Here is a 70,326-nt window from a genome sequence, read left to right on the forward strand (position 1 = left end):
TGCTTGAGGTCTTGGCGTTGCTTGTGTGCTTGCTGCAATTCGTGAACTGCTGTGCTAAATACAATGACTTCGCAAGGTTAGTTTCTCATGGTGTTTCTACTCGCACGAACATGCTAGGTTTAACAACTTGCCCTTACAAAACCAGCTTACGACCAACGTGCATATTCCGCACCTACCTACCTAGCTAGATGATGTAGCACTATGCTAACATAACAATCACTTTCCCCAATAAAAGTCTTGGGGTAAGATTACATACGAGACTTTCTCTTCATGGGCGTTGGCTGAACCTTCATCTCAGACCACACATAATTGTGATCAAAATATGATCAACATTCAACACCAAAAAAAAAAAAAAAGGTTGTCATTTTTTAGTCATAAAAGTATGGGAAGGGATGGACCCCCAAAAGGAAAAACAATTAAACACTTTTGGAATTTTGGATGGAGAAAGTTGTAGGACTTTGAGAGAGTTGATTTTTTATTATTCGCAAAAGTGGAGGAAATGTGGAGATATTAAGGAAGGTGTGGTGGAAGGAGAAAGCCAGCAGCAGCAAATTTGTGTCTTGCTGGTTTGCCACAGGTTTTGACTCCAAACTCAAAAGCCGTCCGTGGCAAATAAAATTATAAGAAAATAAAAAATAAAAAACTCTGCACGTGAAAGTTTTTAAGCTAGGGGAGAGGAGTGCGCATCCTCGGCGTCAAGGATGTTTCCTCGTTGCCGATTCACGTGGCAAACTGCGGTGGCGATCTAACATGCGCGGACACGGTTCTGGTTTCCAACCACTTTCCAAGTAGTTTCTCGTGTTTCTGACTCTCTCCAGTCAAACCCTCTAAATTCCTCGTCCTGTCCATTATACATTGTCCAAAGATAAGAGCGTATGACATACAAGCAAATATTTACGAAAACTTTTAGCAATTAAAAAAATAATGACGGGACCACTAGACTATAGTACTAGGTAGTAATAATGACAATACTTAACAACATAGAACACTTGTAGAAACATCTTGATTATAATAATCTTGTAATCATGAGATTTTTAGTTGTAGGTGTGCTACTATCTTGGATTAAACTAGTTTCAGGGACTAAGCTGAACTGAGTGGTGTTTAATGTAGTGTTGGACTAGGAAGCATGATAATGATAACATAATTAATTGTTATTCATATTCCTTAATCTTTTGGGAAGCAAACACAACCTAGCAAAATTTCCGATGATCAAAGTTGACAAAACAGTGCAACCATTTAGATTTCATAATCGATTTCAATTTCAAGAAACATTTGGAATTGTGTCAAAATTGGCCACAAAAAAAAAAAAAAAAAAAATATTTAACTCTTAAAATCCACTCACTTTACAGAAATCTACCCATTCAGAGAACAAAAGAATAAAGCCCCAATATCCCAATCAATTCTAATTCAAGAAAAACGGATCAGAGAGAAACCCTGACAAAGAAGACGCAATAAACATACAAGTTTAAAACTATAAAAGCACAACTAGAATTGAAGAAATGTCAGATATAAAGGAGCAGAGAAAAGCAAGAAAGAAAGAAGAATTAGGAAATAAGACGCACGTGAAGGAGCATAGGGGAGAGCGCAGTTGAACCAAAGCTCGGCCATGCGCCTCCCACCGTCGCTCTCGTCCTTTATGGAATCGAAGAAGCGCAGAGCCGAGAACTTGCACGAGGCGAAGCGAAGCAGACTGTCTTAGCAATCTGGTGCTTTTCAGAAATCTCACTAAGACCTTCTAGCGAGGGTTTTAGTCGAGGGAGTCCTGTTTAATCTCATTAAATTTAGTCATGCGTGAAACCAACACGGGACTACACTTATAAGTAGTTAAGTGAAAGTTAATGATGGCAAACAAACGCACCCGTAGCATATACGTTGTTAGACCGCTCGCGTCTTCTCTCTCTTTCAAAATTAAAAACAAAAATAAAAAATTACTTTTACATGATTTATACAAGGATAGTGATATTCATACTCATTTTTACCTCTCACACATCCTTGTTAATTTTTTTCATTGATCTTCTTCAATTCATTTGATCCGACGATAAAAAATTGAGATAAGCATATGAAACATAAAAATTGGTGGTAAATAGCAGTACCCTTTGTATGATCGAACAATTTATTGTTGTTCCAAAGTTTTACAACATGTCGTAATGAAGTTCATCATGCATATGTCATAAGTGGAAGAGTGTTAGGAAGTTACATATCTGTATATTAAAATTGTATTACCTCTCTAATACTGGTATGGTCCATCAATACAAGAGAAGTACAATGCGATCTTCCTAGGATTTTTTTTATTAGAATTATATACTATATATTCCTCATCCATTGACATCAAATTTGTTTACTCAGTATTCTTTTTTTTCTATATATATGTGTTTCTTTTAGTTAATCAAAACATATATGTCATTTTGGTTGGTTGAATCCTAAATATTATACTAAATAAACAAAAGGATGGACATGAATACGATTGCACAAGATCAAACTCAAAACTAGAAAAGAAGATAGAATACAAGTTCTGATTACAAGTAAAAATAGGCAAGTAAAACTTAGGTTCACTTTTATTCGTAGTTGGATCGTTGAGATCAAATCCGAGTTCGTCAATTGTTCCACATGTTCTTTTACGGAGACATGCGATGAGTTCTATGTCAGCGCTTTGATGTGCGATGCCAATCAAGGTTTATGGTTATGCGTTGCATTAGAATTTTGGTTATTGTGGACTATACGGGCTTGACTTTTAGTCTTGCTTAAATGTTGTGATGTGGGTACGCAGTTATTCCAGTTGAATTTATTACTTAGTATATTTGATGTCTATAAACATCTTGATGTACATTTAAAGTTTTTCTAATGAAATATTTGTACTTATGATAAAAATTAGGCAATTAAATTTATGGTAGGATTTGTGAGTGGCTTTGAGAGAGGTCAGGAAGTTTGAAACAAGTCACATTTTTTTAGGCTCAAAAAGATTTTTACTCTTATTTTCAAAATTCTCAAAATATGGTCATTTCTTATGAGTGGAAAGGCTTCACTGACTCGACAATTTAATTAAATTCAAACCATTTGTTTGGCTAAGTGCCATTGATTAAGACCCTCTCGAGACGAAACCGGGGCTCATCTCGACACCTTTCAAGTAATATATATGCAAATGAAATAATAAAGACAAAAGAGATAGCTCGACAGACATTTGAGATCGACTTGATTTTTTTTTTCTTCTTTTTTTTGAACAAACAATATTATCCACATTAATGGGAGGTGGTGGGTTTAGCCTCACAATGGTGTCACATTCCAGCCTAAGCCCCCATCACATCCCGGGCTCGATTCCACAATAGCACAATATTGTCTACTTTGAGCCTTGACCACGTCCTCACGGTTTTGTTTCTGGAAACTCACACGAGAACTTCCCAGTGGGTCACCCATCCTGGGATTGCTCTCACGCAAACTCACTTAACTTCAGAGTTCCAATGGAACCCGAAGCCAGTGAGCTCCCAAAAGACCTCGTTCTAGGTAGAGATGGGAATATACATATAAGCCTTAGATGATCCACTGCCTTGGGCGATGTGGGATGTTACAATCCACCCCTCTTAGGGGCCCGATGTCCTCGTCGACACACTTCCGGCCAGGGATTGGCTCTGATACCAAATTGTCACATTCCGGCCCGGGCCCCCACCACATCCCGGGCTCGACTTCACTGTAGCACAATATTGTCCGCTTTGGGTCCCGACGATGCCCTCATGGTTTTGTTTATGGGAACTCACACGAGAACTTCCCAGTGGGTCACCCATAAAGCTTAGAGATGGGAATATACATATAAGGCTTAGAGGATCCACTCCTCTGGGCGATGTGGGATGTTATAATCCACCCCCCCCTTAGGGGCCCGACGTCCTCGTCGACACACTTCTAGCCAGGGATTGGCTCTGATACCAAATTGTCACATTCCAGCCCAGGCCCCCACCATATCCCGGGCTCGACTTCACCGTAGCACGATATTGTCCGTTTTAGGCCCCGACCATGGCCTCACGGTTTTGTTTATGAGAACTCACATGAGAACTTCCCAGTGGGTCACCCATCCTGGGATTGCTCTCAGGCGAACTTGCTTAACTTCGAAGTTCCGATGGAATTCGAAGCCAGTGAGCTTCGAAAAGGCCTTGTGCTAGGTAAAGATGGGAATATACATATAAGGCTTAGAGGATCCACTCTCCTGGGCAATGTGGGATGTTACAATGGGTTATCAATAATGTAGTTCAAATTCGTCTTTGGCAAGAATCGAACTCGAGACCTCTTTGCAAGCGAAGAGGGATAGGCTCAACTTATTTTTGAATTACAATTAAACTATATGGTCAATTAAGTTTTTGGGCGTTTCTAAGGTGTAGACGTTAAAAACACACTTTGCATGGGGACTGCAATTAGACGATGGTGATTTGTTGAGCTCACGGTAGAACCAGGTTTTTGTGACCCAGTGTAATTAAAAGTTTAATTTTTTTTATTTGGTAGGTATGTACTTGTCGAAGAGAAAGTTGAAGGCTGGAGCTGAGGGATATGCTCGCCTGTTGAAGAGGGAAAGAAAGAGAGGCAGAGACATGAAGCTGGGGTGAGGAGCGAATTCTAGTTGGGCTAAGGCTGCGTTGCGACTACAATTGATTCCAATTGGGGAGATAATCTTACACCTTAAATTTTTTTCGTTCAGTGAGGATGCTTTTGTCAGCGAGAAAGGGGGAGATTAGGGTTATCTTTGGCGAGAAAGAAAGGTAGAAAGAAAGAGCTGGTGAAGTTGGGTAGGTTCAATTTCAGGTCGATTGATTGAGACCGGTAAATCTTATACCCTTTTTTTTTTTTTTTTTTTTTGGTTCGCTATATGTGTTTTTGTCGGAGAGAAGTATAGTGAGAGAGGTAGAGAGGGAGCTTATGAGTTGGTGAATGGCTCAATTCCAATGGGTTTTTATAAATCAGGGATTTTAATCCGTAATGGCAGGTGGTTTGGACTAGACTTGGTTGAAATTGTGAATTTGAAATTTAGATATATAGGTATAAAACTTGTGTTGGGTTGTGATACATTGTGTTGTAGTTGTGAAGTTTTGTAGCAAGTAGACGTTGAAGTGTAATTGAATGGGGGATGAACTAATATTTTTTTGTGGGCATGGTTGTTTTAGAAAGTTTCAGTGTCACACCAGTGTTGGAAAATGTGCTACACAAACTGTGACATATGATGAATGTATATGAATACTTGTGACAGCTTATGAACATTTATGACAAAAACACTTGAGTTACTTATAGAAGCTCGACATTACGATATACTTAAAAAAGTGCGCAAAATGTACATAACAACAAGTCATGAATATATAAGAAGACATATTTGACCTCAAGGATCCTTGGGTGGCTTGTGAGATGCTTTTACGTACTCGTGCTCCTTATGATCACCACCATCTCCTACGATGTCCTCCAAGTGTGAGGGAAAATGCAGTCTCAATCATATGTATCCCTTTGCAATTACGATGGAGATACGAATGAAATTTCTCAAACCCATCAAAGAAAGCAAAGTCACACTTCTTTCAGAGCAGCTTTGTCGCCCATAAAGTGATTGACATATGACGTACATCTTCCTCCTCCTTTAGAACTAGTTCATCAAACTTACATTTTAGGCTATGTATTTGGCATTTGTAATTGGTTGATTTGTGCAATGCCTCATACAACTTTTTTTGTAACACAACCAAGGTAGACTCATGTTCATCACACTTTTGATGCCACACAATGACTAACCATGAGTAATTTCTGAATTTGACTTTCACTTGTGCAATTTGATCGGTCAGATCATTGAAATTAGTATCACTCCCCGAATCACACATGACATATGTGGTTGCCATGATTGTGGGCGAAGTAAGTCTTAGGACCTGTATTTTCCTTGGCTTGTATTTGTAGGATTTAGATGTCATTAAATTATCTACACCAATAAAAATCTGGATGGACAGGATTGATATATAACGGTCTATTATAGGTATATTCAATTCGTATACAACTTACAACTAGTTGAGTCCAAATTCTGTTAGAATCCTTAACCTTTTTCTATAACTACATTAAAGATGTGTTGTTGTTGCTAGGAATTAAATTGTTCATGTAGTTAGGGATGAAGCCAGAAATTTAACTAAGAGGGGGCACCTTAAAAAATTTAAGCTCTTTTTTTGGACAAATAAAGCTAGTTCTTTTACAAATGCTGAAAAAATTAATTACAAAATGCCTAATTTTATTACTTTATTGTCTAATGTTGTCTTTAATTGTTGTATTGACAATCTAATGCTCATTTGTACTAATTAACCAAATGCATGCAACTCAACAAACTTTAGACATTAGTGTGTGAGAAAAATATACAGGAATGAGGGGCATTTAAAAACTAAAGGAGGACTTTCACTATTTTAATATGATTAATTGAATAATCTGCAAAGCAAAAAAAAAAAAAAAATATATATATATATATATATATATATATATAGGAATGATTAATTGAATAATTTGTAATGCAAAAAGAATGGGATGAAAGGGGGCATGTGCCCCCATTGGGCCTTACCTCCCTCCGTCCATACGTGTAGTCACATTTAATGGGGTGACATTTAGTTTTGATTTTGTGCAGGCTTATCAACAATTATGAATATTTGTTTTTGCTCTGCTGCAGTCTTGTGAGTTAGGTCCTTTCAGAAGCACAAAATAAATTTTCCTAGTAACCATTGATAGAAAATCTGACAAGTAGACGGAAACATATCACCACTCCTACAAGCAATGTTAAACACATAGTTTGAACATTTGAGAACAAGAAAACATGTTGCCATCCCCCTGCACCCAATGTTAAAGACATTGTACAAACATTTGTGGTCCAAAAATCATGTACTTGTCCCACTACCACATCCACTCTTACAAACATTGTAGAAATAGTTCAGAACCAAAAAACATGTACAAATCCCACATGCAAAAACTTAATTCGGTGAATCATTACAAAATACAAAAACCTCGTGTACATTTACATCATGAATGGGTTGATCATTAGGCAAAACAAGTTAGGCATAAAACTTAAAAAGAATTAACCTTTTCGTGCACATAAACTTTCTTTCTCAATTCCACTTCCTCCTTAGGTAGGTACGGCTCTTGGATTTCTTTATTCTTGTTCAAGTATTTCATGTGGTGAAGGGAGGCAAGAATCCCCCTTGCCTATGTTTTTATATTTTTTTGGTTTGCCTTTTCAACAGTTTTCAACTCACGACAAATATGTTCGATTTCCCCAACCAACTAAACGTCTTTTCAACGGTTATGATGACACCTACCACCACTGCGGCCCGAGTGTGGCCGTTTGTTGCCACACTTTGGTTCTATGCCAGGGGGTTTATTCACGGTGATTGGCTTTTGAGATTGGAATATGATGTAGGACAAACATATGAGGGAGTGGGAGTATTAAATAGGACTAGACTGGTTTTGGGAGGTGAGTTATTAACAATGATCGGATGATGAGTTATGGTTGTCGGTGTATCAAAGAAGATTCCGCAAGGAGGTTTTGGTGTTGGTATACTTAATAGGGTTGGAGGAGGTGATTTGGATGATGTTGCCATGATTGAATGGAGTTACTGATTCATCACAGATGTAAGGAAAGTTGGGAATTAAAGAGAGGGAATTAAAGATGTAAAGAGAGCTAGCAATTAAAGAGAGATATGAGTTAATGAACTATGTTAACACCAATTAGAGGGGATTTAGGTGAAAACTTGGGACTAAAATCTTCTTTTTGCTACCTTCTGTGAAGACCAAAAGATTTGTAGGGAAAAGGTTCCTCAAAATTTTCATTCCCCGCAACTGCCGCCTCAATTATCCACGTGGCGTGCTCAGATTATGCCACGTGGAAATATATTAGGAATATTAAATTTTAATGGATAAATAATAATAATAATAAAATGAAAATGCTAAAAATTTAAAAATATTATGGAGACACTCGGGCTCACACTCTCTACGTCATGGTAATGGTCATATGGTGATGTGAATTTTGGAACAATCAAAATGGTCATGAATAGTGTTTTCACTAGATTGGCCATAAATTTGTAAAAAAATGAAATAATTTTTTTCATAAATGGGGAAAATGTGAAATAAAATAATAGAAACGCATCCTACAACTTTCATGATGGACGGAAGTCCAAACTCTATACCCATAATGTAGAATCTGTAACGGCCAATGCTAACTGTTGGATTGTTGTTTACGCATAGACTTTGATAGGGCATCGCCGCAAAGATTTTTTGGGTTATTTTTAAAGTATCATATTTTACTGGAATAAAAAACGATGAACAGTTTAGATCATTGACATCTCATTAGGAAAGTTGTAGTTTGCTAAAATATTGCTTGATGTTCACTAAATTTCTAAAACGTATAAAACATCAACCAATATTTGGCTAACCCCTAAAATTTCGAACGAGATGTCAACGATCTAAACCATTCATCTCTCGCATTCAACCAAAAGATGAAACTTTGGGAAAATAATTACCTACAAAACCGTAACGACGATGACCAATCAAGTCATAAACGTAAACAACAATCTAATGGTTAGTATTGGCCGTTACATATTTTGCTACAGTGTTTGGACTTCTATCTCCATACAAGGGTTTCTATTATTTTTTTCACATTCTTCCTATTTATGAACAAATTATTTCATTTTTTTCACAAATTTATAGCCAATTTAGAGAAAACAATATTCACAACTGTTTCGATCATTCTAAAAATCCACATTGCCATATGACCATGATCATGACGTAGAGAAAGTGATCCCAAGCGTCTCTATGGTTTAATTTCATGTTTAAAGTATGTTATCGTACTTTATGGTTTACTTTCATGTTTAACACATTTTAATTTATGTTTCATGTTTTAACTAGTAGCTATAATTTGCAATTCATAGGTTCTTTAATCTTCGTTCATCATTTGTAAAATTTTGTTTCAATGTTTGGAATTTAACAATTGATGCTCGAACTCATTAGCCTTAATTAATATATTTGCTTCTTTCACTACTATATGCCTTTATTTGGTCACAGGAAGTATCTTTGAAGGAGACTATCATAATCCTCATTGGTTGGGTTATTAGAGAAATAAATGTCATTTACGCATTAATCATAGAGATAACTAAAAATGTAATATCATAAACATTAGGGTATGTTTCATAAACGACCAATCAACAATATGGTTTGTTTCATAACTTGCCACATACATTCATTATACAAGTACCAATCTAGAAAAATATTAAGAAATAAGGGTTGGTTGGATAAACTATCACAAACATTTATTTAGTATAATAGTTGGTTTCATAAATTCTGACAAATATTCATTCAACATATAAAATTGCGAGGAATGCCACTTAAGTCATCCAAAAGCAGTAACAAGTCATCACGCAATTGTCCAATACATTAAATTCATCCCATAAAATTACAAACTCGCGAACTAATGGAAAAGATCTCCATCACAACATATCAACAATCAAAAATTTTATTTCTAGACTAACATTGTTCATCACGTTATCTCCCTACACTAACACTAGAATAAAATTCTTAATTTTAACTCACTCTACACATTGTAAACCCTGTGCAACATGTCAAGTGCTATCGTGAGTCAGAATGCAGGGATTTTGGATGGCGTAATTACATCCAAAGGAAGGCTGGCGGACAACAACTCAATCACTTTGAAGGTGAAAATACTACAGTCCTCCTATGCAATACAACAATTCAACAAGTTTTAGAAACAATTAAATAATTTAACTCAATAACAAATCAATGAAATTTTAACTGACCCATTTCTCTTGTTGTGGGGACCTTGGACTTACATTGATCGGCCAAGGTCCCTTCTTCACCTTCTTGATAGGCTAAGGAGGACATTTGGCAAGACGTGAGTGATGGAAGCCAATTTTGTAGTCGTTTGCCGCGTGTGGATGGTCGTCTTCATTGAGTCATACACAGATATTCTTCCATCTTTAAGATTCAACTATATTGCCACCCAATGATGATCAAGGTTGAGAGACATGTACACCTTATCCACATCCTCCACCTATGATGCACCTAACTTCACCCCCTTCCCTTTCACTGTTTTGTACAGAACCGGCTCAAACTATTTGGACATAATCCCTTTCCACTCAATTCAGCATTCCTTTCATCGTAGCTTCATTGTTAGAAGAACTATCCACAAAGTGTAAAATAAATATAAAAAAAAAAAAAAAAAAAACATGTACAACACTTCATCAAACCGAAAACACACTTAACATCACAATTGCCAAACTTTTCAAACCAAAAACACACTTAACCAATCCGTTATGTTGGTGGTCACCATTTTCTGAATCCTTTAAGCCTCATGCTCATGCTTCCGCAGGAGATAAGACTGCAAGTGAATGTGTTGCAATATACAAAATTTAATTCACCTATCACACCAACACAATCACAACACATTTATATCACTACGTAACACATAGGGTTTAGTCACCTACGTTTGGTAACCAATCTTACTGGTTTAGAAGTCGACTTCAAAAATCAATGTGTCCAACCTTCATGAATTCCAACTGGGCAATCGGACTAACAATGTAAACAAAAAATTATCCCCATCATTGTATTCATTTCATCAATATATAAAATCAAAACGTTAATGAGTAACTTCTTGTCTTTCTCCTTCAACTTATTCAAGTGATGGAAATATTGCATCACCTCAACCACACATTTTGCATCCATGGATTTAATTAACACTTCTCTGCACAACATCTTTTTTGGGCTGACCGACATGAATTTTTTGGCTCCTTATGACTTCAAAGATCAAATGGTATGGCGAACCACTTTCATCTTCTAATTCTGCCCTATTTTGATTCTCACAGACTTTGACGTTGCCCTTGTGCACAGGACCTTCATCTTGGTTCCCACATGTTGGCACTCAGGTATGTATATCACCATCTCATTGTCATCATTTGACCTCTTGACATCTTCATACTCCTATGGTGTCTGTTCTCCAACCAAACCATCTTCATGCATACATTTAAAGAACTGGCCTAATCAACCGTCCATACAAACTCATTACCTTCTTCCTCTATAGCTCATATTACCTCATTCCCTCTTGATCCCTCACCTTCCTCTTCCTTCTTTTTCCTTTATCCCTTAATTCCTCCTCATGATTCCTCTCTTCATCCACTGGTTTTTCTTCCTCTCATGCCAAACCATTTTTTTTCATCTTTATCTTCTTCTTCTTCCACAATAGTTTGTACATTACCATGAATTTGACTACCCTCATCTTCTTCTTTTTCCTCCTCTTTATCTCATTCCTTTTCTTTTGCGTCTTTATCTTTTCCCTCTTCATCTTCTTTTTCTCCCACATCTTTTTTTCCTTCTTCTTCTTCCTCGGTATTCTCCTCCACATGTTTTTCCTTCACTACCCTCCTTACTTCCTTCACCACCTTCGACAACTCTTCCATTGTGCTTCAACAAATTATTTAACACTTCTCTGCACAACATCTTTCTTGGGCTGAACGACATGAATTTTTTGGCACTTTGTGACTTCAAAAGATCAAATGGTATGGCGAACCACTTTCATCTTCTTTTTCTGCCCCATTTTGGTTCACACAGACTTTGACGTTGCCCTTATGCACAGGACCTTCCTCTTGGTTCCCACATGTTGGGCCTCAAGTATGTATATCACCACCTCATTGTCATCATCTAAACTCTTGACATCTTTATACTCCTATGGTGCTTGTTCTCCAAGCAAACCATCTTTGTGCATACATTTAAAGAACTGGCCTAATCAACAGTCCATACAAACTCATTACCTTCTTCCTTTATAGTTCATATTACCTTGTTCCTTCTTGATCCCTCACCTTCCCCTTCCTTCTTTTGCCTTCATCCCTTAATTGCTCCTCATGATTCCCCTTTTCACCCACTAGTTTTTCTTCCTCTCATGCCTAACCATTTTTTTCATCTTTATCTTCTTCTTCTTCCACAATAGTTTGTACATTACCACGAATTTGACTACCCTAATCTTCTTCTTTTTCCTCTTTCTCTTCTTCTTCTCCTCCCTCTTCTTCTTCTCCTTACTCTTCAGCTTGTTCTCCCACTTCTTTTTTTCCTTCTTCTTCCTCGATATTCTCCTCCACATGTTTTTCCTTCACTACCCTCCTTACTTCCTCCACCACCTTCGACAACTCTTCCATTGTGCTTCAACAAATTATTTAACACTTCTCTACGCAACATCTTTCTTGGGCTGACCGATATGAATTTTTTGGCACTTTGTGACTTCAAAAGATCAAATGGTATGGCGAACCACTTTCATCTTCTTTTTCTGCCCCATTTTGGTTCACACAGACTTTGATATTGCCCTTGTGCACAAGACCTTCCTCTTGGTTCCCACATGTTGGCCCTCATGTATGTATATCACCACCTCATTGTCATCATCTGAACTATTGACATCTTTATACTCCTATGGTGCCTGTTCTCCAACCAAACCATCTTCGTGCATACATTTAAGGAATTGGCCTAATCAACAGTCCATACAAACTCATTACCTTCTTCCTTTATAGCTCATATTACCCTGTTCCTTTTTGATCCCTCACCTTCCCCTTCCTTCTTTTGCCTTCATCCCTTAATTGCTCCTCATGATTCCCCTCTTCACCCACTAGTTTTTCTTCCTCTCATGCCAAACCATTTTTTTCATCTTTATCTTCTTCTTCTTCTTCCACAATAGTTTGTGCATTACCACGAATTTCTCTACCCTCATCTTCTTCTTTTTCCTCCTTTTTATCTCATTCATTTTCTTTTCCCTCTTTATCTTCTTCTTCTCCCTCTTCTTCATCTTCTTCTTCCTCTTCAACTTGTTCTCCCACATCTTTTTTTCCTTCTTCTTCCTCGGTATTCTCCTCCATATGTTTTTCCTTCACTACCCTCCTTACTTCCTTCACCACCTTCAACAACTTTTCCACTGTGCTTCAACAAATTATGTTTGATATCTCCTTCTTATGCGTTAACCACGCAAATGACACCTTCAACTCCTTCAACTATATTTTTAACTCACTAACAACATTTTTTTGTCCAGAGTCAGGTTCTCAAGAATCACAACATTTGCATCATCCCCCCACATATAATATTCTTTGTTCCTCTCTGCTTCAGTCGAAACAATTTCTCTAATCCCCACATCCTGCCATTTAAAGCCACATATAATAAATACATTCCTCATACATACAATATTCATAAACATTCACTTTCATTCATAAACTTCAAAAGTTTTGCAATACAGTTATACCTGTCAGCTCTTAGGTTATATACAATTGTAGTTGCTCGTGGATTGGCTACTTCTTCATTGTCTTCCACCACAAAATTCTCGGTGTAGCTACCGGATCTACCATCTTGCAGTAATGTAGGGACTTCTCAAGTTAGGAAATTATTTCGTATGTCCACACCTGCACGCATTCCTCAATAAATGAATACTCGATCACATTAATAAAGACAATATTACCAATAAAATTAACACATATTACCTAAAAAGATTGCGAACATCCTTTGCAACCCCATCCAGACAGTTGCGCACTCTTTGTTCCCTTAACTTTTTCTTCTTCTTCCTCTTCATTTCCCTTACCATCCCCCTTAACTCCACCTCTATCTCTCCTTGAGGCAACAAACGAGAAGCTGTCATGAAGTTGTTCTAAGGAGATGGAACCCCATGCAAAGCTATTGAACCTAGCCATATCTTCCATGAGGTCGAGGTAGTATAGATTCACAACAACACTGTTCTTTGCAACTATTAACATAGCCTCGGCAAAGTATACTAAACCTAGCTTGAAGGCAGTGTCCATGTTTTTACACTCTTTAAACGCCCTTTCAAGCTTCCCACAAGTCACGGATATTTTTTTGGTGACTTTCTTAGGGACAGCCTTGGCTTTACTTTTCCCTTTTTATTTCCTCCCCTTCCTACTTTCACCTACCAACCCTAATTTTTGGGGAACCAGCTCAATTCACAGCCTATTAAATACATCAGCCTCTCTAGGTCTTTAACCCCTTGATTTGCCACTCTACAAAGTGACAACTCATGGACCAATTCATCCTCACCCTGACGGTGGCCAAATAGAATGCCCTAATGGCACCAAGACTTATCCCTAATCAATCCTGACACATAAGGGGCTTGAGATAGGTTGTTAACCCTTCCCCTATATGCTTCTTTTTCTCTGGTTGCTAGTTTAACACCCTAGGTTGCCATATCTTGTACACATAACAATACACACACATCAACAATAAACAACACATAACCTAACAACAACCTGTCACCAAAGCTTCATAGCTACAACATTTACTGTAAACAGAGCATAATTACTTAAGCAATTTCAAGTCCTGTCATAAAATTAACAATAATTTAGATACAAAAATCAATCTCTACCACCATAAAATTAACAATAATTCAGATACAAAAATCAATCTCTACTCAAAACTACAACTTTACCAAAACAACAGATAACGACTCAGCCTCTACACAACTGGTCAACATAGCTTCATAACTTCACAACCCACCCAAATTTCTAAAAAATTTCACATATATCCACAAATTCCAGCTAATTACATCAATGAACATGCATAGTTAACCTTACACCTAACTTAATTTATACTACTTAACAGAAATAACAAAATTAAATTCTAGGGTTCCATTTTCAAAACTCACTAAATTTGAAATTCACTGGTAGAATTAAATATGACATTAGTTATCGCAGAAGCACTCTGAACCCAACTCGAATGAAGCGATAAACACGTCCTTTTTGTGAAACCAATTGCACAGCCTTCAACCAAAGTTCCCTGATTTTCTTCATTACTGTCTAGAATTTCTGTAAGGCTGGACAACACAAGCATAGACCAACTATAACTGGGTTTGGAATGGAAAGCAAGTTTTCGAATGGGAAGGATGTTTTCGACAACAATGATGTATAAGCAAACACGGGAGAGGTGTTTTTGGACAAAGACAAGACTTACTAAAGACGGTATGTGTTGATGTTAGGAGGGGAATAGTTTAAATCCCAAGAAATTTTGAATTCATGTCGGGTACCATTTGAATTAATTGACGGGTTATTTATGACTTGGTTTCACCCTAAACTCATTATGTTGGATTCATTTTTAACTGTTCAATTTTCATCCAACGATCCACATCCCGTCCACACGCAAGATCCGCAAAGATGCGTCCGCACCTTAGAAACAACGTTAAGTCATTTCCCGCTTCCATTGTGTTTCAATCTTTATCTTGCTCCTTGCACAAAAAGGGGCTTGTAGAGTAGGATGCGATAGAAACCCATACAAATACTTGGGCCTGGGCCTAATAAAGCAATCACGTTCATGTCAGTCGCCATCTCCAAACGAAAAACAAAACCGTCTCTTTATTCCTCAAGGCCCAGCCCACTCAGTACACGAAAACACGCACCGCAAGCACAAAATAGCAGAGAGAGAGAGAGAGAACGTAACGGTGGCCCAGATTTATAGAGGACTGTGTTTAGTGTGAACCGATTCTTTTCCCTTTGGCGGTGTCAACAACTATCGGGACCGCACACAACCACACAACACAGATCCGTTTCCCTTCCCTTCCCATCCCAACCTCTTCCCTCCCTCTCTCTCTCTCTCTCTCTCTCTCTTCAGCGGTGTCCACTACTAATTTCACCGGGTAACTTTTTAGCTTAACTTACATTTTTACTTGAATTTTTTTTTTCTTTCTGAAAAATTAGGTTTCTGAGAAAAGAGCATCATGCTTTAGGCCTTGTTGTTGTTGTTCTTCTTCTTCTTCTCCAATTTTGATCATTGTTGGAGAAGTTGCCTGAACTCACTGAGTTTCGGTGGCGAAGAAGTGAGCTCAGCTGCGGATAAGTTGAAGTAGTTTTCTTTTCTTTGGACGGCGTTTCTCGACAACCAAACAGAGGTTAAGAGTTAAGAGCTAGAAAGAATGCTTCTTGTTTTGCTCGTCTCTTTTAGTTTTTGTTTGTTAAAAAATGGGTTTGTTTGAGGATGCTAGTTCAACCTTAAAAAATATAGTAGCTGGACATAAGTATTTACGAATTGATGTAATTAATTGCAAACGTTTAGGCATTACTGCTGAGTTTTGTGTTATTAATTTCAGCATTAGGACCATTTTTTTCCGTGAATTTTTTTAACGTTAACATTTATTTATTTATTTTTATTCTCTAATAAGTAGTTGTCTCTAACAATGTTGTCTTTAAATACGACCCTGTATCTATTTTTTAGTACAATGATATACTTTACGCTAAGGGGAGGGGAGGGGGATTTTGGCTAAGCCACACAATGGGCAACCTAATTTGGTCCATTCACAAGATTCGAACCTAAGACCTTTCACTTACAAGTGAAGAGGAATACCACCAAACCATAGTAGTATAGTACTTAGTGGCAATACGAACTTGTATCCTAACTGTTAAATTTAGATATAGGCAAGATGCATTTCATATGTACACTCTTGGCAAGATTTGTGGTGCTGAGTAAGTTCACACTAGAAAATTTAGGACAATGGATCAAAGGCTACGATAGAATAGGTTGTGTAATCTTTACTACAAATACAAGATTTTCAGTGGAATTCTCGTTCTCATGATCTGTGTGGACGGTGTTGCATTGCGTGGCTAGTTTTATGTTCAGCAAAACTCTTTCATCACTACTTGTTTCCTGTCAATCTTATATTCATTTTACTCCTGCTTGCAGGTGTCTGGTGTCATTCAATGCAACAGCATCGAGAGTGTTTGTATGGTTGGAAATCGTATTTGCACTGTCATTTAGGGGTGAGGCATATTGTATGTTAAAGATTTTATATTTGTTAAATATGATCAGATAGCAGAGTGGAAAGAGTTGTTGGTCAGTTATTATCCTGATTAGTTATTTGAATAGCATTACTACCCTTTCTCTTGGGATTGAGTCCTCGGAAAAATACAACCAATTTCTTCACAGAGTATCAAACAGACAGTTACTGATATTTATCTGTGCATATTATTATCAACGTAATATGGCCGATACTGCACAACTGGATATTCCTCCAGAATGTGATAGCAGTCATGCAACAAAATGCCAAGAAGAAGGTACGTCAGGACAGATGCATGAAATTGGTTCTGAAAGACAATGTAGTGAACCAACCAAACAAAACATTGGGTGCGCCATTGTCCAGAATGAGCTACGGGAAATCTGCAATGCTGGTGAACAATCACAGTCATTATCTGAAAATGTGACTGAGAATTCTCATCTTGAACAATTGGGACTGCCTTCTGAAGACGTGAGCAAGAGTAGTCAAAGTGGAGCTGAAAATGTTTTTGCAAAACAGGGATATCAATCCATTTCTGGATATAAACAAGATGAATCGTTACAAACCACAGCTGCAGTGTTTCCCTGTACTATGAAGGACAAACTGCAATCATTTTCTGGAAACGTGAGCGAGAATTCTCTTATTGATCAAATGGAAATGCCTTGTGAAGATCTGGGAGTGAATAGTCCAACCCATAAAAGTTCATGCTCTGGACAATTGCCATTGGAACAGAAAAATGATTGTGGTTTTGGAACTTCATCTAGTGACCTAGCTGAAGAAAAGCATCCTTCTGCCTCAGATCATGTACAAAATGATCAGTTACAAGCAATTATTCAAGTACCCATCTGTGGTAGCAATGAACACTTGCAGTCATCTAGTGAAAATGTGAACAGGACTTCTCTTAACAAACAAGCAGGACTGCCTCCTGAAGATCTGTCAAAGACTTGTCAGACTGACAAAGTTTCATGCTGTAACCAGACTACATTACAGGAGATCAATGAATTTGGGTGTGGAAGTGTACACGGTGAACCAGAAACACAAAAAGATCAGCTTGACTCTGTACCTGTTCATAATAATGAAGTTACAACTACTGAAGTAGCACCCAGCTCTATTGTTTTTGAACAATCAAGGCCTTGTATTGAAGCTATGACCCAGGATTCTCCTACTGGACATTTGGAACTACCCCTTGAAGATGCAAGCAAGAGTCCTCCTATTGATAAAGAAATGGAACCACTTCCAGCAGATGTGACCCAAAATTCTAGTCTTGAAAAGACGGAAAAGCCATCTAAGAATGCACCGAAGGATAAGCAAAATCCAAAATCAAGAAAGAAGAAATATGTGTCAAAATCTTCCGTTGGCAGTGACAGAGTTCTGCGCTCAAAGACAGGGGAGAAGACTAAAAATCCTAAATTAAGTAATGATGTTTCAACTCTTGAATCAAGTAATAGTGTTGCAAATCCAAGTAAGGTTGAAGGCAAAAGAAGGAAGAAGAGAAAGAAGAGACAACGGAATAAAGTCATAGATGATGAATTTTCAAGAGTCAGGAAACATCTGAGATACTTGCTGAACCGGATAAGCTATGAGAAATCTCTGATTGATGCTTACTCCGGTGAAGGTTGGAAAGGATCCAGGTGCATAAGTTGTCTTTATTTATAATATGCTAGAGGATTTAGATATTTTTGTTTCAGAAAGATCTTGATTTTTTAATACTTGAGGTCTTCTGGTATATGGTGTTTTTGTCAGCAATTTGGTCATGTTTAATTTTCTACTTTTTATGTTGAGTAGTATCTTGGGCTTTGGCTTCTGAGTTCTGATTGCTTTTGTAATTTTGCAGCCTAGAAAAACTGAAGCCAGAGAAGGAGCTTCAAAGAGCGACTTCTGAAATACTTCGACGCAAGTTGAAGATAAGAGATCTATTTCAACGTCTCGATTCGCTATGTTCTGAAGGAATGTTTCCAGAATCTTTATTTGATTCCGAAGGACAGATTGACAGTGAGGATGTAGGAGAATTCTTTAATTTTAAGTTGTTCCACTTGTTAAGAAAATTATATCTCTCCTTTGACATGATTTGTCGTCTGATTTAATTTTCCTCTGGCATGAGTCACATTACAATACTGTTATGTTTTTCTATTTGTGCTTTTTACGTATGGGTTCTGATTTCTGATTCTTTTCTGTTTCGCACAAAAAATGTAACAGTGTATTAAAACTTATATCATTGGGCAGATATTCTGTGCAAAATGTGGATCCAAGGACGTTTCTCTTCAGAATGATATTATACTCTGTGATGGTGCTTGTGACCGTGGGTTCCACCAGTTCTGTTTAGAACCATCACTATTAAGTGAAGACAGTAATGTCCAAAGCACTCCCTTGTGTATTTTTTTTTTTTTTTACTTATTATTGCTTAGTTGCTCAATTATTCATTTGGCTTGCAGTTCCACCCGACGACGAGGGTTGGCTATGCCCTGGATGTGACTGCAAAGTTGATTGCTTTGATTTGCTTAATGACTCTCAAGGAACAGATCTTTCTGTTGCCGACAGCTGGGAGGTCAGGTCAAAAGCTGTTGTGTGTGTGTGTGTGTGTTTTTTTTTTTTTTTTTTTTTTGGCTTAAACACTCTGATCTCTTATCGCACTCCTATTTCATCTGCAGAAGGTATTTCCTGAAGTGGCTGCTGCAGCATCAGGACATAATCAGGAGCACACCCATGGACTTCCATCAGATGATTCTGATGATAATGATTATGACCCTGATGGTCCAGAAACAGATGATGAAGTTCAGGGAGAAGAATCAAGTTCTGATGATGAATCTAAATATGCATCTGCATCTGATGGACTAGAGACTCCAAAAAATAATGACAAGCAGTACTTAGGACTTCCTTCTGACGATTCAGAGGATGATGACTATAATCCTGATGCTCCGGAAGTCACTAACGAACTTAAGAAGGAAAGTTCAAGTTCTGATTTTACATCTGACTCTGAGGATCTTGGAGCTTCTCTTGATGACAATAATATGTCTGCCGAAGATGTTGAAAGTCCCAAGTCAATGTCATTGGACGAAAGTGGGCCTCTTAGAGGCTCCGGCAAACAAAGTTCTAGACATGGGCAAAAGAAACAACCTTTAAACGATGAGTTATTATCTTTATTAGAGTCAGGTCCTGGCCAAGGTGGTGCAGCTCCTGTTTCTGGGAAGAGGCACATAGAAAGGTTGAACTACAAAAAGCTGCATGATGTGAGTGTCTTTTCTAAGTGTATGATGGTTCTATGATCATACCACCTGCACTTGTTGCCTTCTATAATATCGTAGTATGGTATTTATTTCAACTCCACAAATTTCCCAGTATGCTTGGTTGTTTTGAATTAGAGAATATGATTCTTTTCTCCCTTAGACGTGGTAATAATTGATACTTTAGGCCTCACAACTTTGATTGTTAAAACTGTGTCCTATCATTCTTGAGTGTCCTGCTGGTGTGGTGGTACTATAGATAAATGCATCATGTATCTTAGTAATTCCCTTAGACGTAGTAATAATTGGTACTCTAGGCCTCACAACTTTGATCGTTAAAACCTGTCCATTCTATCATTTGTGAGTGTCCTGCTGTTGTAGCAGTACCGTAGATAAATGCATCATTACCTGTACACCTGCCTTATTAGTTGTAAACTGATTTAGGATAAAAAAAATCTTTGACTTGAATGAATTTGACGATCATTGGGACTGGGCTATTCTTTCTTGGAGAGACCTGAAAAACACTAGTTTGTAGCTCGTCTCTGAGTACTGGGAATTCCTCATGTTGTACTTTTTGGAAGCACTGCAATTCGTCTCCTCTGATCCTTGTTTATCTCCACAAACATAGTATCTTTCTTTCTTTTTTAAGAAAACAGTTCTGCTTCAACTTGTAACTAATAGTTATTTGAACTAAATATTAATTTCTTTCTGCACAAGGAATGCAAATCCATGATAACTAAATTCTTGACCACCCTCACGTGGTTTCTTTTCTTCCTTTCTAACTTCAAGATTTGGTTGTGGTGTAGTAGGTGTTGCAAAACTACACGTGCGTCTGAAAATTTTGACTCTTGTAATAATGACTGGTAGTGCTCAGTGCTTCAGAATCAATGGCCCTTTACCTTGAAAAATTAAATAATAAGTAACTGAAATGTATTATGCAGTACGAATAAGTTATAATTTATAACTCCTGTCTATGTGTTTCATTCCCTTGTTAGTTACACTTTCTTATCTCATAAAGTTTGTACTGTGCTTGAAGATCAACTGTTTATCCCAGTCACTAGTTTGCTTATGTTTGCTCTGTTTACCCTGATTTCTATAGGAGACATATGGAAATGTTCGTACTGATTCAAGTGATGATGAAGAGTGGAATGATACTGCTGGACCGAGGAAAAGGAAGAAAGTTACTACACAAGCTCCTACGATGTCACCAAATAGAGACTCGTCAAACGTTAAGAATGTAATGATCACCAACAATATAAAACATGATCTAGATGAGAATGAGAATACTCCTAAAAGAACTCCTCGCGGAAATAAAAATACTCCTAAGAGAGCTCATCGAAAGTCAAAGGTTGAAGATACAAGTAATTTGTCGAACAAATCACAAAAAGGCTCTACTCAGTCCGCTCCTACTAGTGAGAAAGGTGGATCGTCACGATCAACATATAGAAAACTCGGGGAAGCTGCAACTCAGGTATTATGGTCCGAGTTTTTTCTACTCTTTCTAGCATATGAAGTTGAAACTTGTTCTTCTCTTATTCCCCTTTCATATATTATACCATCTTATCTTCGTTCTGTCAGCCTAGGTTTTTTTTTTCCTGTTACAACTTCCACTCAGCTGAGTAAGTAAGCTGTCACGATTATTTGTGCAACTCTTATGTGTTTGCAGTCCTGTTGTATAGTTAACCAAAATTGTCGTTAACCTCGTCGGTTGATATGCTTCCATGTTGATGGATCAACAAAATAAACTATAATGTTATCAACCTGATGATAATTCTAAAAATCCAAGCTCTAGATGGCAATTCTCCACCTTAAAGAAATTGACCATTGAGGGAACGAGTTAAAAAAATGGAAAATTTTGATGAAACGCAGCCTATACAAGATGGGTACTTATGGTACTCAAAATTATGACATGCCGATGGGTTGGCGACATTGGTCAACTGACTCATGACATTGGTATATCAGTGAATCTTTGCACAGCATGAAGTTAGCCCCTATTTGAAAGTTTTGTATTTGTGTACATTGTTCTTGTGTGTACATTCACATGTATATACAATACATATATTATATACTCGCATCCAAATGTCAAATCTCTGGACTTCATTTGGCTTACACCTGTCAACTGACAAAAAAATTTGAGCATAGTATCCAATTTAAGAACCATTCTTGACAGTGTCGCTTACTTTAAGCCTTAAGGTGTAGAGTATCCCTATGAGCTTAGATTTTAGGTTCTAACTCTAAAGATTTGCGTTACTACTTCGAAGTCGAGAGTTAAAAACTAAAATGTAGCAGAACTTTAAACTTTAAACCTAAATTCTAGGTGAGAAGCTCTCTCTTAGTGAATAAAAAAGAATATCATAATGGTTTTTTTTTTTTTTTTTTCTTTTTCTTTTGTTTTTTTTTGCCAAAATCATAAAGGTTATTTGAAATGATTGTTAACTGTTATTTCAGCGACTATCCAAATCGTTCAAGGAAAACCACTATCCAGACCGATCTATGAAGGAAAGTCTAGCCCGAGAACTAGGAATAATGGCTAAGCAGGTCAGACCACCTTTTATCTCGGCATCAGTATTACAGTTTCCCTTATTTTTATAAATGTCGTTACAGATATCATAATTTATTTATCCTGGTCTATTATTGCAGGTAAGCAAATGGTTTGAAAACGCTCGCCATTGTTGGAAAGTGAGTGTGGATAAGAGTGCTGCAGGAAATGGCACTCCCTTGCCTCAAACAAATGGAAAGCAACTTGAACAAGGTGATACACTTATTGGAGATTCTGATCGGAGTGGAGCTCAAAACAAGGAATTACCCAGGACAGATGATCGTAAACGAAAGGCTATAACTCCAAACAATAGAAAGAGAAAGCATAAATCAGATGATCCTGATCCAGAAAACAAGACACCAGAAACTAATAGGAAAGGTACCGGAGTTATGACTAGACAAAGGAAATCAATTGCTTGATTCAAATTTTGCTCCTCAAGGAGAATAATTTTAACCATTTACCCCTTGCAAGAGAGATCTCTTGTGGGGCGAGAAAATCTGGCAAAATCCTGAAGGATTAATCCAAGAAGTGCACCAATGTTTCGTGTATCTTGGTGATGAGCTTGGGTTGTTTCCTGTTTCAGGTGAGTCGGAAGAAATTGCACCCCTCACAGATGCTCTATAGTATACTTCTGTACAACGAGTTCGTCAATTTTAATTACTGAATGTTGTTCTTGCTATCAAACAGCTCCTGTTCTTACCCATCTTCCATTTTTCTGATGCTGTCTAGTCCTGTGCTAGAAATTCACTCGTCACAGTATGACTCCTGAAAGACAATTGAATGTTCGTACACAACCGTGTAATATGCGGCAAAGGTTATGTGTGTGGCGCGTTTAGATATTGGTCGTTGGATCTAAACCAACTGACCAGATGGCAATGAGGGTTAGCTTACGATCGGATTGGAAACCCCCCAAAACTGTTGAATTATGGTGGTGGTGGTGGCTGAATTGCAGTGACGATTGTTTCAATGGTGGCGGTGGTGTCTTGAATGGTTATGGCAGTAGAGATTGGAGATGGAAGCGATGTCTTCAATGCCCAATGCTTTGATTGGAGCCTTAATACTTGTGGTTAGGGTGGGCGCGGTTTGGTTTGGTGTGGTTTTGAGTGAAACCGAAACCGAAATTTTTTGCAGTTTGGTTCGGTGCGGTTTCGAACGGTTTCAGTTTGGTTTTTAAGAAAAAAATGTACAATTTGCAATTTAACATATCAATAAGCATTTCCCAATAGCAATACGAAAAAGACATTTGTTATGTAAAATGTTGCATGCGGTTGTGATGTTAAAACATGTTTGTGCAACAAAAGGGTGTCCCTTACAATGTTTATCATAAAACAAGTTGAATAAATTTGAATTCATTAAACGTGAGTGAAACTTTCATACTAGAATATGTGATATCATGCTTCAAATGAGTGGACTTCGGGCTGGTTTGGTATTGCTGTGCTTTGAAAAAAAACTGATTCTGCTGTGCTGTGAGAATAAGCGGCTGTGAAATAAAGCAGCAGAGTGTTTGGTAAACTTTTTTGTAAAAGTGCTTTTGAAAAAAAAAAAAAACCGTATTATAGTGTTTGGTAAACTTTTATGTAAAACAGATGTGAAAAAAAGCCGATTTTTCAAAGCTGGGTTTTGCAGCTTCTTGTTTTTGGCTTTTTTTCACCCAAAACTGTGAAAAAAAGCTGAAGCTGAATGTTTACCAAACACAAAAACAGCTCCCAGCTTTTTTTGATACCAGCTTTTTTCAGAATCACCTCAGTGCAAACCAGGTCTTCATTAGATCATTGTTCGACTCTTGATAACAAGATTGGTCCACCCTTGTACATATATGTGTGTTTGTGATGGTATAAAATAACAAAGGTCCTTCAAGTTAATGAACGAAATAAAGTGATGAATGATGATATTCTAGTGTGGTTGAGTCCATACTAAGTGTATAGATTCTAACAAACAACCAATTAAAACATGAAATCTAATATGAACATTTAATTAAATATTTATTAATATAAGCAGTGCGGTTCGGTTTTGGTACGGTTTTCAAAGGCCAAAACCAAAACCAAACTGTTTTCTATGTTGCGGTTCGGTTTCAAAACCGAAACCGTTTCAAAATTGCAAAACCAAATCGTTCGGTCTGGTTCGATTTGATTCGTGTTTCAGTTTTGGTTTTCGGTTCTAAGTGCCCACCCTTACTTGTGGTTTAGGGTTTCAGTCTTAAAGATTTTGGTGACCAGAACCAAATCCTTTATTCTGTCCTCTCTACATAATTTTTTTAATTCCAATTAAGTAGACACGCCATTAAAAAATGTCAATACTAAGACACATGTTTAACAAAAGCTCCACGCAAACTTGTGTCATAAATACAATCAAGCTTGACGAACGTGGCAAATTTGGATTTCACAGGATTTTAATGGATTTTTTTAAGTAACATATTTCAAAGGATTTTAATAAACTCTTCAAAACTATATAGATTTTAGCAGGTTTATATGGATTTTTATTATAGATTTTTTTTTATGGATTTGTATGAATTTCTATAGATTTATAGTTGATTTTTACAACGTAAATGATATAAAATTTTGACACACAAAGTAGAAATTCAAATAAAGCAACTACAACAAAAACACTTCGTAAAAAGCTCAAGGTCGTTTAAAATCTTTTAAAATCCTAATTAACTACAAGCTGATTCTAAATTTTTTTTAAATCCTTTAAAATCTTAATTTGATTACCCCTCATAAGTATCAAACTATAACAAATACATACAATTCTCGTTATATATGTAAGTCGAGCCTGACACTTCTATAGGAGTCAAACAAAAGAAAAGAAATCCAAACTGTCAAAACTCAAGAGCGGGAAACAACGATTTCGAAATGGAAAAGTACCGCCATTCTATTCCTTTGTCTTCCCCAAAAGCTTGATAATCCTGCTGACTGGCAAAAAAGGGGAAGAAAAACCAGACCCTCTCTGTAATTCTCAAATTTCAATCATGGACGACAGCGCCATCACCAACAGCAACCGCTCGTCTATTAAGCGATCCTCCTCCACGTCTCCGTCCCTGCAGATTCCTGCTCCCAAGAGGCGAGTCGTCCTGGGCGAACTCACCAACTTGCCGATTCAGGACTCGGATCGGAAGAACCCCAAGAGGAACTGGGTTAAGAGGAAGAGTAACATGATGAAGAAAGAAGAGGAGGAGGTCCATGAGACGGAGATTGTTTCGAGCTCTGTCGACCAAAGCAAGTCTGAGTGCTCGTCTTCTATATATCAGCATCTTCACTCCTTGGAGGTATATCATTTGAAACTTTTGGGTTTCTGATTTATGCTTGTTGGTATTGATCTTCCGGTAAAGAGTTGAATTTGATGATTAGGTTTGTGGGTTTTGATTTGCATAATGTTCAGAGAGTCGGGTTTTTGTTGTTGTTGTTGTTATTTGAATCTGGAGTGAGTTATGGAATCTAATCCCCATGATCTGGTTTATTTCTTGAAGATATGGTCAGGTTTAAATTTCTTTTTATGTGGGTTTAAGCTTTTCTTTTTGTTTCGTAAATTCGACATCTGATCTGTAAATTTTCCTTTTGGTAAGTTCTTCACATTGTTTGGTTTCCATCATAATGTTAAGAATTTTGATTTGTTGTTGACATTAGATTGGGAAGTCACCTTTTGGACTTCGATTCAGATTCATAAAACCAAGTGGTAGTTTTGTTTGGTTTACGTTTATGATTAATAATAGTTCTATGGTCCATTTAATTTATTGAGAAGCTGTAGTACCCGTTTTTGCACCATCAGGCCGTTGTATGCAAGGAAAATCAATAGGATTAATGATAACTATCTTAGTTATCTTATCATGATTTTATCGGGATTTAATCGAATATTAATGGGGTATGTGCTATTAACAGAAGCTTAGCTCAAATAAGACAGTTCTTTTTTAAATTTTACTATTACTAGGTTGAGGGGGAGGGTTCAAAATTATTACAATAATTTAGTGAAACGGGAGTTTTGAACCCAGGTCGCATGGGTAGAAACGCAGCACCCTATACACTAGGATATTGAACCACATACCAAATAAGACACAGTTAAGGTAGTGTGAATTTTTACTTCTCCAATTTAACAATGAAACCCCCATAATTCCACTTATTTTGTCTCTACCTTCATTTTTGCATTAGCAAACACACTTGTATTCTGTAGATAGATCGGAAATGGTATCTAAGTTAATGGCTGACACCGGTAGTGTGTGGTTCAGATGGAGGCAAACAAGAGGCCGTCACCTAGTTACATGGGTAGGGTGCAAAATGATATTTCACCAAAAATGCGAGGAATTCTGGTGGATTGGTTGGTGGAGGTTGCAGAGGAATACAAGCTTGTTACAGACACCCTTTATCTCACTGTATCGTATCTTGACAGATACCTTTCTTCATATGCTGTCAGCAGGAGCAAGCTACAGCTTCTTGGTGTTTCTTGCATGATTGTTGCCTCGTACGAACTTGCATACCTTATACTAGCTTTGTTCCAACTTTAAAAGTTGTCTGGACATTCTTGAAATGGTAACTTGAATATGGTTTTGTGATGCAGAAAATATGAAGAGATTTGTCCTCCACATGTTGAGGACTTCTGCTATATAACCGATAATACCTACATCGTGGAAGAGGTGACCAATTTGAGTGTCTGCGTTAGTGTATTTCTATTTCTCAGCTTTTTAAACTAAATGTTGAATTTGGAATTACCATTTAGGTGTTGGAAATGGAGAGGGATGTGGTCAAATTTTTGAACTCTGACACCGGACCTCCTACAACAAAGAATTTTCTCAGGCAAGATAATCTTTTGAAATTGTATTTTGGTCATCTTGTTTGTCTTGGTTGTTTCTGCTTCTCTTTTCTTTGGACCGATGCGATTGATGTCTGACAACTGTTACTAATGCAATGGATTTCCAGACTCTTCACCAAAGCTGCCCAGGACAATTACAACGTAGGGCTACCATTTTCTGCTGTTCTGATGCTGATTTATACTCTCTTCTTTCTTTGTCTCTGATTCTGTTATTTTTCTGCCTTTACAGTCTGCTGGTGTGTTCGAATACTTGAGTTGCTATCTTTCGGAGCTAAGTTTGTTAGACTACAGCTGTGTCGAGTTCCTACCATCAGTTGTTGCTGCATCAGCTATTTTCCTTTCGAGGTTCACGATCCAACCTGATGTGCATCCTTGGGTAAGAAATAATGCAGCGGATATCGTATAGTAACTAACCTGAGATTTGACATTCCAAAGCCAGTAGTCAGTAGAGGTAGTTTTGTCAGTTAAGAGAGTATTTGATACAGTTTAAGAAGGTAGTGATAACTTCGAAAGTTATATAAAAATTAGGTGTAAATTGTACAAAATTCATAAGAAGAGTGAGTGAGGGAAGAGAATTACATGCAGAACACAGGCATAGCACTTGGGGAACTAGTTATCACTGTAAAGTTGGAAATTAGAATCTTGTCACTCGAGCAAGATTGATGGCTGATTTTTAGAAATATTGAAATGATTTTAGACCACGAATTTACTTGTATATTCTGCAGAGCTTGGCGTTGCAGTCCTATTCCGGTTATGGACCATCCGACTTGAGAATGTGTGTACTTGCCATTCATGACTTGCAGTTGAACAGAAAACCAAGCTCTTTGCGAGCAATAAGAGAAAAATACACGAGGCCAAAGGTAATGTAGTTTTACCTTCTCATAGTTTCGGTATCTTGCGAATTTGGTGATTTATGGATTTCTGGAACCGTATAAGCTCGAAATTTATAGGACTTGTGCTTTCTGCTTTCCAGAAATGTTTATCTGATCATGATGAGTCCACTGTTTTTCGACAGAATAAAAGCGTGGCCAAACTGTCTTCGCCCTCGGAAATTCCTGGAGCTTACTTTGAGGCCATCTACCCATGAACCGTTCAAGTTTTCCACACAAACACATTTCCTAGGAGCAAGCTGAAGGAACATATTACCTCAGGTTTGGAGCAACTCTGGAGATTATGCTGAATATAATTTTTTTATTTTTTCTTTAGAAAAACACAATGTTTGTTCTCTGGACCCAAATATCTGTAAATTTACATGGACGTGGAATAAGGGATTGCATTTTTGTTGAAGCACAAACATTAACTAGTCAAACTACAAACACGTTAGTTGAGAAAAGTTATTTTAGAAGAAAGCACGAAATCGATGTTTTGAAAACTTCACATGAGATTAAGATTTCATATTTTTCATTCTTTTAATGATTTTAACATCAGTAATTATTTATGCCTAATTTTTCTTTCTAAAATACCTGAGTTATTTAAGCTATTACCTTTGTTATTTACGCCTTTGTAATGTACTTGTGGATATTTATGGGTTCTGACAACCCTGCTTGCGATTCCCCAAGTATCTACTTGGTTTACTAATGTACGCAAAGTATTTTGGTTTTTTATTGTACGCGGTGTATTTTTGAAACCATACTACCCAATAACGGAGGAAACCCTACGACCCAATTTCATAGGAGCCTTTTCTTTCTTCTCAAATACCTGCTTGTGATTCCTCAGGAAACCATACTAGCCATAAGGGGTGGTAAAAAATATTGAAAATTCTAAACCGAACTGAAAAAATCCCAAAAAAGAACCAAAAAAAAAAATTTCGATACCCAATTCCAAATTGATTCCGAAATTTTGGTATGAGAATCGGTCTCGCATTTTCATTCGTTCGGTAATCCCGAACCGAACCGAAATAAAGTGTATATATATATATATTATATATAATTTTAAGGGTAAATTACACAGAACTACCTTAACTATTGATCCTTAACAGTTTCATACCTCGTTTTTAAAAAGTTTCAATGTCATACTTTATCTTCAAATTTGTTACAATATCATACCTTCTGTCAGTTGTCTGTCAATTCTTCTGTTAAATGCTGACATGGCTTGAGGCGGGGCCCACTTTCTATTAAAAAATTAATAAAAAATTATTAAAAACTAAAAAAAATCATCTAATATTTTTTAAATATTAAAATAATAATTAATTATTTAAAAAAAAAAAAAAAAAAAAACCCTCAATTCGTGTACCCTCGTTCCCCTTCCTCTCTTCTCCCCCATCTTCATCTTCTTCCCCAACCCCCCTACTTGCAACCCAGAAAAAGAAGAAAAAAAGAAAAAAAAAAAAAACCCAGTTCGTCTTCCCCTCACACCCACACCCACCCCTCTTCCCTCCTCTACACACCCCACTTCTTAAATCCACACTCATTCCTCCCATTTTCTCAGCACCCAGGTTCTCCACCTGCGAAATCAGCCTGGCAAATGGGGATTCCCGATTCCACCTCAAGAACACGGTGATGGCGGCGTAGACGAGATCTGGGGTTTTTTTTTTTTTTTTTTTTTTTTTGGGTTGCAGGTAAGGGGTCAGGGGAAAACAAACTGACGGGTGAGGGGAAGACGAATTGACGGTTTTTATTTTTTGGGTTGCAGGGAGAGATGAAGATGGAGGAGAATGAGGAGGAGAAGGAGACGAACTGAACGGTTTTTTTGTTTTTTTTTGGGTTGCAGGGTGGGGGGTCAGGGGAAGAAGATGAAGATAGGGGAGAAGAGAGGAGGAGGAGGAGCTGGGGGATGAACTGAAGGTTTTTTTTTTTTAATTTTAAATAATTAATTATTATTTTAATATTTAAAAAATATTAAATGATTTTTTTATTTATAATTTTTTAATAGAAAGTGGGCCTCACCTCAAGTCACATCAGCATTTAACAGAGTAATTGATAGACAACTGATGGAAGGTATGACATTGCAACAAATTCGAAGATAAGGTATGACATTGAAATTTTTTGAAGACGAGGTATGAAACTGTTAATGACCCAATAGTTGAGGTAGTTCTGTGTAATTTACCCTAATTTTAAATATATATTTGGAATTGTAACAGCCGTTGGATTTGGTTGAGATTTAATCTCAATCGTTGGATTCAATTAAAACCCTCACTCAATCACTCTCTCTCTCGACCTCACCTCATCCTCGCCGATATCTCTCGATCTCTCTCTTCCTCCTTATTTTCCGTCTTCAAATCCGGCCACATCACACAAGTGACTCACCTCTTTCTCTCGACTAACCTCCTTGATCTCTCTCTCTCTCTCTCTCAACTTCTCATCCCTTACTAAAAACACACGTTGCAGGAATGACAGCAGCTCAGGTGATAGCATCGTCGATCCTCACCAAGAGTTTAGCTCGTTTGAATGACTCAGACCTTCAAGCCTTAAGTTCACTCAGTCTTAGACTCTCTCCGTCTCTCCTTCTCGAATTTGAGGCTCAGCACCCACCTACCCTCTCACAATCTGACTCCGAGGAAATCTCCCCACTCCGACCACCACCACACCTCACGGTTTCATCCCCCACCACCAATTCTCTCCAGTCTCTGTGTGTGGGGTTTCGAATTGGGGCTTAGGGTTTCGAATTAGGGGCTCAGGTCAGGAGGAGGACGTGGGTCCGTCTGACTATCTCTTCACTCTGTCTCTCTTTCTCGACCATCGATTCACTGTCACTCTCTTTGATTTCAATTTAGGTTTTTAATGTAGGTTCAGATGATTTCAATTTCAATCTAGATGATTTGGATTTTGATGCAGGTTTGGTTTCGAAAAATCCCGAAATACATAAAATATTTTGAGAATCCTGAAGTTTCGATTCAAAATTGGTCATTGGATTCTTGTCTCGAAAATTTTCGATTCTGATTTGGTATGCCATTTTCGGTTCGGTATCCCATACCAAACCAGCCCCAACCCTACTAGCTAATATTTACTTAAGCCTAATGTTTATTTACAATTCCCAGAAAACATAGTACCCAATGCCACTACTGCTACTAATCAACAATTTTAAATAATTTTCAGCATTGCATTTACACAAAATACTAGTGACAGAATTATTATTTAAATGCATCTCTCTTTGGAGCTTCTGTAAAAGTTAATATGCATTATTTTTTTCTTTGCCATCAAGTTTAACTTCTAACCATGCACCGATTCTTCGGTCCTTTTAGTAATTGACAGCCAGAGGCATATATCCATTATGCACTCACTGCTTTCGATGCTGAATTACTGCAGTATAACTCATCTTATTGGTGCCTCTCAAGTGTCTATTTTCTTCTCTCCACATCAGCCATGGGATGTTAGGGTTTTACTGATCCTAAGTCAATTTAATTTATATAAAAATTTAAAATGAGTATTATAAGATGTGAAAAGTGTGGGGCGTATAGAAAATGTGGAGTGTATGTAGAAAAAAATGTAAGTGTACGTTGAGAATGTGCGGTATGAGGGTATTATGGGAAGTATGTGAGGTGTATTAAGCAGCTGTGCTTTGAAAAAAAACTGCTTTTGCTGTGCTGTGAGAATAAGCAGCTGTGAAAAAAGCAGTATTATAGTGTTTGTTAAACTTTTATATAAAACAAATGTGAAAAAAAACCGATTTTTCAAAGTTGGGTTTTGCAGCTTCTTGTTTTTGGTTTTTTTTCACCCAAAACTGTGAAAAAAAAACTGAAGTTAAATGTTTACCAAACACAAAAACAGCTCCCAACTTTTTTTGATACCAACTTGTTTCAGAATCACTTCAATATCAAACCAGACCTTAACCGTGTACTTACCAGTCTTGCTAGTTTCCCAGGCTAACCGATCCTTACTGCTCGCATCACCCAGTGGGGTGGCCCGAATAGCTGCCTGAGCCACCTCGGAGATAAAAGGTTGCAAAAATTCAATGTCCCACTCATGGGACTTGGCCCGAATAAGAGAACTGACCCACAAATTAGGCGTAACCACAACCTCACCAATCGGCACCGGACGCCCCACAGGTAAAGATGGAAGCCAACGATCCACCCACACAAGCACATCTGTGCCGCCCATGATTTGCCAATGAGAGCCACTCTGAAGTACCTCCCGACCAATGAGTAGACTGGTCCATGCCCAAGAGGCCCGTCCCCCTTTTTCATGTATTAAACTATATGTCACAACATCTTATTTAATCTCAAACATTTTAGACCCCACCTCAAGTCGTCGTCGACACTCGACAGTAAGCATCACAAAGACACGAGGGAGAACAAGCAAAGCGAGCGAGAAAAAAGAAAAGCAGGAAACCGGGAACAACTCAAATCCCTGAGCTGAAAAATGGAAGTGGAGGTCGACGATAAGGAGCTGAAAGCCGCCGGAGCCGAGCCGTTGACCGACGGGCGATACGGCCTCCGTATCCATGGCTGGGACATCGAGTCCCGCAAGCGATTAATTCTCAGCTCCTCCAATACCGAACCGGTACGCTCTTGAATTCGAATTGGGAGTTCAATAGAAGCCCTTCAATTTTGAATTTTTGCAAGGTCTGTGTGGTGTTAGGGATTTTTGGTGATGTGGGTTGTTGCAGGTGGGAGCAAAAGCTTCATACTTGTCACATGCCGGAGATGGTGTTTGGGGACAGTGGATTGTTCCTGAAGCATGTGAAGAGCGGCGCCACGATTCACTTCAATTCGTTTGATGCTCTGGTGGGATGGAAGAAGGAAGCTTAGCCGCCGGTTGAAGTCCCAGCTGCTGCTCAATGGAAATTCCGAACGTAAGCTCATTGTTCACCATCGGCTAATTTTATGTATTCGTATCGGCTTTCGATTTTTGTTCTTTGATTGGTAGTTTTATGGCACTCAATCCCTTACCATGTTACTAAAATGTGTACTTGTAAGGGATGCCGCAAATGGGAGTGAAAAGTTCAATTGAAGGATAGAAATATGTCTCGACTAGCTCTCTCTAATTTATGTTATGATTTAAACTCCAGTTGAATCCTGTTGGTCATGAATCTGAATTATCGGTTTTGGGACAGGAGATTTATGGACATTTTGAATCTTTTCGATAACTTGCTTGAGGGATGGAGATACTGGTTACCCTTCTGAAGATGCTGCTTACAATGATCCAAGCATCATCAGCCAAAGGCTTCCTGTGATCATGCGTATGACCCAAAAGCTAAAGGTACCTGGTAATATGTAAGGCTGTAAATTGTCTCCCTGCAAGAGTTCTTTTTACCTTTTTAGCTGGGTTCTATTGAATGTAAACTTTTCTTTTAACATTCACATATTTCCTTACTCTTTGTCATGTTTAATATGTTCTCTTATTAAGTTGGAAAAGCAGAGAGAGAAATTTGTACTTTATGCAAAATTCCTCCGACTATCTTTATACTATGCTTCTATTATAACGCTGTTGATATCAGAAAGCAAGAGCGATGAAACATGAATTAAAAATATATTTGCAAAATTGAAACTTTGATATGAGTCCATTTAGATCTTAGCTTAACCCAAAAAAAGCAGCTCATTTAGAAAGACCAATGCAGACTAGTCTAGATCATTAATTCATACTCCGTGAGGAGTTCGAGATAAGCTTAAGCACAAGTGGAACTAAATTGACCGCAGCCCTTAATGGCAATGTAAGGAATTTCTAAATTATTATCTCATTTCTGTTATCATAAGAATAATTTTAGCATCAGATTATATTTTAAGAAAGACAATGAAAGGCTAGGAATGAACATGGGTGTTCATCACAATTGCAGGAAATGGTATAGGAAACCTGATGAACGAAGGGAATGCATGTAACAAGTAGGCATCACAATTAAATATTATTGTATTTGACACATACAAGTCCTTCTAGGAAAAGGGAAATTGGGATTTTTTATGTCTTCGAAAGCACCTTTGTCGGTACCTGGTAGGAAAGACTTCATTGGAAAGGTACTGCTTGGGATCTCATTCTTTCTGTTTCTGGCATGGTATCATGGAAATTTGTCATTGGACATCTAATTGGTTGGAAAACAAAAGTTAGGCACCACATAGAGGCACTGAGGGTGGGATTGGGAGAAGTAGCGCGCATGTTAAGAGCGGAAGAATTTCTTCATTCTCATATTTATCTGATTCATTGTGGAGGCTAAGGGAATAAAGTTGTACAAGTGCAGGACTCTTTTATGTTTTGGATAATTGGGTTACAGTCTAGATGTGCAGTCTTGACCTTGGCTACAACCTACTGAAACTTCACATGCATACAAAATTTGTCATAAGTGTGTACTTTCAAATTCTCTGATTGTGTAGAGTTGGTAATATTATTATGCTTTGACCTTTCTGAAACCCTCAGGGATTTAGCTTTTCAGTGGTAAAAGCTGGTTGGGTTGTGGTAGCACTTAGGCTAGTATCTTACCTTCAAATAAGAAAAAACATAGAAAAAAGATACTAGAAGTTGATAATGTTCAGGAGAAGAACAAGCAAACCTCAAAACAACTCAATTGCAACGAAACATAATGCCCCTGAGATTATTGCATGCATCACTGAATAGGAAATAACTTTGATATTATAACATCCTTAAAACAGTAGGAACTTCTCAGTATCTATCTTTCGTAGGTTCATTGGGTAGCTAAACAGAGGAGGCCGCTAACCTGCGCTAGTTATGTACTTGATAGATGAAATAGTTAACACCTCTTCGAAAGTAGATTTCATAAAAGAAAGTTCCAAACTAGGGTAGCGGGACGGGTGGATCAGAGTCGAAGGTTCAAGTCAAGCTTGGATGGCTCTGATTGTGGCTTTAACACTTGTGGATCCAAGCGGAAGCTGCCTGGCCACATAGAATCCATTACATCATCCAGTGTGAAAGGCATCGAGCTAAACCTTGCGTTGGCATCACTAAATCTTGCTACAGGTGAATTTTCTTCTCTGCTTGGCTTGTGCACGAGCGAGTGGGGTTGAACGCTGAGTGATCTGCCCGTAGAAGTAGTGAAGGGAAAAGCCATCATCGACATCAGTCTTTGGGACTGGTATCTTCTTGCTGCACCTCTTTCTCTCTTGTGGGCGTTCTGGTGACCCCCTAATGCCTGCGAGCTGAAGAACTTCCTCATGCAGAAGTTACAGGAGAAAACCTTGCCGGAAACTGGTCTTGCCTGTGAGTCCATCTGTCCTTCCGCCGAAATGCTACCTAGGCTCAGGTTCAGCCACTCTCCTCGATTAAGATCTTCAGTCTCTTCTTTGTCATCGTTGCTGATCAGACATCTGTTTTGCTCTTTATTTAGTATGATTTCACTCTCGGCTTCTCTCTGGGATATCATTTCTTTGATGAGTTTTAAAGGTTGTGCAGTATGGTGTAACAGGCTGATTGAAAAGTTAGATCAAAGAGGAAGAGAGATGAAAGAAATGGAGAAAAGCAGAGGAATGTAAAGTGGAGAGAGCATGTGTTTCATTTTATCCCGTCTCGATGAAGTGGGCCCCACCTTGTGATGCTTGGTGCTCCAGGGGACAATGCTGATGTCATCTTCACTGTTGCCCTTGTAAAGCTTAGGATTCCCCACTTTCATCCTCCCCCCTTCTCTCTCTTCCTCAAATCCAAATGGCACCACCTTTATATTTCCTTTTGGACTTGTAACTGAAGAGTTACAGTTGACAGTATCCTTCAACAACTCTTCTCATCACCCGGTCAAAAACATTATTCTAAATTTTTATCTCAAGTGCCTGCCACCTTTGCTTCTTATCCACCAAGTATCAAACTCTTCTTATTCTCAGTAGGATTCTGTAGGTTATGGAGAATGAATTGACAATTGGAAAAGCCACTTCTGGAATAATCTGCAGGGGCATCAGCAGTAACTCACTACTTCACCTTACTTTGTTTTCGAAACACAACGGCCTATAGCCAAGTTGGTTAGATAATCTTCTTTTCTCTTCTGCGTTCAAGTTTGAATCTATCTTCTCGTAGCTACGAATACATTGGAATAACCCTTTCATGTCAAGTATGTATGAAATGCATTGAAGATAGGGAACCAAGCTACAAATAAAATATGGAAATGCTGGGAGAGTGGAGATGAGTGGATGACAAGCTTCAGAAAGATGAATGCGGCTAAAAAATAGATGGTGACTGTCTTGGAAGTGGGGTTAGAATTACTCTAGTTTTGATTGCTTACTGATTTGATGTTTTTTGTGGTGGGGTAGATTAGGGGCCCACATAATTGGCAATAATGGTTTTAAAAAGTAAGCAAATAGAAAACCAGATAGAGTGTTATCTTGGGTGGCAAAGTTTTTGGTGTTTCCCTTTGGGACAATAGTATCTATGTGGGTGTGGGTGCGGGTGCCTCGCTGTTGGAACTTGTGGTGGGATATATACGTGTACAGGAAAGATTCGTGGCATCATTTTTTATGCACAACTTTTGGCATAGTTTTTGTTGAATGCATTCTGTAATGTATTTTAACGATCTAAACTGTCTTATCTTTTAAAACACAATTCATAGATTATTTTTGTAAAAAATTAGACAATTCCAAAACCATTAAGACATTCACTTGTACTTGTGTTTTTTTTCTGACATAAATCAAGCGCAAGAGTACAAAATTTCCCTAAATCTCTCTCATTCACACACACTAAACACTCATAAAAAGGTGATTAAGACATGAATTTTGGGCTTTATTCAAGTGTTAGGATATGTATGGATACCACTTACATTCCCATGTGAGGTTGAAATGACTCTGTGAGTCTTTCCAACTCTCGAAATGATGGAATGCCGTTGTAAAATCACAAGTTGATTTTTTTTTTTTTTGAAAAAAAAAAAGGTTAGTGGATGGTGGATAGCTACTTCCATTCCTGACCCAAATAGTTGGGAAAACTGAAGAGAATATGACGAGTTAATGGAAACAAGGAGTGATTCGACATTGCAACTGAATATCCACGTCATATTAATGTCGTTGTATGGATTAGTGGTATTAGATATCGACCCCTTAATAACAATATTTACCATCTATTAAAAATCAACTTCGTTAACACCGCATTGATAATCAATTGCAATATTAGCGTCGTTTATGTGAATTTTGGGTCATGCACAGCATATGCGCACAACCTGTGCGTGCAGATGAGAATTTCCGAACAAGGAAGATGAGATGATGAAAAAGTGGTACAAAGTGGGTTCAACTTCCACTTTTCCCAACTTGGCTTCTGAGAGCAGTTCTCTTCAAGCTACTAGTTATGAAAGCAAAAGTATACTTTTGCAATAACGCATCTTTACAAGTATTTGCACTCACAAGCTTATTGCAAGCTAAGGCTGAAAACCTGAAAACCTGAATCCGACTCAAAAATTTTCCCAACCCGACTAAAAAAAAAATTGAAACCGAAAATCCTGAAAATAATAGAAGAGTATCTCTCTCCTCTCTCTAAAAACCATTTCTTTCGAAGCCGGACTAGCCTCTCTCCACTTCGCGATCTCCCAGACCTCTCTCACCCCTCTCTGCGATCTCGAACACATCCACCACTGTCACTTTGTCGGTCATTCCAACCATCAACATAGAGTTCCGTCAATTCTCAACCAATTCTTTCGATTCGATTGTCAATGTGTGTTTCTTTCTCCTCTCTATATGTTACGCCTCAATCCCAAAATACGTTCACTATTGACACATGACGTTAGCACGTACCTGTTTAACTATCACTCCTCGCTTCCAAGACATCACTCAATGGAACTGTACGAGTATGATCACCAGACTACTTATGACCATGTAACAATCAAGATTATCATTTCATCTATCACATATATCAGAATGTTTTCCAACCACAAGTCCTCAATCACCAACAAATAATGTTTCAATGAACCAAAGATGCACAATACTAACATCTACCACATTGGTCAACCTATAATATCAAATATTGCTTCACGAAATATAATAAAATCAACCTCTGTACAATTGTCATATTTCCCTACTTCGATTTTGAAGCAATAATATTATAACTCCAAGTTACAAACACGAGAATACATCTTGAGCTACTCCTATTCACAAGAATCTAGGGTTTCTAACCAATTTAATGGGACCATATACGAATTAGGATTCCAGACCAACTCTACGGAATCCCAAGAATCTAAGGTTCCAGACCATCTCAATGGAACAATTAAGGAAGAAGGATTTCGTACCAACTCAACGGAATCCATTAGATAGCCATGCATCTAACAGTGTGGTCCCCAAATGCAGATTAACCAAGTAAGACCACCCAGCCATGAACACAATGTAACCAAGTAGGTAGTGACAGTGTAGTCGTATTATCACACATTATGCAGCATACGTCCCACATCGTATGTTAGCTCAACATAAATCCCCATTGTCGGCACATACACTATGGATTCCACATGACGAATAAGGGTTGGTTTGGTATTGTTGTGCTTTGAAAAAAAAACTGCTTCTGCTGTGCTGTGAGAATAAGCAGCTGTGAAATAAAGCAGCAGAGTGTTTGGTAAACTTTTTTGTAAAAGTGCTTTTGAAAAAAAAAAAAAAGCACTATTATAGTGTTTGGTAAACTTTTATGTAAAACAGACGTGAAAAAAAGCTAGTTTTTCAAAGCTGGGTTTTGCAGCTTCTTGTTTTTGGCTTTTTTTCACCCAAAACTGTGAAAAAAAGCTGAAGCTGAATGTTTACCAAACACAAAAACAGCTCCCAGCTTTTTTTTATACCATCTTTTTTCAGAATCACCTCAATACCAAACCAGGTTTAAATATATAATCAAACATGCACGTCAGTTCAGTTCTATGAAAATATTTCTAATATGATTCCTGACTCATTTACTCATACTAATATGAAGTCCAAACCATATGAATCTTGGTAAAGTGTCCTTTGCACGCAAGCCTAGGTTTACATCATCCAGAAGGCACGTTGTCCAACGTAGACTCACTAGACTCTATTGGCATTGTAGGAATGCTAACTTCAACATTTAAGAAAAATACGAAACATATTGACCAAAAGTCTATCTCCCAGGCAATATGGTCATCAGTAAGGTTAAATACTCTACGTAATCCAATCTGGAAGATCGGTAAATTAGATTTACGATCCTTAAATTCCTAGGAGCATCACATTATTTGCATAACAAAATATTATAATTTCACGACGATTCAACGGTCGAATCTCCACCTGCGACAAAGGTCAAGTAGCGGTCATTTACATGACTAGGCTCAAACAATGAAATCTCAGCAAATGGGTATCAAAAACGGATTCCAGGCGTCAATTATCTTAGAAAGACAAACTAACTCCAAATTTCACCAAAATTGACAAGAATGTAACAACTTTTATACCTGCCACGAAGTCTACAAGTGAACGGAAGACGGTCAATTCCTCTGGTAAAGGTAGCGGGTTTCCAAAACTTCTGAAGCTCGCCGCACCATCGTTGGTGATCCTATGACAGTGAAACTAGTCGGGTTTTACTCCTGCGATGAATGGCTACAAAGCCGAGGTGCTGGTATCGGTCGACGGTCTGTGAATTCACCGAAAAATGAAAAACAAGTAGCCGGACTTGTCGTAACTCAGCCTCACACCATCATGTGTGGTGATCAATCGAGGTGTTTCTTAGGCTAGTTTTGTAGAGGGAAGTGTGAGCTTCAAGATGCTGGTGATGGCACGGTCTAGTTCTTTCTGAACTGGCCGAAATTCAAATCGGAAAACGCAGGTCAGCCAAGGTCCAAGGGGTCTGTGCGTCGCGTGGGTTCTGAAACTTTTTTGGGTTTTTTTGTAAACTTATTGTTTCTCTCCATACACAAAACGGAACTTACCATTTCGACTTCGTTTTGCGAACAGTTTTCCTGAAACGCTTGTGGGATCGTTTTCTACCCATTTCGTGGGATCGTTATTCATCCATAGTGTTATACGTGACTAGTTAATATGATCAGAAAATGCGATCTATTTCGTGCTTAGATCTTTGAGTAAATGGCATGGTTGATCAATATCTATGAATGGCACAATGGTGATCAGGAGACATGAAATGTCCTGAGTCTTTTCAACTTCTGAAAGAATAAACTGTTATGACAAAACTACCAACTAGGCATTTTTCTTTTAAAAAAATAAAATTAATAAATCTTGCTCGACACTCTTTTGTTTGTACGTACATATAGTAGATTTGTCGTTTAATGCATTCTACTTCATTTTAAAAATCATTTTCAACTGTTTTGCACTTAAAAGTTTCATTTGAAGTCAAATCTGGATAAGCTAATGAACCTGTTTTTCGTTAAAACGAACTGTGATCAAGGAAATGGTTGAAAGGGCCCTGAACCCCCTTCATTTTGGACATACCAATGTTATGAATTAAAAGTCCTTGTTTACAAGGCAAGAAAAGAACCTTATACAGACTTAACCCATCTGTAACAATATTTTGATAAGCAAGAAGTCTAAATAACTTGTGGCAAAAGTAACCAACCTAATTCACACATATTCAACAATCTGTTGTAAAAAGACAACAATGGTACGCTCAGATCCTTGTTAGTTTTGATTGTGAGCCTCAAGGCCTAAACCAAAGGCCCCACAAAGGCACCTTTCAAACTAACAATAAACTCGTAGCAGCACACCAAGCAACAAGATCTTGCCCGACATGCAAGAAAGAGCTAGAGCCCCGGGAAGCTGTGTGAGGGATCAGATCCAGAAATCCAGCCCGAACACACTACTTGAAAGAAGTCATTTACAAAGTCTTCGCACACATATTTGCTATGTGCTTGCGAAGTTCATTTCTAATCCCTGCTATCTGACCTTTTGTAGTTCATTCCACCCTAACTTGGCATCAATCCCTCAATACTTTGAGATCTTTCACCCAAACATAGTCTCGATGTCTTTGGAGTTAAATGCAGCTATACAAAATGTAGTTGGTGCAAAAGCTGGCGGGCCAGGTGAATAGCTCCTTGTGAACAGTAGACCACACTAACATGGAGAAAGTGGGAATGGGAAGAACTTCTCGGTGTTAAATTGTACTTTATAATTATATCCAGCTTGGATTCTCTTCAAATGGTAATTCAGATATGTCTCAAAGAGCTGCAAGTTGCAACTTTCGTGTGGCCCCAAATGCTAACAGAATTGCATCCTCTGCTGACATTGACTCTCGGCTTTCAACTTTTTTGTTTTTTCAACATTTGGCAAATAAGAATAACAAAGATGATGTTTTCCATTAGTTGATCATGCACTAGCGTAATTAAACGTGAGTTAGATTAATTGATCGGGTAAAGAGGAGTGTGAGCACACCAATAAAGTCAGTTAAACAAGTTATAAACTTCATTAAGTCGTGGCTAGAGGTAGATCAATGTGATTGTTTTGTTTTGTTGTGCCTCGGCGTTTCTTTGTCATTTGTGCAAATGCCATTACTCAATCATCAGCAATAGCGTTTTAGTTTATGATACACAAAAGTTCGACCTCACCTTCCTCCCTCCCTCCCTCCCTCCCTCCCGAATCAAAATGAGAAAATGATTTTTGCGTTATTGTACAACTAAACAAGTAGTGAGCATGTTTTTCTTCAACCCAAGGTTAGCGTAATAAGGACAGGAAAGCTATAAGCAGAAGACAAACTTGACCTTAATTATGGCTGGTAGAGTTCGTACGTAAGACCTATTTTCTTTTGGTAAATACACGTGAAACTTTTTAAGTCTTGCGTCAAGGGCTCGTTTGGCACCGTCTTTAGAGTTGATTTCAAATTGCGTAAAAGCGCCTCTAGATTATAAAAGCATTCCCAAATAGATTCTAACAAAAGCGCTCGAGAGCAGAAGTGCTACAGAAGCATTCTCAAATGAGTCTTAAGACACTAATCAATGCTTTGAACATCTTGACCCGTAAAGCAGTTAGACCAAACCAGGTGGGAGTAGGGTGCGCGAAAAATGGACTGTTTCGGGTAGTGCTCAGACACAAGATAATCAAATTTGGCAGTAGGCCTGCCTACACATTGATCACTAAAACCAAATATAAGACCAACTTCAGCACATGTTTCACGAATCTGCTTCTCCAGCTCCCACAAACAGGTCGATGCAATGGGGCCATATGCTTGCACAAACTAACAGCACCACTTGTGCTCTTCCCTCACAACTTATGCCTCCCATGTGCTTTCTAGTCTATGACATTCACCACCGGGCAATAATTTCAGTATGCAAGCAGAATCACGAGTCACAGATATGTAAGAGCTATGTAAGATCTTTTAAAACGACATAAAAACCTTCAATCTAACAAACAATTTAGATTGGAAGAGCAATGAATAATCAGAAAATGTTCCACTCTGAAACATGTTTATGCACAAACTTTACCATGAGGTATCATCAAAAAATTTATCATCGAATTAGTAATAACAAATGCTGCAATTTATCAGAACTAACATTATTATTCAAAAGAGCAAAGACTAATATAGGCTGATAATCAACATATTAACGTTGAAACATTTAGTCACAGCTTACGAGACAAAGAAATTTACCACGTACAAGTAATGAAGTCTGGACACCTAGGAACCGTCATCCAGAAATCAGATGAATTACCATGTTTCTTATTATGAAGAAATTTTCAAAAAGACGTGCTCCTAATAAGTTTTCCTAATCCAAAAGCACTTGTTCCTACAGGATACATCCAAACTCTACGATCACCCACAATGTTGAGTTGCACTCAACCATGCTGATCCAAAAGTCCCTTCAAGTCCCTGCAATGGAATAGCAGAGGCGCACAACTGTGTAAGAATTCAGACATACGCAAACACTTATTTGGTTACTCCCCAACTTCATGCTAAATTTTAAAAACAAATAACGTTCTTAAAAAAAATTATATCCATCCATTGTACGTTCACCATGTGAGGATGATATTCTTCCAAATTAAAAGTTTAACAATCAAACAGATAACAAAAGTCAAAATCATTTGTGCACCATAACATAAGTTGAGTGCAGCAAAGCATTTATGTTTAACATAAAGTATAAGATTAAAAAGTTGCATCTAACAGATTGAAGATGAAACCATAGAAGCTTATATCAAACACTGCCATTTCCTTTAGTTCAACGAAAAACATTCCTGCTCTATTATTGAATTTGTGAGAGCGACAGAAGAAATCATACACCAATGATAGTCAAATATTTGGTAATAAATAAACAAGTAAAAGCAGCAACCAAGGTTCAAGGTGCCAGCTATAAAATCCAATGGTCACTATAAAATCCCACGGTCACAATAAGTATGTCTTCTCTAAGAAAGCATCAGAAATATAAAACATGAAGCAGCAAAATTAAATAATTAAAAGCTGGTGTTCCAACTGATAAACAAGAGAAGAAAAAACAAATACATAGGTCCAATCAATGAGTCATTCCCACTCCTCTCTTCATCTAGCAATCAAATTATGCACAGGAAAGCTTGCTAAATTGACAACTCTGTTTCCTACTTAATATGGAAAAAATTGATGAAAGCTAATTTAGAATAGCCTGAAAAAGGAAAAGAAATATTAAAACCTGTTACTGAAGTGCATTATTTTGACCAAACGGCCCTCTTTTTACTCGAATTCACAATTGAAAAGTTCAATATCTATGATGTCCAAAAAAGGGATTGAAAGAAGACCTACACCAATTGATCATTCTTCTGCCTTTGGATGATTGGACGTCCTTGCGCGTCACCCATCTTTTCCATTCCTCCCTATCAATCCCAACCCCAATCTGTTCTTATTAATCAATCTTAACATACTTACAAATCCTACCTAGTTTATGAATCATTCCATCATTCAACGGCACTCTGTCTAGAGGTAAATGAGGCAAAAACATTTATTCTACTCTAAGGCACTCCTGGGGAATAAGCTGAAGGATTCAAAACAAAATGGAAAAAAAAAAAAAAAAAAAAACCATTTCTTTCATTTTCGTCATTTGTCCTAGAAACAGCAAGACTCACAAAGGGACTACTAGCGATCCTGACAAGTGCGGCAGAAGGTACCGTGTGACAACTCGCAACAACCCCGCACGTTGGCAGCCAGGTGAGATGTGAGGCAGGTTGCAGCCGTCAAGCAGTGCATTGGCAAAAGCGATTGTATGCATCCCAGTTCACCCAAGTTCCTAAAAGAAACAAAAGAAAGCCAGTAAAATGAGAAGATTTTTCTGTTATATCTATACCACAAATAAGTATGAAAGGAATTAAGACACATTTTTGCTCCAAAAAAAATGTAAGAAACCGCTATTTTCTTTTTGGGAACCTAAGAACCCACTTCTTGAGATCGGAGAAGGCAAATGTAACCACAGAAATTATGATCCAGGTGACTGCTAAAAAAGAAGAACCGATAGATAAGATTTTCTCTTCCTATAAACTCCAAACAGTGAAAATTAAAAGAAAGACAAGATTTTGCATTTAAATTTAATTTCTTTTACTAATTGTGAGCCAAAAATGCGCTTGTTTTTCCAATACTGTAGATTAAAAACCCCAAATCACCAACATAAATAAATCCAGTACAATTATGTCAGTAAATTTGTGAATTACAAATCAATAAATCAACAGAAACCATAGGAAAATAACAATTCATTGATTCGCATTCACTTTTCTCCAATTTCCAGAAATCAATCAGAAATCAACGAAAAGGTGAAAGAGGAAACTAGAAAAAATAAAGAGGAGAAATTGAAAGGGGAACCTGGGAGAAGCGAAGAGGCGACGAGGAGTGGAGAGCGACGGCGGGCGGAGGCGACGGAGAGGGGGCACCGAGCGGAGCGACGAAACCCTTGCATTGGACACCAATGACCGAGACAGCGAACCAGCTGAGCGCCAAGCCATTTTCCGAGTTACTGTTTGCCGATAGTGGCGAGAGAGGGCTTTGTGAGGGTTTTGTTTTGTGAGGAATGGCGTGGCGCAGTTGTACGACAGTTTTTTACCGTTGGATTCTTAGCGATTCATCGGGTACCGTTAGATATTTTTAAAGAGCAAATTTAGCAATGCCCTTCAATTTACGAAGTTCCTAATTTGACCCTCAACTTTCAATTTAGTTACGACTTACAGGTTTCATAATCATTTATAACGTGTCAATTTGATCCAATTGTCAAATTAATCAATGCTTTATTTCAATTTTGCGCATTTGCATGAATGGAAATACCTTAATTTGATAGATACATATGTTTAACGTTCAAGGGCATATTTGCACATTTAAAAAGATTGAGGGTTCATAACCAAATCGAAATTTTAGGGATACCAATTGATCAAATAAATAACACATTCACATAAATTTTTTATTTAGGAACTCTTACATATTGATATATACATGGCCAAGGGATTGTAAGTATACAACTTATGAAAAACTAAATCATGATACCAACTTAACCATTCACTAGATGAAAACATTATTGCTTGAGTTAAAGGGTTCTTCTGCAACTCCACACTACTCGAAACAAGGCTCAATCAATGGGGCTTGAGTATCTGAAAGCTTGTGTTTTTGTGAGAGCGTAGGGACCCTAGCTTTATACTATAAACGATGGAGTTCAGTAAAGACACTTCCCATTATGTAATCCTTATCAAACTATCTCATCATCGTGAAAACTCTAATAAAAATATCAGATAATAAAGTCCTAGTTCTATCGAGATTGCTTGAGGCTATTATCGTTATTATACAATTTCTGGTAAGCCATTCCCCATAGCTAATGTTAATCTCCCTATTATTCCAAAGCATTTTTACACGATAAACAAGTGTTTGCTCTCTATAGAACTTACAGTAGCAAATATTAATGACATATGGTTAGGCTCTACCCTACAACTGGTTTCCGTTCAGTCTGGCTGGTTTTCCAGCCAATACCGGCTATTGAATGTCCTACTGGAAAAAGTAGAAAAAGTTTGCTACAACTGCAGGGTTTGGTGTTTTTCTTTTCTTTCTGTAGGCTGTAGATCAATCATATGATCATTACTCAACGTCATCAATGATATGTTTATTGGAAAAGAAATCAATAGGATGAATTTAACCATAAAACTCGACGATGACATTCAGCTCTCAGAGATATGGTGCCCTCAAACATTTCTGCAACTGCTGCTGAAAAACTGGCATGTACTGTCGCTGTCCATTAAGCTACAAACCTTTGTTACTCATGAAAGTGTTTTGGTCTATTGGCGCTTCTGTTTCAACAATTTAACTTACACGGCTTACCCTAAGTTGGTGTCAATCTGGAAAGGGAATGTGCAGTGACCATGCGATATCAATGTTGTGAAGACCACAACGCAATCTTCCATGTAGTCGACCATCCTGGACCTTCCTTTCCTGGTTTAAAGTAAAGAAACATATATATGAAATGACAGTACTTACTAGTCGTCAAGCAGATTATGGCACTAACTTCAGAAAATCATGTCAACTTTCATTTATTGTTGTATATATGCTAGAACCATGTCGTAAACAAGAGTCTTATGTAACTAGTCATCGTTGGATGAACTCTAGGGTAGGGTGATCTTCCAGGTAGGAGACATCAGTTTGTAGCACCTGTTCACCCCCTAAATTCATCATGGGCCTTGAGGGAAGTTTGGGAATTTATTTGAACAAGAATTTGGAGATTTGCGAGCGTGCCACTTCTGGTTACTGCTAGTAGACGGGATTTGAGTGATACAGATTGCGCTTGAATTGACTTCTAACCAAAAGATTGTGTCATTGAGTGAGAGCGGCTCAACTTAAGTTCTTTCATTGCCTTAAATGTTAAAGACTTTACTTATGTAGAGAAATAAACCACATGCAACATGTAAATTGTGAAGAGAGACAAATTGCTTAAGTTTTCTCAACGGTTATTGTGTGTCCCGGATACAAGCCAAACATGTGTGATACATGTCGATGTGTTGCACTTCTGGGTCCTCAAAGTCTTGCGCCTGCAATGTTACAGAGATTAATATTTAGTTTACAATTAATTTGGTGATTCTATACAAGAGCGTCATCAGACATTATATGACCTGGAAACGGATTCCTAAAAAAATAGAACGTGAGATCTCCAGCTTACTCATTACATGATAGAACCATCTCTAGCAATTTTTGTGGGTGGCAGACGAGATTGAGCCTCATGAACTGTAGGAAACTCGAATGCAATTATTCATGTACTATTCGAAAGTCATATGATCGGTAGCACCAGAATCAATTATCCATGTACTATCCAAAATAAGTGCAAAGTTTGGAGATGCTTTATCAATATCCCTGTTGTGGTTGCTAAACAGAGGCTTGATCGACATTATTCGGGGATTCCTTAACAACACCAGCAACTTTAGTTGGTTGGCGACCTGAATTTCGTTTTATGGGATCCCTGCTACGATCCCACCATTCCAGATAGCTCGTAATCTCATAGTAACGAGATTTGGAGTGGTCAGGTCGGCCACATTAATGATCGCATGTTCGGTCGTCACGGTTTTGAGTTGCCAGTGCAACAACACCGGGTTTCATTTCGGCGATTCTTCTTGTCAGCCATGGTGACAAATTTTTGGGAGGAGTTCGATTAGAGTTCTTGGACTTCGGGAGCTGCGACGGCTGGAAAGACGGGGCATGAATTTAACTCGGCAGTCCGGTACCTGCACTCAGTTCTAGGGTTTCTCTTCAGTTTCAGTGGAAGCTGATCAATGAACTAAAGCTTCTTCTTCGGGAGGTGCGACAGAGAGCAACGACGTGGGTTGTTTGGTGGAAGCAGGCTGAACGACGCCTTCTCCTTTGGTCGATTGCAGTTGGGATTGCCGACAAGTTTTTCTTTTCTTTCTGATTTCTAACCTAGGCTCGTGATGCCAACTTAGAATTCATCATTCTTTTCTGATTTCAACATGAGGATACACATACACACAGAGTTGGAGAAAATCACAAATTTTAATTAAAATCACACATTTTAATTAAAATAAAAAAAATTACATGAAATTGTTTTAGTTTGCATCCGTTGTATGGGGTTTTGCGACTATCTTCAATTTGTGGGTCTAAATTCTTTTTATTTTTTTATTTTTTATTTTTTTTATTGTAACTTTAGACCCAACTCTTTGCGCGTTTAGTATGTGTACGTAACAAGAGGTAGAAGTGTGGTTGGTGAGATATAAAGGGCTGATTGTGTAAATTTTCAACTTTTATTGGAATTTGTTAACATTTTTCTCATGTGTTTAGGAATCCCAACAATTCTGGTTATGTATATATGTGCTTGTTATTAGTGCAATTTGCCCATAACAATCCCAAATCCAACGCAATAGAAGGACTACCTTAGTTTCTTTATAGAACTAATTTATTCGTGACTACTAAAAATGTCGTATTTACAACACATAACTTGTGTAACTACTATAATTGTTGCCAAAAATAAAAAACTATAATATCTAGAGTAACGTTACATTTACTATCTAGTTGTATCATTATTTTTACAATATCTTTAATAGAGATATGACCCGCCAACGCATGTGGATTCCATCACTATTAGAAATATGGTGCAAATGATGGTACAACTAGATAATAAAAATAACATTTTTGTAATCTCTATCATAATTAATTACACACTTAATTTACCAAGAATCAAAGGCAAATCAACCTCATCACACCACTCCACACACCTCGTCTCAAAATACGAACTCTTCACCTCGTTCGCCCAGTAACTCAACCACACTTTCCCGCCAATTCTCCACTTCAACACACTCCCTTCCATCTCCCTGCTCAACCTCCACCCAACTCCGTCGCCGTACTCGTCCCCGCTCAGCACCAAACTCCCCGTTTTGGTAAATGGCCTGTTCGCCCCCTCGTATCGCCTTCTCAAACCCTCGCCGTTCCCGCCATCAGTATCCGGCTTCCACGTGGCCACTTCATGCCCCGTCGTGTTGTCACACAGCACGGCGTCGAAAACCGCCGCGTTTCCCTCCGCGTCCTGGTCCCACCTCCAGTTCCTCTTCCTCATCCTCGTCGACATCCTCGCCGTGGCCTTCATTTTTGGAACCTTCGATTTTTCGAAACCGCCCTTCATCACTCTCTGCGTTTTCACTTCCTTCTCCCCGTTGTCCGTGGACCGGCCCAGGCTCAACCCGTTCACGTAGTTCGCCCCGACTTCCGGCCCGACCCAGACCCGAATCCTCGATGGGAAATACTTCTCCTCCGCGTAGTCCACGTCGTCGTCTTTGTTAAATCCGAGATTCACCACGTGAAAGCGGAGATTGTCGACACGTGCCGTCACCTGAATAAACCCATCGTAAAATCCAACAGAATATTCCACCTGAACGACCGCCTCCAGCTGCTGGTGCGCCAGGGTGTACTTTAGCACCGAGTCTCTGGTTTCCAACGCCGGAAACTGATTTTTATGATTCGCGCTGGCGGCTGAGCGCGTGGTTTTCATCCCCATTACCGGCGCGTAACCCTTTAGCACCCAAAGCCCGCAGGCCTCCGTGGCGTAAGAGAAACCCAAGTTCTGAGAGGGAGATGACATCAGCGTCTGTAGACCTACGCCCACATCTCTCAAAATGCACCATTTGGCTAACATGTACCCGAGGGTGCGCATGAAGCACAGCTCCGCATCCACACCCGCGGTGATAAGAAACTTCCGCAGGGCCGGCGCGTGCTTGCACAACAACGCCTCGAGGTTAGGAGCCAGCAGCGACTTGAAGTACAGAGAGCCGACTTCGGATGGAGAGTCGCACGCGCAGAGCCAGAAGAGGCGCGTGATGAAAACCAGGTCGAAGAACGTGGAGAAGGACTCGGGGGAGTGGGAGTCCATGATCCAAGAAAACGGGTCGGGTTTGAGGGCCTGGAGCTGGGAGCGTGGGCAGGTGCCGCTACCGTGCGCGGTGGGCGACCGGGATATGATTTCTTGGAGAAGTTGGAGTAAGAGAGGGAGGTAGGGTTTGTCCGAGGAGAGTGAACACATGTCAGAAACCCAGATAGTCCTTTTGGGATATTGGTTGAAGCCATGCAAGCACACGGAGAAGGTCACTAAAGTGTCGATGTTGGAGCCGGCGGTCCGCTCGGCCCGGAGTTGAATCGCACGAGTTGGGTTGCTGTCGTGAATGGGTCCGGAGCTAGCGAGCTCGAGAATGTGGGACGAGTCAGACTCGGCCCACTCGGATGAGTTGGGAAGGTCGCATATCCATGACCATATGTCAAGCATGTTGTTGTTGTTTATGGTTAGGGTTTTGGGTTTTGGGGGGAGGAGAGAGTGTGGAGAGGTGGATGCGGTGGTGGGTTTGGTTTTAAAGAGGGAACGAGTGATGGTGGAGCTGCCACCATGGAAGCAAACGGGAACCAAGTGTGAGGAGGAGGCCTCTGGACTTCACGTTAGATCGAGTGGTTATTTGCGTTTGATTTTGATTTTTAGGGTTTTTCGGATTGGATGCATTAAATATTTCGGATCAACTTCATTTTCCTTGCTTCTATTGTTCTTTGTTTTGAATTGTTTGCATGCTAACAAACAACTGAGGACGTGGGGACGTGGAATCTTAGTGTAGTTTTTGGGGTGCCGCAGCTTACACGTGGTCAGTGGGAAGGACAAATTTGATGTCTCATTGTGAATCACTAAAGACAAGCTAAAACATAGGTTAAATTGTGAAAAAGATTGGTGTCTATTTGGGTCCATCTGAACCAGTTATTATATATCCATCGAAAAAATTTATAGAAAAAAAATATGTGCCTTACGAGTTGTGGGATGGAGGCGTTCTTGTGGAATCTGTTTTGTTTCCTCTCTTAAAATTAAGATGTATGCAAGTATATATCATTTGGCCTCTTTTGCTTCACGGCTGCAATCACTTTCATCTTCGTGGTTGATGGTTTACCGAAATTCCGAAGAAAGTTGAGGTTCCATCATATGTAACTTAACTTCTTATAAGCTCATACAATGTCTCTCCTCTCATCATTGTGAGATTCATTCTCAACAACCCCTCTCACGTGTGGCGAATTTCCAAGCCTAACATGTACATAACACAACAGGGTGACGTGAAGCGCGTGTGAGCATTTGGCTTCGCATGGGGAACAACCTGCTACCATGAAGAAAGTTGAGGTTCCACTATAAAACCAAATGGCAATATGGGAAGTAGCCCAACCTCATATAAGCCCATGCAAGGTCCCTCATCTCATCAATGTGACAATCATTCTCAACAAGTCCCCTCACATTTGGCGAATTTTCAAGCCTAACACATGGACAATACAACGGGGTGATATGGAGCGCTTGTGGCCGTTTGGCTTCACGCATGGGACAACCTGGCTCTGATATCGTGAAGAGAGTTAAGGTTCCATCATAAAACCAATTGGCAATATGAGGAGTAGCCCAACCTCTTATAAACCCATGCAAGGTCACCTACACATTTGGTAGCATAGTGTTCAACAGTTGTGAAGCCAAAATTTCACATACACGCGGCCTTTCACAATATATACCAAAGCATTGTATTTCTATTCTATTTATTAGAATTATACCAACTCATAGATGAAGAGAGATTATAGAACAATCTATAGTCTAACATATATAGAAGAAGGGACTTATTGTTCAAGTAGCGTTGCATTTCGGAATTCAAAGTTCTATGTTCAAATTTCCTTCTTCCAGTCTTTGTATTAAAAAAAGAGTCACAAATAACCTTATCCCGCTCATGCTTTATAAGTGAGATCTTTCGTAAGAAGTTGCGAGAATAGATAGTGCTTTTGTATTAACTATTTTGTGACTATATACTGGCTACCTATCCGACCCCACTTTTCATGGAGTTTCATTGGCCTTAGGAAAGGATATTTATAAATTGGTTGACGCCATGCCATTAACCTTGTGCCTAATGCACACGACATGTGAAGGCTCGATATAAGGTGAGATAATCGAAGTTCAAGAAAGGTAGTATCTGCCATATACTTTGGCAGATGAAGATTAACTTCCAGGACAGGAAAGGGAGATTATTTTGTTTGACCCTAGCTCAGCACAAGGATTCCTTTAGTGATTGATTTTAGAGGTGGGCACGGTCTGAGTCGATGCTACTTTGAGTGAAACCGAAATCGAAAGTTTTTGCGGTTTGATTCGGTGAGGTTTTGAAGTTAAAACCAAAATGAAATCAAACCATTTGGTTCGGTTCGGTTCGGTTTCAAACCGTTTTGGTTCAATTTCAAACCATTTGCAAACAAAATGAAAGAATAACTTCATGAACATTGAATTGCAGATTTGCTATGGACCTGGTTAAACTGAAGAAAGTGTCACATACTAAATTGACTTATTTTCAAACCGAAACCGTTTCAAAACCGCAAAACCAAACTGTTCGATGCAGTTCGATTTAGTTCATGTTTCGATTTCGATTTTCGATTCCAAGTACCCACCTATAATTGACCTAGGCTGAGAAGCATTGAAGAAATAGATAAAATTGCCTAAAGAATCATCTAAATACCGGATGTACATTGTACCACTAAAAGCATAAGTAAATACGTAATGGGTGTTACGGACACAAAATTATATACAATTATTTTTCGAAAAAAGCTAACATTCAACAGCTGTCATGTAAGTTGTACTTCCTCCGTCTCTGGTGCGTGGTCGTTGGGTTGGGTGCATATAGTGCCCCATTAGAAATAGCTGCTTGGTACGGCCCATACCAACTCCAATATATCTGTTGCGCAATAAACAGAGGCCCGTTTGTCTAGACAAGTAAAAGCCCTTTTTGTTCGTGGAGGTTCTGATGCTGTGATCGCTGATCGACGGTGGTGGGAGTCGAGATATGGAGAAAGCATTGAAAATCTACGGGGAGGTTCTGAGATTGGTGAGGAGGTTGCCAAAGGACTCTCAACCTTACTACGCCAAGTACGCCCGCGAGAACTTCGTCAATTACAGAGAGGTCGAGGCCAACGACGACCAAGCCCTAAACGATCTCTTCCTCAGGGCCTACAATCATTCCCTCTGGGTCCTCAATAAGGTACAACGTCGTAATTTCTATCACTGAAAACAAAAATTTGGAATATTTATTGGTTTTGGACATTTTTTTGTGTGTTTCTGTGAACCCAATTGGGATTTCCTGCGATTGCAGTACTCTGTGGACGAATCTGCGGCTGATAAGTTGAAGAAAATCTGCTCCGATTAGGGTGCCCGCCAGGTGTTCGATGTAATGCCCCAATGGGTTCTTAACCACTGAATTATGTTTTTATTTTTTGGGAAAGAGATTGTAAGCTGCTGGAATTGAGTCTTGTACCAAAAGGATAATAATTATAATTACAAAATTGGGTCTTTGACAATTTATTGTTGCAATGCACTCTTTCTATTACTTTCCTTTAGATGGCTGGCCCTTGTTCATGCTTAGCTTTTTCGGCAAGCAAGCTCTGAATACTACATTTTCGGGTCGGGTCGTCGGATCCTGGCTCGATTCTGATACCATATGAAATGAGCTGCCTCAATCTTTATGCTGTTACTTCCATGGAGTTGAAAAAAAAAAAACAATAGGGTCTCATTTGTCTGCACGATTAGAGAATGTCATTACAATATGTCCTAGTTATTTCCTATTCCTCCTTCACCTTTATTCAAGGTTTTAAAACACACTAGGCGCTGGTCGAACGGCAGGCTTGGCTCAAATTACTTTGACATAAATGTTTCATGACAACGAATTTTCTTTGCACGATTTAAATTTTTCATTAGTTGGTCAGGATTGACAGGAAACGTATGACAGTGTATAGTCTTCCATTAGTTGGTCCAGGAGCACAAGGGCTATTGCAGCTTCAACCATCGGCACAACTGCGCCATTCCACCAAGTAAAACGTATGTTATCCGGGACGAAAGGTTAGACAATAGACGACCAGTTCACATTCCTCAAGGATCTGTCTCGTCTTTTAGATGAAATACATCTAATAGCAAAAAACCAAGGAAAACAAGTTCGAAATTCACTATGATTTGGTCAGTTATAATTTGCAAATGCAAGGACCGGTATGTTGAGATTGCTCCAGTGGAAACACCAGCAAGCTGCTGGTGTAAATCACAGAAAGCTAACAATTGACTGACTATTTTCTAAGTCTTTGTTTTATGCATTCAATATGATTTCAATTGCTTAGTCACCTCTCCCAATTTCTCAGTCTTCACATGTATATGTCACTGTCTAGATTTATCATTGATGTCACATTTATAAAATTCAACATTGTATTCTCTAGATTATTTACGGCTTAGTAAGAGGATGTTTGAACGGTACAAATGCTTGTTAAGATAACTCTCAGTTTGCTGGTGTTGGATAACAATAACATTTGCCTGGTAAAACCATTACAATTAGTCTTCCTCTTGGTTATATCGTCCTTTATGCTCCTGTTTTATCTTGCACATAGATCATTTCCTGGCTCGATTCTGATACCATATGAAATGAGCTGCCTCAATCTTTATGCTGTTACTTCAATGGAGTTGAAAAAAAAAAAGAATAGGGACTCATTCGTCTGCACGATTAGAGAATGTCATGTTACAATATGTCCTAGCTATTTCCTATTCCTCCTTCACATTTATTCAAGGTTCTAAAAAACGTTAAGCACTGGTCGAACGGTGAGTTGAGGCCAAGCGCCTAGGCGGCTAGGCGGGGCCTAAATGGACTAATCGGATTTAAGTAAATTTATTATATATCGTATAAATAAGTGCATATTTATACTTAAAAAAGATACATAATTTATTGAGATACATAAATTGTAAAATAAAATGACATATAGATTATAAAGTATTAAAACATATTGAGAACTAGTGCCGGCCCTGAGAGGGTGCAAGTGGTGCCACCGCACAGGCCCCCAAATTCGGAAGGGCCGTGACTTATGATTTTACTTAAACTGTATATTTCATATATAAATTTAAACGTACAGCTAATTACTAAATTGTACTCTCAGTTCAATTGTCTTGAGCGTATTATGTCAAATCCAAGAATTGGGTTCGAGTCTTCCCAGCAGTGGCTATTTTTGTGTGTTTTGTTTTTAATTATTTTGGTATCTAAAAGCATTGTTTAGTGTTTTATTTAAAAAAAATTTTGGTATTTAAAAGCATGGTGTTTTGAACCTAAAAACTTAGGGAGGCAAATAGGCCCCTAGCTACCACACCAAGATTTTTTTTTTCTTTTATATTATCATTTTTTATGAATAAAAATGTAAAAGAAGACATAACAACTATAATGTTAGACCTTTTAAGGGTTTTTATTCTTTCTTCTTTTTGTATTTATAAATAAAGAGTTTCGAACTAAAAAAAATAGGGATGCAAATAAGTACCTAACCAGTGATCCACCACACCTAAATTTGTTTTGTTTTTTATTTTATTTTTATCTCAATTCATACATAATCATAAAAATTAAAATGTAAAATAAAACATAGCAATGAAAATTATATACAATTTAAGGGCCCCCATTAAAGTTTCGCACAGGGTACCCAAAATCTCAGGACCGACCCTGTTGAGAACATGGGGAAATAAGAATGTAGTGAGTGTTCATTCAAGTATTCAACAAGTCTCTGTATAAGTGTGAGTCGCGACCTAGGTCGTGCCTGGGTAGGTTAGGCGGACGCCTAGGTGGACTAGACGGACGCCTAAACAAGTCTAGGCCCTCTTTCTTAATATTCGAACGCCTAGAAATTAATTGATGCAATGGCCATCTACTTAAGCGTGTAACGCCTAGGCGGAAATCTTTATAACAGTGACTTTATTAGTTTGATAGTTGCCAAATTCCAATGGCTCTTTCAGTTGTCAATTGTTTTGCCATTTGCTAACATGGGCACCTACTGATAAACATGATTATTTATTTATGGTGCACCGGAGTATACTGTTTAAATATTTTAATTGTTAGATTTTTAGTGTTCCATCTTTTATTAAGAATTTAATAATTAAAAAAAAATTAGATGTAAAGATACTCTGGAACGTCTTAAAATTTTCAATCGAAAAAGATATAAAAACTTGTAAACATCGGATTCCATAGTTTAGTAGAAGTGGGTGGCTTTCATACTTCAAGTTGTTCGAATGACGGGACGTTTGGAATTTTATCATGGAAGTTACACGTTACATCACATACCAGTTGGAACCGGCATTAGTTTAGTTCTACAACAAGTGGGAAAAACGACTCTGATTTTAGACAGGGTGTTTAGAGAGATATTTGCACTTTCACTTATTTTATAAAATATGGAGTACTCACTTGAATATCAGATATTTGAGAAATTACACATGTTTATGTTATACTTTTCATGTGTGTGCATATTTATGGTATTATAATGCATGCATAGATAAATTTCATATCATAGAAGAATGGTGAAATCTTCGAGTATCTTCAAAAAAGATGTCAAAATCTTAGATGGAATGCTACTGTGTATATTTGACATCAAAAGTCTATCCAACCGAAGTGTTATTTGATGACTATATTTGAAGGCTTTGTGATTTGAAATCAAATTTTAAGCAATAAAAATTTTGTGTCCTTATTTGCTGGCTATATTTTTGCTGACTATAGTTATGGTGGGTTCCTTGTTCCACTAACATTTTAAGCAATAAAAATTTTGTTGCAACATAATAATTACAAGCATTTAAAGCTCTATTTAAGTCTATCCAACGAAAATGCTATTTGCTGACTATATTTATGGTGGGTTCCTTATTCCACTAACATTTTAAGCAATAAAAATTTTGTTTCAACATTTTTTTAATAATTACAAGCATTTAAAGCTCTATTTAAATAGTAAAATAACATTAAAATTTGGTTAGAGAAATACAAAATTTGACATAAGACTTCAAATTGCCACATCGGTCATCAATTGAAATTTGACTCTTATAATTTGACATTTTCTTTGGAGATGGTCTTATATAATTTGTTGTAGCATTGTAACTAAAAGTTTATTTCAACCATTTAAATTAAATAGATAATGAAGAATCAGTGAAAGAAAATATAAATAGAGGTGTGTGGAGAAAAAAATGAGTAGAAATTATGTCAATAACTTTTTTTTTTTTGATAAGACAATAAGATTAGTGGTTAGATGTTAGATTAGGAAGCTAACAGGGTTTGAACCCACACCGAAATGCAAAGGCACAACTCCTTTCCACCAATGTGGTAAATGGGCACTTTCAATAACTTAATTGTCCTAATATATGTAACAATTTAAACTCAAAAGTCATATAAGATGTACAATTTGCAAACTTTTATAGTTGATGACAACTAGCTATGAAAATGGAGTCCATTGAGTTCTCATATGTGCCTCAGTGAAGCAATAGGGCGCTGCATTTGATAGCTTCATTTGTGGGTAGATATGGGAGCAAACACAGATGGGGTTTGCTTTTCCCTGAATTTTCTTTCAATATTCTAGTAGAGAATGTAAACATTTCTATTCAACTTTAAGACTAATGAAATTCCAATTGTTTGACAAAAAAAAAATTAACATCTTGCTTCACTAAATCAATAATTTAGACATCTAAAATAAGAAAAGATAACTTGCATGTAACACGGTTGTTGAGGTCCAAAAATGTCACACGTAAGCCCAACCAAGCATCGATCGAAGCCCAATTGTCATGCAAATCTCTATTCAAGCCCAAATACATGCAAAGGTGTGGGATCGAGGAAGAAATATATTTACGACCATGTCATGCTACAATAGTTAGACCGGATCATGCCATGCCTATTTATCATGCTACTCACTATTCACGCTAAGCCCAAGTCACATGACCGGGGCTTGTCACGTGAATTGTAGTGTGGATGGTTACGGAAGTTCATTAGGCCTAGGTGGAGTCAAGATTGTGGAAGATTTTGGGTTGCTTGGGAGCCCAAAAGTCCATGGTCTTTGTATTCCATGTGGGTAAGTTTGAGAGAGAATTAGCCTAGTTTGCCTCTTTACCTAGCAAGCAAACCTTCTTAGTTAGGACCAAACTAGATTCTTGCATTGAATGTATACTAAACCCAGCATGTGATGACCCGTCCCTAATTTTCCATGTAATTTCCTTCCCGAGGGTGTAAAATGACGATTACGCCCTTTTTGGCAAAGTGGAATCCGACATGGACGTTGTTGTTCGACGTTTAATTTATTTTTCGTATTATCGTAATTAATTTGTCTCGTTATTACGAACACGTGAGCACAAGTTAGACTCGAAACGGATTCGTAACGAAGAATTTATGCTTATTTAAAGTTTGTTAACAATAGGTAAAATTATACACATGTGTGTGAACTAATCAGCATTAGTGAACAATGTTTTGGATAAGGTAAGCTAGATATTTTGTAGTTTTAAATTGTGTAAATTGGACCCTTTCCCACTTTAAAAACAGGTCCCTTACTTACCACACCAACCAATCACCTTTCTCCCTATTTTTTATCACCCAATCAGAAACCCTCTCTCTCTCTTGTCCAATCAGAAACTCTCTCTCTCTCTCTTTCTTTCTTCTTCATCTTCTTATTCTTCTTATTCTTCTTATTCTTCTTCTTCTCTCTAACCGTATATCTCTTTCTCTCTGCAACAACAAACTCCATCGTCAAACCTCATAGATCGACGTTCAAACCACCATCATCGTACTCCTTTCGTCCCCATGAGTCCATCCATATGAGTTGACTCGAAAACGAATGAGTTTTGAGTTCCCAACTCAGAGCTCTGACACGGATCATGGTTCTCCGACATCTTTCCATTTGAGTTACAAGGTTTTGGAAGGTTTAGAAGAAACTACACAACTCCCCAAGGTCCCTAGCCTAAGTTTGAAGTCAAGCCAACATGTAGACATGCGATTTTGGGACGTTGGAATTAGGGTCGAGACTTTTGAGCTATTTTCAGTCCATTTCCATATAAAGTACATTGAAAATGGTTGGAAATGAGAAAGTTATGAAGTTTTAAAGTTTTTAAAAAAATTTGGCCAACTTTTCCAAATTTCGGCTAACCAGGCAGCGGCGACGGCAAACAGAGAACTGAGGAAGAAGGATAATATTTCGTTAAAGTTGACAGAATATTCTCATGCCGTTATTGATGCCGTTGAGGTATTTCGTTAGAGTTAACGAAATATTCCGTCTATTGACGGAATATTCCCTAAGTTTTTTTGCCAACGCATGGCCACGCATGTGGCCGATCGCTGGCAGTGCGTGAGGTCACATGCTGCTTCGTGGAGGCGTGTGGTCGACATGGATGGGTCTGTGATGTTGCATAGAAATGTTTTCGCATATTTAAACCCGCCGTTTAAGCAAACTATGAGGGATTTTCCTAGCTTTTTCGTGTGTAGTTTAATTAATTAATTAATTACTATAGTTGTTTCACATATACGAGAGAATTATCCCCGAGGAGGTATGAGGTCAAGTAAGGTTAGGAGGCTACGATCCGACTAAGTATCAATGAGTGGGCATTTGTTTATATATATATATATATATATATATATATATATATATATATATTATAAAGTTTTATGGTTTCCATAAATGCTTTTGGATTTAATATTATGCCTATTATACCATGTTCTATTTCATTTTAAAAGTGCTATTATATTGTTGAGATTTATAAATTGTCATGGCATGTTCATATACATTTTACCTACTCATCATGCATGCTTGCACTGGTGTAGTACTAGCCCCGGGTCAGGGCCAGGCTTCACGTGTATGGTCACATCACACTGCACGCTCACTTTAGATCCATTGTAGGTGCCAATCAATCATGTCCTAGGCTGGAATAGGCAACTAGGACTCGTATATGATGCGCCTAGCACCAATCTTCACATAATTATAGTACTATAGCGTATTTATGATTACACGTAGTCCTGTTCATGTCAGAATTTCTCTGCATGAACTCATGTGTTAACATAGATTGATAAGCACCTAATTTTCATATGCCATGGTTGAGATGTTATGATTTGTTGTGTTTCTTGAATTATTGTTGATTTACATTTGATTTCATATTTATACGTAGTATGATTTTCTAGAAACTATACATGTTTTACAGCGAGGAGTTAGTAAGTTCAGAAAATAAATGTGTTTCATAAACCTTTGTTTTTGCCGATTCACACTTTCTGTTTTACGCCCCTCCAGGACTTAGTTAGCTAAATCCTCGGTGGTGTACGAGGGATCTTTGGCGATTTTGACATTCTCCTGAGTAAATGTAGGAGTTCATTTCTAGTTATGTACTAAGCATCTTAACTAGAATCGACTGCTCTACTTATGTCGTACTGTTATCTATACTCTGACTACTTATGTGTTATGAGTTCTTCTCACTACTGCGCACTCTCTTTATTAGCTTAAATAAATTCTAGCTTCGGTTTAAATTTATTCGTATTTCTTCCACCTCACTTTTTCTTTGGCTACGTCACCTTCGAGTGTCGGCCAGCATGCCTTGACTCTGATCGGGGTGTGTCACAGCAAGTCAGGCATTTAATGCTGACTTTCCCTTCCTAGCTTGCATAGACAACCAACGCGTGAAAGTCGTGAGGCGCGCTACCATAAGTAGCACTTGTGGAAAGCCGACTTGGGAAAGCCACGCGTCGGGAAGAAGCAAACTACAAGTCTCAACAGTGCATCTATCTTACACCAAAAAGGGAATAATAGGAGAGTTAGGGAGAAAAGAGGGGAAGACCAAGCCACAAAAGGGAGATTCCCTTTAAACTTAGAGAAGAGTCCTTCACTTACATAAGGAGGGAGAAACCATTAGAGAAAGGGGAAGATTAGAGGTAACACATAAAAGAGGGAGAGAACGCAGAGAGACAAAGTTAAGAAGCAACACCCAGGAAACATACCCAGAGAACTCCATTAGTCTAGAAATATCCTTTAAGCCTCAAGAATCAACATCCATACAACCTTAGTGTTTCCCATAGATTTCCACTAAAATCCCAGCCATCGTAAGCCTTCCTGCTACCCTAGGAAACCCAGATTATTTACCAGGAAACACCATGCAACCATGCCAACTCTCTCTCTCAACATGCTAAACTGATGAACTTCTAGCTTGCACACCACGCTTCTCTTGTTCATGTCATTATTTGCCTAAGTCATGCTATCTTCGAGTCGTTGATCTAATCGGGATATTTCCTAAGACAAGCTAACTTTTTCGAGATATTCCGAGACTTGGTACGAAATCGAACCAAGGGAGACAAGAAGACGTTTTCAAAGTCCAAGTCCATCTCAACCTAAAAGTCCCTCAACAATGGTTTATATCTTCTTTCTCATGTGATGAGAGATGAAAAAAAATGTTAGTGGAGAGAAACTCGTTACATGTAGGTTTTTGTCCAAATAAAATAATGTCAGGAGAGTGATTAGTCTTATATTTGATGTAATAGATGTGAAGTGCGATCATCTAAAGGTTAAACTTTTCCAAATTGTCGGAGAGAATATAACCATAGGAGAATATGTATGCAATGTTAACACACAATATAATGTTTGTTGAAACTTTTCCCATTTTTAGGAGAGCATTCAACCCTCTTTTGAAAACCTATTTATTGTTCTCAATTTTGATATACATATTTAACTACTTCTTTATCTAGTTAAAGTTGCCACCAACGCTCTCTTGGTATATCAATATTACATTTTTTTACATAAAGATATTCACACTAAAGTGATTGGGTAATAAATTGATTACGAACTCGCTATTTCTAATATTTATAGAGGTGTGATATTCACACACCTTTTTTTACTTCTCATACACTCTTTTAGTTTTTGACCGTCGGATCGGATGATTTAAAGAAGATTAACGGATATAAATTAACAAGGGGTGTGTGAGAAATAAAAAGAGGTGTGTGGATAGCGCATCCCTATTTATATATAAGACTTCTAACTTACAAAAAAATGTTCAAACTTTTTCGTGTCTGTACCGTAATACTAAGCGATAATATTACACCTTTAATACGGAAAAATGTTCAAACTTTTTCGTGTCTGTAAATCTAATATCACATAAGTTATGCGCGCACACACGCATATATGAGGGAAGTTATAGTCGAAGCTGGTCCATTGGCATGTAACGCTGTCTGGTCCTGTGCCCTCCTGAGTCCTGAGTCTCCTGACAAAGGTGACGAAAGAAGAAACGTTTCAGAGTGTGGGGTTTAGGCAACATCGCGTTGGAGCTCGAAACCACGGTTTTCTCGGGTCAGGTGGGTTTGACCAAAAGTCGTCGAAAACCGAAGCCTCCACCCTTGGAAAGCCCAGCGCACACCCTCCTTTCTTCTCAGCCCACCCATTCCCTCTCTCTCTACACTGTAACGCTTCTATACTCTCAAGAGTCACTCACAAACATAAAGCAACAGAACAAAATCAGAGCACCCTCTCTCTCTCTCTCTCTCTCTCTCTTATCAACAAGAAACTTCCGTTGTTTTCTCCTAAAAACCCCCTTCTCTCTCTGGAAAGCTCAAAACTTTTTTGAGTTCGGTGGGGTTGAAAATGGCGGAAAGTGGTGGGTTCGAGGGGGACCATTTGGCGGTGACAGAGGGGACTAGCTTCTCTCAGCTACTCTTCGCGGCCGACGAAGTCGTTAACCTTGCCGTGAACTCCGACCAGACCTTTAACTACACCCACTCATCTACTTATCCCACCCAGATTAAGCCACCCAAAATGCTCTGCTTCGGAAACTACGACCACCAAACCGACGTTAACCGTGTCGAAATTGGGTTTTCGGAAACGGCCAAGAAATCAGCCATCACATGCAGCAGCTCCTCCTCCGTTTCTTCCACAAGCACCGCCAGCATCAGCGCATTGCCCAACTCCAAAAATGTCAGCCATTAATTCCTCATTTCTTTTAAAACTATTTTTCTTTCTTTCAAAGTTTCTGAAATTTTCTGGGTTTATTGGCAGAAAAGGCGAAATGGGTTGGCTCCGATCAGCTGCACAACTACTCCGACAACCCAGAGAGCCACTAAAAGGACGAAATCGGAGAATCGCTCGTCAGCCGGCAACGGAAAGGTACGACCTTTCAACAAAAACAAAACCCCATGAGTTCATCTGCGTCACTGCATGCTACTCTCTCTCTCTCCCCACAACTCAAACCCTCTGCATGCTCTTCTCTCTCTCTCTTCTCTCTCTCTGCCATTTCTGCAAAGCAGAACAATTTTCGTCTCTGTTTTTACCAAAGGGGTTCTGGTTTCTGCAAATGTACAGAGGAAAGAGAAGCTCGGAGAACGAATCACAGCGCTCCAGCAGCTCGTTTCACCCTACGGAAAGGTGGAATTGCAAAAACCCAAATTAAGCCACCCATTTAATTATTTTTTGACAATGTTTTTGCAAATTCATCGAAAATATCTGATTTTTTTTCTTCTGGGAACTTGGAAAATTGGGTGTGTTGCAGACGGACACGGCATCGGTGCTTCACGAAGCGATGGGATACATCAGATTTCTGCAGGAGCAGGTTCAGGTGCTGTGCTCGCCTTACCTTCAACGCCTGGAGCCTCCTTCACAACCTGTACCTGTAAGTACCAAAAACACACTCTCACCGTCAGATTTTTTTACTTCTATTTGTATTCCACGTCATCTAGGGACCTGGACTTGGCCAGTAGTCATGGTGTGGGACCCGGAGTGATTGTGACTTCACTGACTTTTGGTCATGTCATGGAAATTTTAGTCAAAAGAGTGACGGTGTCTGTAGATTTTGGATTTTTCACATTTTAGAAAATGCTACCTCCATCTGAAAATTTAAAAAATAATGTTGCTTTTATCATGTTTTTCGTACTGCACTTGCGAACATTTTTCTAACAAAAATAAGGATCATTAAATATTTGGGGTTTATTTCTATTAGAGATATTATACAAATAAGATTCTAAAAGATATTAGACGCTAATCGAGCATGGGTTGAGGCTTAGCGGCTAGGCATGACATAGGCAGAGACCTAAGCAAAGTAGGCGAACTAGGCAAGCTAGGCATGACATAGGCGGGGGCTTAGACATACTATGCGAATTTAAATAAATTTATTATATATTGTATAAATAAATACCTATTTATACTTAAAAACAAACATAATTATATTGGGGTACGTATATTGCTAAATAAAATGACATAAATTTAAAAGTATTATAACATATTGAAAACATGGATAACAAACATATGATGAATGTGCATTCAAGTATTCAACAAATATCTTACATTTATTGGAAAAATAAAAAGTAAAATAAAAGTTATCGATTTTCTGTCTATGTCAGAGTCACGACTTAGGCGGATTTAGGTGGTCTAGGTTGGGGCTAGCTGGGTATAGATGTGGATTTTTTAAACAGTGTGTACAAATGTAGTATGACAAATGTGGTAGGTGTATTTTTGATCAAGAATCTATTTGTCATAATCAATTTAGTGTATGTCTAGTGCTAGGCGGAGAAAAACAATGCGTACAAATATAATATGAAAATATGGTAAGTGTAGTATTTTCGATGAAGAATTTATTTGTCGTAATCAATTTAGTGTATGACAAATTCTTAAAATTGGTCCTTGTCATAATCCATTTATCATTATCCCAAAAAAAGAAAGAAAAAAAATCTTAAATTGATCCCTGTGGTTTACTTTTACCATTGGTAGTGATATTTACACCACAATTTTCTTTTGCTGCACTCATTACCTAATTTATGTTTATTCATTATTCTGACTTGTTCAATCCAACACCATACACCATCGGAAGAATGGAAATCACTTCCCTAAATATCGATAGTTGTTGAATGATCAGTCCTCCTCAATTTGTATAACTTGGCACTCCACATGCAAAAATCACGGGCATCGTGTTTTTATATCAGAAGTAAACGACAAGGGTAAAATCGATAAAATAACAACCCAAATATACAAGTTACTAGTTTCTAGTTACTGTAAAGCAAATTTACCATTTGTAACTTTTGGCCTACCATGTTTTCACTACTTTTTTCTGTGTTTGAAACTTTTAGGGTGGAGTTGGAGAGGTAAAACAAGCAGCAGGAAGAAGCGACCTGAGGAGCAGAGGACTGTGCCTGGTTCCAATGGAGTACACAATGCACGTTGCGAACAGCAATGGTGCAGATTTTTGGTTACCCACCATGGCCAACACCAACATTAATCCTTTGTCATCTCCTTCAACCAATTATTGAATGGAATACTAGTACAAACTAGAAAGAAACATGTTTAGCTTAGCTAGTTAAGCTAGTAGGGGATTCCGGGGTCTTGAGGGATTTGATGTCGAAGGAAAGGACGGTGTGGGCTTGGTAGAGGGAGGCAGAGATGTCGAGGAAGATCAGATGAGTGTCCGATCAGATGAGGATCAATTTCTGGAAATCGGGGAAAACCTTTCTGGAGGAGAGGCTGACTGAAAAAGAAGGAGAGAGACGAGGGTCTGATAAAAAAGAGTCGATGCTTTTAGATGAGGAAAATGGTGGTGGGTGGAAAAATAATAGAATATTAAAAAGGTTTTGTTGTTAAATAATAAAATATTGTAGTGTTTGTTAAATTACAAAGCGTCGTTAGAGATAAAAAGTTAAAAAACGTTCCTCAAATAACTTTTGCGCAATGTTCAACAGCTATTTTAGCAAAAATTTAACTTCATTGGTGTAGATGCTTTGGTACATGGTCGGTCGCCCAGTGAGAGTGCCTGCTCGTTTTGGTAATTTGTAAGCCTAGCTACAAATTTGGCATGACATCTTTATTTTTTAGAAGAATAGGTGAAAAGTGTAAAAAGGAGTACACAGAATGAGGCAGGGCGATAGTGAAAGGAAATGAAATTAAGAGAAACGAAAATTGAAATATAAGGTTACTATTTTCTAGTGCAAGGAAAGACAAAAGTTGTGCAATCTCACAAGAGAAAGGCACTAAGGTGACATATGAAAACACTTTGAATAATTTATATATTTTAGAACAATGCTTGATTACTTAAAGATGAGTAAGAACTCCTACTCAATACTCTTCGTGTTCAAATCACAAAGCTTTGTGCTTATGATCAAAATCGTTCAGATTATAAATCACACTGTAACAATCATCTTTGTAAAAAAAAAGAATTAAAACTAAGATCATTTAGTTAATCTATTATAGCAAATACATAAACAGTTCTTAATGCTTTTACCAATTCCGTTCATTTGTTTTTATACAGTTTGATGACTAAACAACCTTAGTTTTAATGGATTTTTTACAGAAGGGATCTTTATAGAGTGATTTATAATATGAACAGTTCTAATTATAAAAACGAAATTCTATAAAGCGACAATGAATAATTTTGAGTAGAAAGTCCTACTCTTTCTTTGAGTAGGCAAGTATTATTCTATATTTTATAAGCACATATAACTTACATTCAAAAATTGAAATGATAACAAAATTGAAGTCCTAGGTTATAGAACTGTTTTTTAATGCATGTCTACATTAAGAGTTATTATGTATGCTTGTATGCTCAAATATTCTTATATGTTCTTAGGGCAAAATTTTTCCTTCAATTGAATTATTGCCTGGCCAAAGATTTTGTAATTGCATATACAAAGATCTTATGTAATTATGAGGCAAAAATTTAGCACGCATGTTTTTGTTCATCATTTCCCATGTTTCAATTTTTCTCTTGCTGTCCAAGAAGCCTTAATTTGTTGCCACCAAGCTAATAGTCTGTTTGGTAAACAAGTGGCCACCAATCCTACCTTTTTGTCTTCTAGAACCTCCTTAAATCAAAGATTTCCTCTATTTTTGTTAACCAGTTTAAGACGTCCTCTAGTTGCATCCCATAGTGAAACTCAGGGATTTCAGTTTGAAATTTGGAATCATAGCAATTATTATTATTTTGAATCACCCGAGCAGCTGCTTATGGGGAATTTAGGTACCGTTTGGTACGTGGGACGGGATGGAACAGAGTGGGATGAGGCGTTCCGTCCCACGTTTGGTACGCCTAAAACGGGTGGAACGCGTTGTTCCACGGGACGAGTTTTGGGTGAATTTTCGTTCCACCTCCACCCACGACTCGTTCCACATTCGTGGAACACAAAATTATAACCTCTCCGTCTCCTTCTTCTTCCTCCTCGCTTCCATCCGAGGGCATGGGGAGCTATCAGAAACGGCGACCGAGGCGGGGACCAAAGCCGCACCAGCAATGGTGACACTGGCTGCGCCCTGGTGGAGAAAGACGTCGACTTCACCAACTACTTATGCACCTATGCCTTCCGCTACCACCAGAAGGAAAAGCTCTCTGATTGAGTCCGCATGGACGCTTACTACAACACCATTTTCAAGAACAAGCACCACTTCCATGGCAAGGTACAACATCTCATGAGCTCACTACTTAATTAGTCCTCCTTTACCATTTGTTGTTATGCTGTAAAATATTTGGGATAAATTTGGTTTTAAGGCCAGAAAGAACGAAAATTTACTAAAAAAGTTTTGAAATCAAGAGGTACCCACTTGGTTTTTCCCGACGATTTGTTCGAAATTGGTCTGAAACATTTCTTATTTGTTTGATTTGGGTTGGGGTTTTCTGTTTTTTGTAGGCGCGGAACAACCGTTCTATTCCGTCCCTACGCGTACCAAAAATACACGGAACCTCCATCCTATCTCGTCCCGTCCTATTCAATCTCGTCTCGTCCCGTCCCGTCCTGTCCTGTCCCGTCTCGTCCCGTCTGCGTACCAAACGGTACCTTATGGTCTCCTTTGTGCCTTAAAACCTGCAAATGGATTAACATTTTTATGTTCTTTATAATCTTCCTCATAACCCCCTGGTGGTGATGGAGGGTTTTATCTTTCCCAATGATTTGGTGGATTGTTAGGGAGCCTAAGTCTGATTTCTTCCATCATACGCAACTTTTTGCAAACCGATTGTCATGTCGAGCCAATGATTGCTTGATTTGTATCATCTCATCTCCCTGGAATGAATAATTCGCTTTGAAAAGATCCTAAAAAATGTAACCAAGCTCTGATACTCAACTGAAACAGGGCAATAGTGAAAAGAAATGAAATTAAGAGAATGAAAGCTGAAATATAGGGCCCACTATCTCCTAGTGCAAGAAGAGACCTACAATGGACTAGCAATAATGTGGTTCAAATTCGCATTTGGCGAGAATCGAACTTAAGGCCTCTCATTTATAAGTGAAGAGAAATATCACTAGACTGTAATACTAAGTGGCTAGTGATTTGTTAGAGCTAGGGAGGAAAGTTAGTAGTTGTAACTCATATTAAGACATCTCAGCTTTTTTAGAGATGTATCCCTGCGATCAGTGGCGTAGCTAGAACAACCTTGAAGGAGGGTCAACTTTATGTAACTATAAGATTAAAAGATAATAAGAAAAACTCATATAAAAATAACAATCATTAGTCTTAATAGGTGTTCATAAAACATTCTACTAGAATTACAATTGCCCTCGACGAGTTTTCATAGTTTGAAATCTTCTCATAATCACATCATTGTCAATATTAACAAATATATCTTTCTCGATATATATTATCATGTTGTCATTCATCCACATATCTCCCATTTGGTTTCGCAAATCACTTTTCAATATTTTCAGAGCAGAAAAAGTTCTTTCAACACTAGTAGTGTCAACTGGTAAGATTAGTATCAATGTCAAAAATAAGTAGACCAGTGAATATACCTTGTCTTTTTTTTTTTTTTCTCAACCAATTTTCCTCCAAGATCACTAATTCCTTTCAGCCCAAAATACACATTAGTCGACCACATATCAGATATGTATGTCTCAAGTTCATCTTCAAGTGCTAAGAGATCACCCTCGGCAAAACGATTGTTCAGCTCTGCAAGTTGCAAATCTATAACTGCAACAAATAAACCAACTTGATAGTAATGCAAATTTGTCATTTTTGGAGCTCTCCGTCGCGATTGTCGTGGAAGGAAATTTGTCAACTCGATAGTAACGAAAATCTATAGCTGCAACAAATAAATTAAAGAGGAAATTTGTCCTAATTGATTTGTTGGTTCTAAAAAGAATTCCAAAGATGAACAAGTGAAGGCTTGCTGTCTTGGAGTTGGAGATGCCAGATTCTTGGAATAGGAGAAGGGTAAAAAGTTTTTTTTTGTTGATGGAGGAGAAGTTTAAAGTTTAATACTAATTGATTAATCACCTTTTTCAGTTTGTATAATCTTCATAATTTTTGTAATATTATAAATGTTTTAAATAATGAAAGAAGAGAAAAAGGTCAAAATAAACTCTACCAATGTGGGGACTCTACGGTCAACTAAGGGTTAAATTGTTTAGTGGTCACGAGGGTCAGATCTATAAGAATAATCCAAAATATTAATTAATTATAATATAATATGTACTCTTTTAATGAGTATTATTAAAATCTTAGGAGGGTTAAATGACCATCCTCATTACACTGTGGCTCCGCCCTTGCCTGTGATTCAGAGAGGTTCCTCTGTGGTTAGAGGGATACCTCAGTTGTTCAGAGTCCTTTAAACATTGACTTATGCATGTTCTGAGTGAGAAAGAGAATCTTAATGTAGGAGATAGATGCTCAGATCAGTCCCTTAAACGTGTTGCGTGTTTGAGGTTCCTCTGTGGTTAGAGAGATACCTCAGTTGTTCAGAGTCCTTTAAACATTGACTTATGCATGTTCTGAGTGAGAAAGAGAATCTTAATGTAGGAGATAGATGCTCAGATCAGTCCCTTAAACGTGTTGCGTGTTTGACCTCCTTGGTTTCCTACGGAGAGAGATGAATCCTTCCTGGTTATATAATAGTTGTAGAGTCCCAGTAGGAAAAACAATCCCTATTATAGTTGGAGAGTATTTAGGAGGAAATCTCGGACAAGATCTCTAATCCTCCTTGAATCGTGATTACTTTACCTAATCTCCAAGATCATAATTTGACTTGAATCAGTATTTTCAAGTAACCATAAAACTTCAAAATGCTTATGAATTACAAAAATAATAAGTGTTTTTCTTGCAAGGATTTGAATTTTAATAAGATTTTATTGTGCTTTTAATAAAATTTCTTTCACCAAAAATGTGTATTGACATATAATTGTTTCCCACATAAACGTTTTCAAATTAAACAAGCCTCTAGTTTGTGGACTCATATTATGTTGCTTTCTTTTGTCAATACTCATATTGTGTTGATAGTTTCATGTGTATAAGTAATATTTAGGTGTCCTTAGAATACAATCATATAGCGTGATTATTTCACTCAAATTATAACGCGATTTTTTTTATTAATATAAAGTAAGACATATCAATCTTATGGTCCATCAATATTATAACACATTGAACGGTCTCACTATGTGTCAATGTTTTTGATGCACAGAAAAATTTATCATCATGTTGTGTCCTCCTTCCTCCTAATGTTAAATTACTAGATGAGGAAATTGTAGCAATGGTCCCTCTTAACTCACCAAAATGTGAAGCTATGATCATTTTTGTCAA

General features: G+C 38.1%; 8 protein-coding genes across 11 annotated transcripts; 5 read left to right on the plus strand and 3 right to left on the minus strand.

Annotated features, from left to right (window-relative positions):
* Positions 1-15,477: 15,477 nt before the first annotated feature.
* On the plus strand, positions 15,478-23,792 carry LOC137726706 (homeobox protein HAT3.1). The gene is made up of 9 exons (XM_068465641.1): positions 15,478-15,652; positions 16,693-18,414; positions 18,618-18,783; positions 19,007-19,130; positions 19,216-19,328; positions 19,432-20,010; positions 21,104-21,475; positions 22,453-22,542; positions 22,645-23,792. Exons 2-9 carry the CDS (start codon positions 16,991-16,993, stop codon positions 22,960-22,962), a joined length of 3,186 nt encoding a protein of 1,061 aa, XP_068321742.1. The 5' UTR covers positions 15,478-15,652; positions 16,693-16,990; the 3' UTR covers positions 22,963-23,792.
* Positions 23,793-25,396: 1,604 nt separating this feature from the next.
* Positions 25,397-28,650, plus strand: LOC137727080 (cyclin-A3-1-like). The gene is made up of 8 exons (XM_068466019.1): positions 25,397-25,805; positions 26,760-26,992; positions 27,089-27,164; positions 27,248-27,324; positions 27,448-27,481; positions 27,570-27,716; positions 28,066-28,200; positions 28,356-28,650. The coding sequence occupies exons 1-8, from the start codon at positions 25,509-25,511 to the stop codon at positions 28,425-28,427; spliced, it is 1,071 nt and encodes a 356-aa protein (XP_068322120.1). The 5' UTR covers positions 25,397-25,508; the 3' UTR covers positions 28,428-28,650.
* Positions 28,651-32,327: 3,677 nt separating this feature from the next.
* Positions 32,328-33,600, plus strand: LOC137726321 (TIP41-like protein). 2 transcript variants are annotated; one of them, XM_068465235.1, is made up of 3 exons: positions 32,328-32,778; positions 32,885-33,070; positions 33,404-33,600. In XM_068465235.1, exons 1-2 carry the CDS (start codon positions 32,638-32,640, stop codon positions 32,993-32,995), a joined length of 252 nt encoding a protein of 83 aa, XP_068321336.1. In that variant the 5' UTR covers positions 32,328-32,637; the 3' UTR covers positions 32,996-33,070; positions 33,404-33,600. The 2 variants fall into 2 exon arrangements, with proteins under 2 accessions (XP_068321336.1, XP_068321335.1); XM_068465234.1 differs by having other exon boundaries at positions 32,330-32,778; positions 33,287-33,600.
* Positions 33,601-33,655: 55 nt separating this feature from the next.
* Positions 33,656-36,487, minus strand: LOC137726320 (zinc finger protein 7-like). Its single transcript, XM_068465233.1, has one exon. It carries the CDS (start codon positions 35,582-35,584, stop codon positions 35,021-35,023), a length of 564 nt encoding a protein of 187 aa, XP_068321334.1. The 5' UTR covers positions 35,585-36,487; the 3' UTR covers positions 33,656-35,020.
* A 6,137-nt stretch (positions 36,488-42,624) lies between these two features.
* On the minus strand, positions 42,625-45,109 carry LOC137726120 (uncharacterized). 3 transcript variants are annotated; one of them, XM_068464993.1, is made up of 4 exons: positions 44,866-45,109; positions 44,181-44,299; positions 43,819-43,889; positions 42,625-42,918 (listed from the first exon to the last, which is right to left on the minus strand). In XM_068464993.1, exons 1-3 carry the CDS (start codon positions 45,003-45,005, stop codon positions 43,867-43,869), a joined length of 282 nt encoding a protein of 93 aa, XP_068321094.1. In that variant the 5' UTR covers positions 45,006-45,109; the 3' UTR covers positions 42,625-42,918; positions 43,819-43,866. The 3 variants fall into 3 exon arrangements, with proteins under 3 accessions (XP_068321094.1, XP_068321093.1, XP_068321096.1); XM_068464992.1 differs by lacking the exon at positions 43,819-43,889 and having other exon boundaries at positions 44,139-44,299; XM_068464995.1 differs by lacking the exon at positions 43,819-43,889 and having other exon boundaries at positions 44,866-45,105.
* A 3,294-nt stretch (positions 45,110-48,403) lies between these two features.
* Positions 48,404-50,332, minus strand: LOC137726331 (uncharacterized). The gene has a single exon (XM_068465244.1). The coding sequence runs from the start codon at positions 50,291-50,293 to the stop codon at positions 48,695-48,697; it is 1,599 nt and encodes a 532-aa protein (XP_068321345.1). The 5' UTR covers positions 50,294-50,332; the 3' UTR covers positions 48,404-48,694.
* Positions 50,333-52,736: 2,404 nt separating this feature from the next.
* On the plus strand, positions 52,737-53,409 carry LOC137727003 (LYR motif-containing protein At3g19508). Its single transcript, XM_068465957.1, has 2 exons — positions 52,737-53,054; positions 53,166-53,409. Exons 1-2 carry the CDS (start codon positions 52,860-52,862, stop codon positions 53,217-53,219), a joined length of 249 nt encoding a protein of 82 aa, XP_068322058.1. The 5' UTR covers positions 52,737-52,859; the 3' UTR covers positions 53,220-53,409.
* An 8,668-nt stretch (positions 53,410-62,077) lies between these two features.
* Positions 62,078-65,248, plus strand: LOC137726978 (transcription factor bHLH113-like). The gene is made up of 5 exons (XM_068465927.1): positions 62,078-62,760; positions 62,842-62,949; positions 63,145-63,207; positions 63,332-63,451; positions 64,902-65,248. Exons 1-5 carry the CDS (start codon positions 62,431-62,433, stop codon positions 65,079-65,081), a joined length of 801 nt encoding a protein of 266 aa, XP_068322028.1. The 5' UTR covers positions 62,078-62,430; the 3' UTR covers positions 65,082-65,248.
* The last annotated feature ends 5,078 nt before the right edge of the window (positions 65,249-70,326 follow it).

The sequence above is a fragment of the Pyrus communis genome, chromosome 2, assembly GCF_963583255.1.
Source record: "Pyrus communis chromosome 2, drPyrComm1.1, whole genome shotgun sequence".
In the NCBI taxonomy this organism is placed as follows: domain Eukaryota; kingdom Viridiplantae; phylum Streptophyta; class Magnoliopsida; order Rosales; family Rosaceae; genus Pyrus; species Pyrus communis.

What these genes read in the sequence shown, in the direction of transcription:
- LOC137726706 (XM_068465641.1), top strand. Translation starts at nt 16,991, where the DNA reads ATGGCCGATACTGCACAACTGGATATTCCTCCAGAATGTGATAGCAGT. An exon ending in GAAGGTTGGAAAGGATCCAG is followed by an intron (nt 18,415 to 18,617) that starts GTGCATAAGTTG and finishes GTAATTTTGCAG; the next exon opens with CCTAGAAAAACTGAAGCCAG. An exon ending in ATCACTATTAAGTGAAGACA is followed by an intron (nt 19,131 to 19,215) that starts GTAATGTCCAAA and finishes TTTGGCTTGCAG; the next exon opens with TTCCACCCGACGACGAGGGT.
- LOC137727080 (XM_068466019.1), top strand. Translation starts at nt 25,509, where the DNA reads ATGGACGACAGCGCCATCACCAACAGCAACCGCTCGTCTATTAAGCGA. An exon ending in AGCATCTTCACTCCTTGGAG is followed by an intron (nt 25,806 to 26,759) that starts GTATATCATTTG and finishes TGTGTGGTTCAG; the next exon opens with ATGGAGGCAAACAAGAGGCC. An exon ending in AAAAATACACGAGGCCAAAG is followed by an intron (nt 28,201 to 28,355) that starts GTAATGTAGTTT and finishes GTTTTTCGACAG; the next exon opens with AATAAAAGCGTGGCCAAACT.
- LOC137726321 (XM_068465235.1), top strand. Translation starts at nt 32,638, where the DNA reads ATGGAAGTGGAGGTCGACGATAAGGAGCTGAAAGCCGCCGGAGCCGAG. An exon ending in GCTCCTCCAATACCGAACCG is followed by an intron (nt 32,779 to 32,884) that starts GTACGCTCTTGA and finishes GGGTTGTTGCAG; the next exon opens with GTGGGAGCAAAAGCTTCATA.
- LOC137726320 (XM_068465233.1), bottom strand. Translation starts at nt 35,584, where the DNA reads ATGATATCCCAGAGAGAAGCCGAGAGTGAAATCATACTAAATAAAGAG.
- LOC137726120 (XM_068464992.1), bottom strand. Translation starts at nt 45,005, where the DNA reads ATGGCTTGGCGCTCAGCTGGTTCGCTGTCTCGGTCATTGGTGTCCAAT. An exon ending in CGCCTCTTCGCTTCTCCCAG is followed by an intron (nt 44,300 to 44,865) that starts GTTCCCCTTTCA and finishes TGTTTCTTTTAG; the next exon opens with GAACTTGGGTGAACTGGGAT.
- LOC137726331 (XM_068465244.1), bottom strand. Translation starts at nt 50,293, where the DNA reads ATGCTTGACATATGGTCATGGATATGCGACCTTCCCAACTCATCCGAG.
- LOC137727003 (XM_068465957.1), top strand. Translation starts at nt 52,860, where the DNA reads ATGGAGAAAGCATTGAAAATCTACGGGGAGGTTCTGAGATTGGTGAGG. An exon ending in CCCTCTGGGTCCTCAATAAG is followed by an intron (nt 53,055 to 53,165) that starts GTACAACGTCGT and finishes CTGCGATTGCAG; the next exon opens with TACTCTGTGGACGAATCTGC.
- LOC137726978 (XM_068465927.1), top strand. Translation starts at nt 62,431, where the DNA reads ATGGCGGAAAGTGGTGGGTTCGAGGGGGACCATTTGGCGGTGACAGAG. An exon ending in TCGTTTCACCCTACGGAAAG is followed by an intron (nt 63,208 to 63,331) that starts GTGGAATTGCAA and finishes GGTGTGTTGCAG; the next exon opens with ACGGACACGGCATCGGTGCT. An exon ending in CTCCTTCACAACCTGTACCT is followed by an intron (nt 63,452 to 64,901) that starts GTAAGTACCAAA and finishes TGAAACTTTTAG; the next exon opens with GGTGGAGTTGGAGAGGTAAA.